At 30.2% G+C, this 72089-nt stretch overlaps 3 protein-coding genes, 5 non-coding genes and 1 pseudogene across 8 annotated transcripts; 5 read left to right on the plus strand and 4 right to left on the minus strand.

Annotated features, from left to right (window-relative positions):
• The first annotated feature begins 520 nt into the window (after positions 1-520).
• Positions 521-640, plus strand: LOC147075367 (5S ribosomal RNA; annotated as a pseudogene).
• Positions 641-9728: 9088 nt separating this feature from the next.
• TRNAF-GAA (transfer RNA phenylalanine (anticodon GAA)) lies at positions 9729-9800 on the minus strand. The gene has a single exon. It is a non-coding gene; the product is annotated as a tRNA-Phe (tRNA).
• Positions 9801-35830: 26030 nt separating this feature from the next.
• TRNAY-GUA (transfer RNA tyrosine (anticodon GUA)) lies at positions 35831-35914 on the plus strand. Its single transcript is given in 2 exon segments — positions 35831-35866; positions 35879-35914. It is a non-coding gene; the product is annotated as a tRNA-Tyr (tRNA).
• Positions 35915-36826: 912 nt separating this feature from the next.
• TRNAG-GCC (transfer RNA glycine (anticodon GCC)) lies at positions 36827-36897 on the minus strand. Its single transcript has one exon. It is a non-coding gene; the product is annotated as a tRNA-Gly (tRNA).
• A 6664-nt stretch (positions 36898-43561) lies between these two features.
• LOC147075371 (uncharacterized) lies at positions 43562-44620 on the minus strand. Its single transcript, XM_085942459.1, has one exon. It carries the CDS (start codon positions 44618-44620, stop codon positions 43562-43564), a length of 1059 nt encoding a protein of 352 aa, XP_085798585.1.
• Positions 44621-45340: 720 nt separating this feature from the next.
• Positions 45341-46609, plus strand: LOC147075372 (uncharacterized). Its single transcript, XM_085942506.1, has one exon. It carries the CDS (start codon positions 45341-45343, stop codon positions 46607-46609), a length of 1269 nt encoding a protein of 422 aa, XP_085798632.1.
• A 359-nt stretch (positions 46610-46968) lies between these two features.
• TRNAV-UAC (transfer RNA valine (anticodon UAC)) lies at positions 46969-47041 on the minus strand. The gene has a single exon. It is a non-coding gene; the product is annotated as a tRNA-Val (tRNA).
• Positions 47042-51413: 4372 nt separating this feature from the next.
• Positions 51414-53321, plus strand: LOC147075374 (uncharacterized). Its single transcript, XM_085942460.1, has 2 exons — positions 51414-51846; positions 51934-53321. Exons 1-2 carry the CDS (start codon positions 51414-51416, stop codon positions 53319-53321), a joined length of 1821 nt encoding a protein of 606 aa, XP_085798586.1.
• A 9627-nt stretch (positions 53322-62948) lies between these two features.
• TRNAV-AAC (transfer RNA valine (anticodon AAC)) lies at positions 62949-63021 on the plus strand. Its single transcript has one exon. It is a non-coding gene; the product is annotated as a tRNA-Val (tRNA).
• The last annotated feature ends 9068 nt before the right edge of the window (positions 63022-72089 follow it).

Consider the following 72089-nt stretch of genomic DNA (forward strand, 5'->3'; position numbering starts at 1 on the left):
CTATGCAATTTATTTAAAATCGGCATTATATTTATAATACTCAAGAATTACTTTATTTTGATTGGATGTAGTAAGCTGATTTTAGATTCATTGGTAACTATTGCATACTTTTTTGGTATTCTTGAGTTAGTTAAGGCATTAGTAGCCCCTACACCAACAGTTGAAGATGGTACTATAAAACAAATAAGTAGTAATGAGACAACTATTATATATATTTAACATTATTAATAAAGTTTTCATCTCCAAATATCATAGATTTATTTTTTGTAATTGACAGATACTCAATAAAGCAATTATTTTTGAGAATAGTAGGGGATATTGTTCTGTTTCCAATTATATATTCAATAGTTGACCACTGACTTCTTATCTAAATTTATAAGTCCTATCTCACTCCATGAAGTCTGAGTCATCTATATCATATTTATAATTTGTGTAGCAAAAATGATGGAGATTCATATCCCATTATTATTCTTAATACACTGTGGTATATGTGCACTTATCCTACTATGGTCTTAATTTTAACTACGGTCATATCTTCAGTAAAATATCCGATCCCTTCAGAACTCGGTAGTCAAGCCTGTGTGAGCCATTGTAAGTACTTAGTTGAGAGATCACTCGGGAACACATGGTACTGTAGTTTTGTTCTTCAAAATAGATAGGTATTTGGAAGTATAGTGTTCATCACACTTTCCAACATACTTTGAAGGATCTTATGTTAGATTTTACTCCAACCCTTGACATAAAATATCATAACTATGAAATTTATACTATAAGTCCGAGAGTATTACGGGACATATAATACAAGTAAAACAATAAATCAGATCATAAGAATAAACTTTTACTCTGTTTTTATTCCTATATTTATATTGGTTCATGAATATGAATTGCACCATATGTTGTTAATTGGAAAGTTAATTTACTGTATAGAATAGTTATAATTGATTTAAAATATCATCACTAATAATTTTAAATATCTCTTCAAAATTTACAAATAATTTTCCTTTTAAGATATGATGTTCAGATACTTGAATAATTAAGAGAAATACTGCTAAATATTCTAGTATTTATACTTTGATGAAAATTCCCTATATCTCAATTTTCTTATGAGAATCAACATAAAAATTTGTGATTTTAATTTTTTAAAAGAAGAATTAACCCCAATGAATATGCTAGCAAAGTATCTGATTGCAGTATGTAATTTTTGTCTTGCAGAAGATAATAATGGAGGATCTTCCTGTGGCCACATTTCAGCTTCTCTTGGTGATAATATTAATAAAGGTGAAATATTAAATGATCTGCCAATTAACACTAACCCAGGTTTAAATGGTTATGTTTCAGCTATCCAAGATATGCTACCTAACTGTTTAAAGGGAGAACGGACACTATATCATTGGATATTTTTCTCAGCTATTGCTTATTTAATTGTATTTTTAACTATCCATTACTTTATCAGCCCCACCAAAATTCCTCGTGTTTTCTTATTTTTAATTCTTGCCATTATACTATTGGCTCTAGTAGCTTGTTATATTATTGATTTAATAATAAATTATTACTACTAATTTTTAGTTAAAAGATTTTTAATAGGATGTGAGTTAAATCTTCATAATTCAATTACAAAGAAATATTTCTTCTTCATCGATATAGCTTTCGTCATAGTTATTAACTTTTCATTATATATTTTTAATGTTGATCTATCAGCATATCAATTAATGAAATATATTCCATATTAATCAAGGACTTTAGAGTGATTATATTAATCTATAATTAAATACATTATTCTAACTTCTTTATGTTATCTAATACCAACTTTTATCTATTTTTTGAATTTTACATACAAATTTATCATTACTGTTATATTTGAAGTTTATAGAATTAATTCTTATCTGAACATCAAATGATATTATGATTTAACAATAATATATGGATAAATGTATATAGCATGAATCTAATACCAAGTGTCTGTTATAAAGAGCTCATCCTCCATAGATTATAATGATATATTCATCATAACTGTAGGAAATTGTTTCATTAATTCAAGAATATTTAAATCCATTATACAAATCCAAAATATTTTAAGTACATCTTTTCATGAAAGACACAAGAATCCAAATAATGATGAACAGTTTACTTGGAAGCAATGTGGAAACTCGCAATATAGTTATTGATAAATATGACAATAATATGCTGAATTTGGCTGTCAAAGATGAAATGGAGGTGAATATAGAGCAAACTACAAAATTAACTGATACAAAAGAAGAATTGGATATTTTGTCCCAACCACCATCAATAGATGATGTTGATAACCCATACAAAGAATATCGATCCATTGATGACATTCATAAATATTAAATTACCAGATGACACGATGATTTCAATCAATCAAACTCTACTCACTAGTTTGACATTTAACACCAGTCTGCAGGATATTTTTACTGGATACAGGCAGATTATTAACGAATTAGAAACTGCTTACAATAATTAAATTAAATTTTAGCTGAACCTATTAGAACACAACACAAAGTCAAAACAGAGCACTTCTAAATAGAATTTGTCCCAAGCTTTTTAATTGTCCACATGGGGTTAAAAATATTCTGCTGGATATATAAGAAAGTTGGACTGAAAAAATCTTGTTCAGGAAATTAATTAATTAAATTAATTTTATACAACATGGATCACTGCAATAATGCCTTGATTAATGTTATTAATGAAATACCTCTTCATATATTAGAATGCTTGGACCTTAACTACCAAAGTTTGTTTTTGGTTAAAGCTCATCATATATACTATTCAAAGGTTCTACTTCACTCATTCAAACCCATCAAGGTCTTAAATAAAACTATTTTAAAAAACTTTTTTCTATAGATATTTTATTCTATTATTTCTGCCGTCTTTATAATGTTTTTACAGATAGGATGATCATATTTAATTACGAAATTTGTGATGGTTTCATCGACAAAAGATTTGTAATTCTTAAATAATATTTCAATTACCTTTAGATGGCATAGAAATATTGGAGATTGTATGATTTGGTGGATGTAAGACTTTAGATGAACCATACTCAAGCTGATTTTGGAAGATTTTAATAATAAGTTATAGAGAAAAATAGAAGTGTTTTTGTCAGGATTAGATAGAACATAAATGATTAAATTATCCATTTCTGGTATTTTAGAAGATGTGAGAGCTTTAGAAATTACCTTCACTTCATTCTTGTTATAATCTTTAACCGATAAAATTTCTGTCGGATTCTTCTCAATTAAGTTGATAAGCAATTTATAATTATCTTTACTAAGTAATTTTTTTCTAGCCATTTGTGCTCTTAACTGTGCAAGTGGATTATCGTTCGTTTTCTCTTTCTGAATTTTAGCCAAAATATTTTTTGCAATTGACATTTTGGGGTTAGTCAAAAAAATTATATATTTGAGAAAGTACTATACAAGTGTTGACTTCGTTATCTTTGGCATGTTTTTAACTACTGTTTTTTGCACATTGTACTTTCTGCCTTGAAAGTTACAAATTTTTTAAGATTTTTTTCAATTTTTTTGCCCCAATGGCAAAGGCAGCAACAGAAGAAAAACAACAAGATACAAGTAAACAGGCTCAAGATACCCAAGAAGAGACATTTATTGCACAAGTTATAAGTTTGCATGGAAAAGTTGGTTCTGGTGGTAGTGTTATTCAAGCAAAAGTGCTTTTACGACATAACAATCGAACACTCATTAGATCGATTTATGGGCCTGTACAAGTTGGTGATTTGCTTCAGCTAAGGGAGTGTGTTAGAGAAAGTAGGAGGTTAAGATAATAAAAATAAGTTTTTTCATAAGCTATGTTTGATTATTTATATATTCTTTTTAATTTATCAGTTTAAAAGTTAAAACAAGAATAGATAGATTATATGGTGAGATATAGTGTGTTTTTGATAGGGACTTTAATAAATATGATTTATAACGAAAGCATGGTATTGTATGCCATAAAATAATCAACTATTCTTAGAGTTTAATAGTTGTTTAAATGGAGATAAAAATTAAAAGTTTTTTTTGATATACTTTTAGAGAAGTTTTTGGATGTAAGTTATAAAGATATATTACCTTTTCCTCCAAGTGAAAAAGAAAAAAATTATTAGTTAGAATTTTTAATACAATGATTAATAATGAATATAAATATTATACAATTCTATTGACAAAATCTAAGGTGTAACTATTAGTGTAATTTATATATTAGTTACTAGATATCCCGATATTAATTAATGCAATTTAGCCTAATGATAAATCACTTATCTTCAATAATAATTATAGATTGTTCCAAATTTAAGGCATTACTTTTGATTTATATTAGATGGAATTAAAAATATCAAAAGTTATCATACAATCTGAAACAAGTAAATTACCAGCAATTATTAAGATAATTTGAAGGATCATTGTTTAATTAATTTCATAAACTCTAATTTATCTTTATAGGTTAACTTTAGTTTTTGAAGTCCTATGGATTTTGAAATATCACTACCTGCCTCCACAAAAACTTCGACTGTATTTCTTGAACCTAAAAATCTGATTAGCCATTTGAAATAGCTACCATACATATAAATACATTCAGGCGAGTATTTTAGTCCGATGGAGAAATCTGCTTTGCTTTTATAATCCAGAATACCTAAATTATTAGTGTTTGTGCCTTCTGGAAATATTACTACTTCAGAATCAATTTTAAAGGCAGAACTGATGATTTTACTGTCAAAAACAGTCACAGAATTTGAAAATATTCTCTTATATGGTTTTATCTTAGATTGGCAGGATATGTGAATAAGCATCCCAAGTGTGTTAAATCCTAATAAATATAAAATCCACAGTGGAAGTTTTAGAAATGCAGTAATAACTGTTTTCCAAGTTATTTTTGAATACTTTGGAGCCAAAAAAGGGTTTATCCCAGTAAATGGGTCATTAAATCTTGAATATCGTTCCATGGGCTTATAATTTTAAAAGAAAATTGTTTCAAGAAATAGAATCCCTAAAATGAAATATTTAAGGTTGAAAAGTTGAAAGATGTTGATTGTTATATTAATTGTTCCATTACAATTCTTTTTTTAATTTAGAAACTATTATCCCAGCATGGTGTTGAATTCCAAAACTCTAACTGCTGTTTCCAATATCTTAATGTCTATAATGTTTTCTTTTGAATTTCATTATAAAATAATATTATTAATTTTATAAATAAATTAGCACATTTTTAGCCCTCAAATGAGTAGTATCCGTCAAATGATTTTAAACAATAAGCACTTAATGGCCCTCTCAAAGCAAACTCAAATTCCAGTGGATTATATTGCCATTACGATTATCGTGCTAGCTGTAGCCTTGTTTGATTGCTTGCCATATGGATCAGGGTTTAACAATTTACTTTGTTTGATAATCCCTCTTCAGGAATCGATTATATCATTGAAATCAGTAGTTCCAAATCCTATAGACATGAAGAAAAGTTTGTTAATTTTGACAACTTTTTCAATTTTATCAATCTGTGAAGAGATTTTAAGACGGATCATTCCTCTGTTTTCTTATGTAAAAGTATTTCTAATGATTGGGGTGTCTTTGCGTCAAGATTTACAACGTATGATACAAGAAAATATTGTCGGAAATATTCCAGATAAATGGCTCTGTTGTTCCAACTCTGTTGAATCAGCTATTGAAAAAACTACAAAAATGGCAGAGAAAATTGGAAACAAGGCTAATGAACAGAAAAATAAGATTATTTCAAATTCGAAAAAAGAGGATTAAAGTAGACATTTGAATATGTTTGGTGTTTTTTACAGTCTGTTTGAAGTGGAACATCCCCTATATTTTAAAATGCTCTAACTAAATATTAACTTAAACATAAATACCCCGGTTTAAGATAAGTAAATTGAAAAACTCTTAGATTTTAATTTATTTACACTTTTATGAATTATTCATTTTAACAATGTTGTGTTCATTTCATTACTCACCTTTAATCGGCTTATCTCTTCGTTAAGAGAATTAATTTCATTTGATAACTCAGCTTTAATATTTTCTTGAGCTTTTATCAGCTCATTTTGAATAACTAAAAAGTCAAAATACTTTGGTTCTTGATTAGTAATGAGTTTAGAATCCTTTTTAGCTTTGATTTTGTAATATTTTATATTGCTGGTAGCTCTTAAAACTTTAAGTAAATCATTTGTTTCAAAAAATTTTGATATATGAGATGCTTCTTCTACTATCTCAATATAGGACATGTTGGTTGCAAAAACCATATCAGTGAGAAGTTTGAAAAGTTGAAATTCAGAGTTAAGAACTTTAGAAAATAGCTCGTTAAAATTAATTTCGGTTGGAGTTTTTTGAAGCTTATTATTCTTATCTGTATCAAAAGTTCGATTAAATACTTCCGTGTAATCTTTAGCAGATTTATCTATCCGTGTTATTAAAAGATCTGCTTCTGAACTATCAAATTTAGTAAAGTTCTTATCTGTGATACTGCTTTTATTTGTAGATGAATTTTCATCTTTTTCACAGTCCTCATTAATAGGATTAACAATATCAGATTTTGTTTGTGCTTTTTGATTTGAATTCATGTTATTTAATGTGTTTTCACCAACTAATGAGATAAATGCACCTTCAAGATCGAAATTCTTATATAGATGATTAATGATAGTATAAACTGAATCAGTTGTAGAATTTTCCATTTTGAGGAATGAAAATATTAATTTCAAGGTACATTCATTAACTTTAAAATCTTTTCCAAGTTTTTTATAAATATCGAAGATGATTCCCTCATCATAAAATTGAAACTTCGAGCATAGCTTAAATATTTTATCAACCAAAAATCGATCTGATTCTATTTGATCCAATACATCTTTGTCAATTTCTAACTCTGTATCGTCTGTGGTTTTATTATCCTTTAAAGACTTTTCTTTTATTGGCTTATCCAAGTTTAGATCATTGAAATCTAGCTTGATATCCTTTTCTGAGCTGATCTGTTGTTTACAACTTTTCAAATAATTTGTGTACTCTCCAGGTTCTAAATAGAGCATCTTCCCCACACATTTTAAGTACACTGCAATTCTTAGTCTTTCAGGTAAATGAATTATATTTCTGAAGAATTCTTCTTGATTTATCTTGTTTTCTGCCAAAAAAATAGCCCAATATTTATAAATATCGCAAGTTTTAGTGCATGCATCGGTACAATGTTTTTTAGTGCATAGAACTTTTTTATGTGTACGGAGTGGATAACCTGATTCACTTTCAGATATAGAAGATTTTTCTACTCCACTTCTGCTAAAGAATCCCATTGAACTAGAATATGAATTCTAGTTTATTTCGTTTTACCCCTTAAAGTTCATAATTGATCAAAACTTTATAAAACTATTGGTAACCAATACAAAAATATTTGATTTGCTAGATTGAGGAATATGAAACATTAAATATTTCCCACCCAATTACTATCTTAATAAACAGAAAAAATTAGCTATTATTTTAGGCTATACTTGCATGTTAGGTGCTAGATTGATCAATAATTCACTAGATTATATCCTTATTATGAAATATTATAGCTTTGGTTTGGAAAAATTCAATATTATTTTAATGGATACTACAATCTCTTCCAATGATCCCCTTTTTCAATTTCCAGATAAATTTCAACTTTATACAATAAATTAACTTGGTATGAAAATATGCTAATGTTTTACATGTATTTAAAACCATTATTCATACATATATCTGCAAAGAAGTTTTTACATTTATGTACGATTAAATTTTTTAAATAAACTCCAATATAAGAATATCCTCTACTACTTTTCAGATAACAAAATCTTATAAGTTATTATATTCACATTATTTATCTTATTTCAGTTTGTTCCAGACTATTATTTATTACTCAATTAAAAATATTATATGAAAAAGAGAATAGTAAATGTGTAGCATAATGGGCTACAGAATAATTTCTAATTTAATAAAATTGACCACTTTACTAATTTGACTCTATATTGTATTTTTAGAAAATTTTTACCGCTATGGGTGCCGAAAATAGGATTGTGCTTTATGTTCCACCTACGGGAGAAGAATTGGAAAGACAGACGAGAATCAAAGATTCACGAAATTTGTATAATAAATATACAAAAGAAGAGTTGAATAACTGGCTAAAGGTGGATTTATATGAGGCCATTGATTTAGAAAATTTTAAAGGCCAGGATATTCCAGAATATATGATTGATTACTGTGTGAAACGAAAACTGCCAGTTTATCATCCTGTGAAATATCAAGGAAGACAAGAAGCATTTTTAATAATAAAAAAAGCACAGGAAGTGTTAAAAGTTCATTCAAAAAGAAAAGTTTACGATTCTGCTTTTCTGGATGAATCTATTCCAGAAGATAAAGATTACTCTGTCGATGAATTTTTTCGTATTTTTTCGGAGGTGTTTGCACGAAATGGTATTTTTAGTGAGATTCAACCTGTCCCAGAATTAACAGAAGATATTGAGATATTTTATAACTTTTGGAGGAATTTTAAGAGCAATCGAATATTTGACAATCCAGAAGATATTTTCAACCAGAGTGGCTCAAACAGAAGATACAACATGGCAAAAAACAAAGAAATGAATTTAAAGAAAAAAACGCAAGATATGCATAGAGTTCAGGAATTAGTAAAACTAGCATTAAAAAAAGATCCAAGGATTAAACGTAGAAAGCCTGTGGAATCTGAGTGGAAAGAAGAAGAAATAAAAAGTCTAAAGCGACTTAATACTCTTTTGTCGAAAAGTAAGACAAAAATTACTGATATCACAAAAAAGATGAATGATTTATTTATTACCAAAAGAACTGCTTTGGAGATAAAATCTAAGCTAGAAACAATTTTTAAAAGATAGTTTACTATTAATAAATTCTTGCTTTAAGAATTTGATTGTTTTGATTAAAATTATTATTTGTTAGCTGTTTCAGTTTATGTTATAACTTAGTAGTTATTGTACAAAAGTTGATATTTTAGTTCTATCACTTATTCATTATAATCATTCTTATTTGTATGGTTTAGTTATGTATAACTGACCAATATCATTTAAATACAATTGCAGTCCTTCATTTCTAAATTCTACATAATAATAGAAGTTTGATTGTGTCACTTTAAATATTTCAACTATTTTGTATATATTCTATTGGATATATCAGTAATCTATTATGTGGCATAAATTATCTCATTAGCTCCTTAAAATTATTAATAACCCTATAAACTACACCCCTATTAATGGATGAGAACCGAATTAAATACATAAAGAAATCTGATATAATGGGTATCCCAAAATTAAAGATGAATCCAATAGCCAATATTTTGGTGAAGAAATATTCTGTTGATTCAAAGATTTTTTTAGATGATCTCTTAAACGACCTGACTAAATTTATGAATTCAAACAACTTAGATGAAAAGCTACAATTTATTTTTGATATTTATGATGTAGACTCCGATGGAATGATATCAAGTAATGAACTTTTTGAGTTATTAAAACAATTAAACTCTAATGAGATGGAAAATTGGAAATTACAAAATATAGTGGATAAAACGTTTGCAGAAATTGAAGAATATACAACACAAATAAATTTTGAACAATTTAAGTTGATTATCAAAAAAAGAAGTCAGCATTTGAAAAAAATATTCGACTGTGTTGAATAGATACTCCAACCACATACAATAAAAAGCTTTCTTTATGGATGAAAATTAGTTAAAGGTTTACAAATGAATAAAAATGGGGTTTCCAGGGATTGAACCCGGGACCTACAGAGCTTCAGTCTGGTGCTCTCCCACTGAGCTAAAACCCCATGCGGTTTGGACTTATGAGTTTGAAAAATAGTTCTTTAAACCTTTACAGATTTATTAAAACTATGCAATAACTTATTCGTTTAGTTTATGGAATAAATTGAGTTTTTTAATTCTCCTGATTTATGATCCCTTATGAAATTTATTCAAATGTCGAGTCTCTTACAAACAAATTCACTTTTTAAGAAATTGGCTGAAATGGAACCTGGAAAAGAAGTAGAAATATCTGCATATTCCTGTAAATCAACTAAATTTGATAAAAAAAATATCAAATTACCGAAGCCTTTGAGGTTTTTTATTTCTATACTTGAAATGGAATTTATTAATTCAGATTTTTCCGCAATAACAATGAAAGATTTTAAGACAGTTTCGTTAAATACGGTTTTATCAGATATTTCATACATGATATTTCTTCTTTCCAAGAATTCAACAGATACATGCGAGTATATTGAATACTTTAAGAACCTTCTTGAATGGTGTGTAAAAACAAAAAATTCTGTTATTTATAAATATGGAATTCAAAACTCCACGATATATCTAGTTTACGATAAAATGCAAAGAAAAGTTATTTTAATTAAGATGAAACAGGATGGTGGAATAAATGTAGAATAAAGATTGTAAAAAGTATGAACACAAAGAAATTGTCTAGATAACAGTAGGAATTGAGAATCTTTTTTTAAAATAAAAAATGAAGAGTAACTTTTCGGGAATTAAAGTGAGCCCATAGCCTCTCCAACTAGTAATAATACCATGGATTTTCGATTAAACATATTATTCTCAAAAAAGAAAAGTTTATTGAGCACTAAATTGACAAATACACTTGAAATATAGTAGTATCTTTAGAATGAATTATTATTTCAATCCATAGAACTGTTTTCTAATTTCCTCCAACTCCATCCTAACTTTTCGAACAGCTGCTGAATTTGTTTCTGGATTTTGTTGATTGTCAATGCGTAAGATGATTCTTTCCATTCTATCTTGGATTTCTTTTCTCTTATAACTGTTATGCATCGTCTTTGCAAGAATTTTGGAAAGCTCTAACTCCATATCTGGGTTACTAGTAGCTGAGAATGTTTAATTTCTAAGAATCTTATTAGCAAGTCAGAAATAAAAAGATTTAGGATTGGAAAGCAATTCTTAAAAGCTAATTATTGTAAGAATTTAAATGTTCCAAAATACACTTTGAAAAATAAAATTAAGCCAAATTTATTCATCAGCTGTCACCACAGCATCTTTCAAATTCTTGAATGAACTAACTTCAACTAATGAAACCCTCAGACATCTCTGCTCTGGATTCGACAAGCAATTCGTCTTTTCAACACGCACTCTAATTCGACCCATGGCTCCAAAATTACCACGACTCCAAATCTTTTTGTTAAGATCTTCAGAAATATAAACCGGAATATCGGTCTTCCATTGCTTGGCAATAAACTTTTTTAAGTTGTGGACAACGCCAGAAGCCTTCTTGTTTTTTTTACAAGGAAGCGCAAGACGACGAGCATTAATTGTTATTTCTGTAACTTTATTATCTGAGAGAGAATCCATATGGGCTAAAAATTTTTGTGAAAAAAACCGAAGCCTCTATACTTTACGGATTAAAATTGCAAAGCTTGGATTCTGTAAATATACAGCTATATTAATAGTGAAGAATTAGATTTTGTTCTTGCACTACTATCATTGCGTATAATTCATTGGTTAGTTGACGATAGTTTGTCTAAAAAATCTATTGATCTTTTTTGGATCTTTCATTTTCTTTAAAACTTCTATGTGGTTCAAAAATGGTCCTTTCCATCAATCTGTGTTATCCATATCTATTAATAGTGACTTCAAAATAGAAAGTGTATATAGTTTTTTTGATCCTATGGAGAAATATACCTGAAATGTTTTGCAAAGTAATTGCTTATTGATTTATGCTCTTTATGGTAATCACTATATTGGGGTTAATTATATTTTATTATCTATTTATGTTCCTTATGTTTGTTCTTAATATCTCTCATCTAGGTTCATAATATTATAAACTGTAGTACATTACTCTCACTTGGTATTGATAAATGGCGTATTATAGATCAGCTGTTATATAGACTAAAATATATGAATCTTACGATCATTCTAATTTCTAAATTTTACTCTTATATTAATCGCTAATCCATCCATAATTCTAACATTTATTACAATTGTAAACTATACATTATATTTGTTTTTAAAAATAATTTACCATTTATGTCATCAATTCTCAAAACAAGTCTCAACTTTTCAAAAATTGTTCTTGGAACTACACTAATGTATCTACCCGGTATATTCAGTAGAAATGGATATACTGCCACTACGGTAATTATTGTGCTTTTGGGAGGTGTGTTTAGTACAATTACACAGTATCTTTTATTTGAAGTTTATTCTAGAAGAAGAATAGAAAAAAGCAATAAATCTGTCGATTCTACCAATAATGGTATGGTATCGAAAAATAAACTATCTAATAAAGACAATACAATGGGTAATGATTTGTTCGAATTCGAATCCATCCCAAATCCAGATATCGGCTTAAATTCTATAGGAGATTTTGAATGTTTATCATTTGAATTATTTGGCAAGTCTGTGTATGGTTATACATATGTTGGTATTTTCTTGATCTCTTTAGTATGTATTCTTTATTATATAGAAATGATATTAAAAATGCTGGATATTTGTAAAGTTTCGAACAAAAAAGTCATTCTAATGGTTTTATTAATATCTATAAATTTATTCTTCAATAAATTTAATCAGCTTGAGTTTGCTAACTATATCGGACTATGTGTAGTATTCATCTTAGCATGTACAACATTCATAGAATGCTTGAAGAATCCTCAGAATGTAATCCACCAATTTGTAGAAAATGACAATATTCTTTCTGACATTAGCCTTATTGCATTATCTTTTTGCTCTCATTATTGTATAGTCTTACCCAATTAGTCATCAGGTTTAAAGCATGATTTAAAAGAGAACTCTAATAGAACTCTCAACATTATCACATTGTTGATTTCCTGCTTTATTAGTATTTTTACATATATTTTCATTGGTTATACAGGATATAGAGCTTATCCTAATTGTGGATTGATGTGGATAGAGTCTATTTCTGGCCCACATAAACAGGTTCTTGCAATAGTTTTCATTGCGATTACACTCCTAGGGTTTCCACTGTGTTTTATTGATTTAAGAGTTCGATTTGAAAAAATATGTGGAGTTTTTATAAGTTCTTTTGAGATGAAGCAGAGGTTATCAAATTTAAAAAGTTCCAATGAAGCCAACCAAAATTGTGATGAACAAGAAATGAATATTGGCATAGACAGTGTAGTAGAAAAAATCCAAGCAGTCGAAATTAGTGAAAATGTGATAAAATCTAGAAAAAACTTAGTAGCTCAGGAATTAAGGCCTAACACAGCTTCAACCTTGGCGAATAATTCATTGAGCGCTAATGCTATGGCTTACAAGCACAATACAGAATCTCCACTTACTTCATCCATCCATAGATATTCTGTACTTCCTACTGCCACATTTTTAATATCGCTTTTGGTCTTTACTTTAAAAGTGATTATGTTAACTACAATAGTTGTTGTTGTTCACCACTATTTAATCCATTCGAAATTTATATCACCACTGATTTCATTTATTTGTAGCACAATCATGTTTTATATTCCCTCTGTCATGTATTTGAAGGTCTTTGGATTAAAAAAATTCTAATCATTTTTAAGTTTCATTTCTATGATTTTTGGAGGATTATTGTGTTACAAAGCAATAAAGGACTTGATTCAATGAAATAAATAAGGCAAATTAATATCTTATGTTAACAAAGTTATAACTTTTCATAAGCAAAATCACTCATTTCCCATTCTCTATCCCTTTTAATAAATTCTCCAGTACATGAATAATTTTTTTCAATAAAATCCTTATTCCATATTCCTCCAGCAGCTAGTTCTAAATATATTGTAACTTCAAAAGAAATTGCGATTGTTTTTCTAAGATTTTTCATTAAAATTTGTTCAACTTTAATATTTCTTAAATCTGCAATTTTAGAAAATATTAGGAAATCTTTGTTTGATTTGTGTGAAATCTCTAATACTTTACTATACTTTTTAAACTCTTCTATCATTAGATTTCTCCATTTTTTTAAATTTTCTACTCTACAATCCTCATAATTAAAACAACTAGCAAGTGTTTTGGGCAATATAGTATCTTCTATATGCTTCAGTTTAAAATAATCTGTAATCTGTCTGTTTCCTATAGATAGGCTATCTTTTGACAATATTTTAATCGGATTAAAATTTACAAAAAACTTATTGAAAATATTTTGCGTTCCTTGAATGATTTTTTCACCAAAAGACATGATTTTATTATCAACCGGATCATTTTCATTCAGATTATATTCTTGGTCAAAATATGTTTTTTTATATATTCTGCTACAACTAAATTCTTCTAAATTCAAGTCCAAAATTGGACTTAACTTCTTACGAATTTTATTAATTTTAGAACTGATCAGATCGACTTCCATTTTCAATTGTGGCTTTTTATATATTTCCTCTTTAACGTTTTTAAAAAATTGCTGAGTAAAGCTGTTTATTTTTGGCAACACTTTAAATGGGATTAAAAAGAAATAGAAAATAAAGAATGGAAAATAAGAAATAGTCATTAGACATTGGCTTGAAAAAGTGCTAATTTTATACCTTAAAAACTCAGATATCTAATAGAAGCATTTTTTATGCTATCATTGTTATAGAACCATTAATGCATGTTCTCTTATTTATTGCCATGCAAGTACTTAATGAAAATTATAATGGTCTAAACTAATGATAGCAAGTTTTCAAAGGTTATCCAAAATAATAAATGACAAAACTTAAAAAGCGTTTAATAAAAATAGATTATTCAGGTAAGAATAATAAAGTAGGTAATACACGCAATACTTTTTCAGTACATTGTCAAATGGTTTCCACTTACGATACATACTTTAAGGAATATATAATATGGTAATAATAAGATAGTATGGTAATACGTAGCTCCAAATATCCTTTTATTGACTATAATGATAAGAAATTCAATCTTAAAATTCTTTTAAACCTACTTTTATTTAATCCTTCTATCCATGATTAATTCAGATGAGATTTCTTTTGTACGAAGTTCCATTCCAAATCGAATGGATTTGCGCACTTTAAACAATTCTAGACCCATTTCTATTATGGATACCAGGAATGTCCAGGCAGAGGCATCAGTTTCTGTAACTAATCTTGAAACAGAGATAGAAATATCACTAAAAATTAGAAAAACTAATGAAGAAAGTAGCTATGTTATACTTGATGGTACAGACAATAATCTTGGAATAGAATTTAGTCAAAGTGTTTATGAGCATGTACCAAATATTCTAAATATTCTGCAAAGTATTATTTCAAATACTTCACATACTAATTTTATGAATATATACATCGAGCTTTTAATTGTTCAAAACTCTGGAAATATTTTTGATCTGTTTTTTAGGGGACTTCAAACCGTTTTTGGAAAAATTTCACTTCTTAAGAATTATCGATTTAGAGAAGTAAAATCCTTTGGGATTTTAGGTGAATTCTTGTTGACTGATCCAAATTTATTAGAAGAAAATGCATCTGATGGACTATTAAGAATTATTGATATTAAAAATGATTGGCAAGTTATTTACGAAGCTCGTCAAGGAGACCTGAAATTGGAAGAAATTTATAAAATAACTAAGGAATATACATCAACTTAACCAGGGTAATTTAAAATGGGTATAATGCCCTACTGCAATTTACAATAAAATGATATTGTTACAAAATCCTTTCTATATGTTTTTATGAATTAATTATGGTTTGCATATAGAAGTATATTATACAAAAACAGGAGATTCATTAGACAATTTATCATATAGTTTCAACTACTTATCATTAAATCATCTAAAGCTTTTTTCATCATCTCCTCTACAAAATCTATCACCTCTTCATCTATAATTAGGCTTAACCCATTCATTTCACAGTATATTTTAATGAATAATTTTAAATCTTCTTTGTTCAATATCTCCTGATATTGCAAGTATGATGGACAATTTTTAATCTCAAAAAAGAAATCTATTGCATTATTATGTGCTGAGTATTTGTTCCTAAATGGATCCTGTTGTTCCATGGCTTTAATATGAACAATTTCTCTTGTAAAGGATTCATCCAATAGCTGGTCAAGAATAAGTAGTTTTCCACAGTTATTTCCCGGACAATCATTTCTTATGTAATTGTTTTTCAATATTTTAATAATTACTTGATTGTAGGCATCTTGCTTCATTCTTACATCTTCAAGTTTCGATTTCACATCTTCTACTGAAATATCTCCTTTAAAGTTGGAAGAAATAATTTCTTCCACTGTTAAATCGTCCATGAAATGGGGTTTTTAATAAAAATATTTATAAAAAATATTATGTTAAATAGTACGTAGGGCAAAAAATCTGAATAAATGTGAATTTTTGAGAGTGGTAAAATAGTTATTATCTCTCAAAGATAATGATCTAACGAGAAATTTTAGCAAATGTCTAGGCATTGAGGTGTTATCTTGACTCGTCTAAGTATTTATTTAAATAAGAAATAACAAGGATATAACACTCTTAACTCTTGTCGATAAACAAAATTTTGCAAGTTAATACAAATAGATTTATTCTATATCATCATAGATATATGCTACTTTTAATCATTATACAATAGCAACATTCAAGTACCTTCAATTAAGAACTAGAAATATCAATATAATTCATCGAGATGTTGATTAAAAAAATAGCCAATGAGACCCGATAAGTTGAACTTTAATTGATGCAAGTATATATCAGAGATAGAGAGACATTAAAAACAGTAATGACCCAATAATTTAGTTTCTATGAATTGACCATAGAATATACTATAATCAATTTTCAACTCCTAATGATTGTGATTGTTTAACTAATAGTCTTATCCCTTGAATATCTTCTATTACCTCCATAAATTCTTTACTCTTTTGAATATCTTCTACCAGCTGCCTAAACTCTTCACCCCCTTGAATATCTTTTGTTAAATTTATCAATAATTCACTATTATCCTCTGTAAGTTTATTAATATACCATATTGTAGTTTCTATACAATTCAAAAGGTTATTTATTGAAGTCAATTGTGATCTGCTTATTGAAGTACTTTGACCACTCACTATATTTTTATTATCGTAATAAAAATCGCATTGGTCCTTTAATATCGGATTAATACACATAAGCTTTTCAAAAATTAGCCCATTAACTATTCCATCCAAACTATCTATAATTTGAGCTCCATTATCAGAAGATTTAACAATAAGTATCATAACTGTGTGAAATAGCTGTAGATTGAAAAAGCTTATTCTCATTAATAAAGGGATTTTGGAATCCAAAATTTAGAGTTAAGGGATATTATAAACAAAAAATCATTTGACACCCTTAAAAATGAGGAAATTTCACCCATAGCAGTTAAGGAGTCAAATTATACATTTACTTTAATTAATGATCATCTATGGTCTATTATATACAATATTCAACTGTTGCAATATTTTTCATGATCTATGGCGATAGGTAATATTCATTACTTCTTCTATTGCCAAAATAAAACTCCATTCACTGTATTTCATAATTCATTTTCCAAGCTGATGAATTATCAAAATAAACATTTTCAATTAGTGATTCTTTGGCAAACCCCATTTTTGTATAAAATGCTTGTGCTCCCTCATTAGATATAGAAACCAATAATGAAATATTTTTACATTTTAGAACACTCCCACGCTGTATCACTAGTTTAATCAACTTAGTACCAATATGTTTGCGTCTAAAACCTGCATCAACACATAAAACATTGATAATGATTGTAGAATCTTTTTTAAAAAATTGGCATTTCACAAATCCAATAACTTTGCTGCATTTTTCATGGGCTACTTTACAAACAAATGAAGTTCTGTTGCTCAAAAAAAGGTCTAACAGTTCACTTTTCATTATTCCAGTATCATCGAAATATCTTTGTTCCAAAATAAATGCATCAATGCAGTTGTTTGGTGTCATTTCTTTAAAAATAAAATCTGACACTTCAGCAGGTTTATTACCGAGTTCTAAAAGCTCCAGATCTATACTCTTTTGACTATTTTTAGGAATCATTTGGGGTAGTTTTTACACTGAAAAGCCAATCATCTTTCAAAAGTTGTGCAATGCTCGGTAATCGCTCTATTGGGTATATATGTTTATCATTTTATAATTCTAAATTCATAGGATTTACAAGAGCATAAGATATGGATGGATCATTATTAAAGTTTTAAAAGTCTTTCTATTAACATAAAAATTATTTTTTATTCCTTCAAATGGCGGCCTTAGAAAAAAAATTCAAAATATCAAAAGTACAAGAATCAAAGAAACTTAATGATGAAAACTACTCTGATGAATTAAAACAATATGATAATACAGAAGATTCTTCTATCACCATCGATAAAATAAGCGAATCTCTAAATCCTTTGCAAGAAGAATCCACTAGAATTATAAGCACAACTTGTAAATCAAGCACTGAAGATACATATGTGAATGATACCCTAGTGTTAGGAAATGAAATAGAAGTTATTTCTAAAAACGATTGTATGCCAAATGAATCAATATCAACAATGCTACAGGTGTCAAAGATATGTCCAGTTCTTAGAAATCATTTGATTTCCATTGATATTAACATTGATGAGTGTAGAATTTATAAGGAGTTGGGAAGTTATGATTTAGGACGGTTCAGCAGAAAGAACTTTCAAATTATTAATAACGGTGAAAAAATGGAAAAACTTGAAGATAAAATCAATAATTTGAAGGATAGTTTGCATTCGGGTACCGAAAAGCAGAAAATACAAAAAAATACTGCAATTAACAAATATCAGATTAGAATAAGCAAGTTAAAAGAAACTGAAGAAAATCTTTTGAATAGAGTGACTAGTATTTTACATGCGAATTCCAAATTTTTAACAAATTCTGAAGAACCAACTACATACGATAACCCCAGAGAAAGACCTACTAGCCCAAACCCAACAGAAGCATTAGACTCTTTCAATGGCGATTTTACTATTGCTTTGGATGATCAAATGGATTCTTCCATAATTAGCTCAAATATCTCTTCCGATATTAAGCAAACAGATATTACAGCACTGGATAAAACCAGAAAAGGTAAACACTCTATCAAGAGAAGAGTCGCATCGAAGTCAGCTTCTACTTCTACTGCCATAAATGAAAGTATTACTACAAATGATGCTTATCGAGATAGAAAGTTCAAAAATCCATTTGTAGAAATTCAAAAGTCTGGAAAAAGTTTTAGAGATATTTATGCAAAGTTGAAAAATGGTGAAGATATTGATAGTAGCTTTATTAAATCTAAAAATTCTTCAATTTATTTTCAAGGAGAAAAAAATTTACTTGACAGAATTTATCCCTCAGATACATTTCGATGTGATACATTTACATGCAAAAAGCTTGAAAAAAATATAAATACCATAGATCATTGTGGTGAGTATACATTCGTAGGACTAAAAGATTCTAGTGACCCCCAAAACTTATTTAATTTTCATCCGTCGGAATCTATTCTACTCGTATTGGATTTCGAACTAAATGAGGTTGGTAGGCTGGAATTTGCCTATGGCCCAATTATTCAATTAAGTGTTTCGTTGAATTCAAGCAATGCTTTTGAAGTAACTGCATTATTTAAGAATGGGAAGCTGGTAATCTTTGAATTTGATTTGCTAGCTGGAATGCAAAACTTTAGGATACTAAATGAACGAGCTCTGGTTATTAAATTTGCAACTTTAAAAAACTCAGTGAGTTTAAAAGCTCTTGTTTATACTGATGGCTATAGAATTTATACTGGTGATGGTTTGAAATCTAAACAGTTTCAGTACCCGGTTGTGGATTTGACCATGGCTTTTTATCTCGACAAGTATTTCTATTTTATTCTAAATCGGAATGGACGGTTAGTTTCAGTCGATTCTGATCTGTTAGATTTTAAAGATGTTAAAACATCATATGGAATTACTAAAATTATATACAACAATGATCATGGAGTATTGTATTATTTTAATCAAAATGAAATGAAGCATTCGAAAATCTATATATTCGAAAATGAAAGAGATGTTAAGAGAAGAGCAGTAAGGTATTTTCTAAATTTTTATGATGGAACTATACAGGGATTCCGAGATTATTATGGAAAATTAAAACAATTGACTTTGCTTCAACTCGTGCAAACTGAATTTGGAACAGTTTTCTGTACAGAATTAGATGAATTTGAACTGTTCAAGAATGAAAAAATATACATTAGTGGGATTGTACTGTCAAACAACTGCTTATTTATAGGTGTTGAAAATGGATTAGTGATAAAATTGAATATTTTGTGGTAAAGAAAATTATTTGTCATAAAAACCTTTAAAGCTGAATAAAGTGTGATTACATAAATGATACTCTATAGCTGATTATGGTTTTCTAATAATCTCTTTGAACAAGTAGTGTTCTCCCACTAAGTTATATTATTGATTGTTCTTTAAGTGATAATGAGTAATAGATATCATTTTGACGATGATCAAATCCTATCTGTGAATTATATTTATTAAATTTACTTATTGTTAGTTATTCATTTTATGGTGATGTACTTCTTCTGATTTTTATGATTGTTAAATTTAAAATGATTTTTCCGCAAATTTATCTCAATGTTTTAGTAAACTTTTTACCCATTCATTTTGATAAAATTGTAACTTCCCGAAGAATAAATGAGCAAATCAGATAGGAATCTTGAAACAGTCTTTGTTGTTTATGGAAAATGGTTTTTAAACAGCATCAGGGGTGTAAGTTAGTTATATGGTCCGGATTCCATATTATATTAATCGCGAAGATTTAACTAAGTTAATTTTTAAACTGATATGGTTAGACTTTTATTGTGGTACTTTCTTTTACTTGTGCGTGTTTAACTAGCTAAAACAGTTGATTTATCATAGACTTTGAATTAGTTTCCATGAAAAGACAAGTTTTCTTAACGTTTTATTTCGAAAGAGTTTTACTTACTCATCAAAATTTATCAAATTTGTTAAATTGAATTATCAATTTTCGTTTTAAATTAATAAGATTTTAACTAAAGATTTTTCAAAATCTTCAAAAAAAGTTTAATATACCTATAAACAGAAATGAACTTCCAATTAACTAATATGGTTAACTCTTTACATCTTTAATATTATTTCATCATTTTCTTAACTTTACATTTTCTTGTTGATTATTCTAATTAAATTTCAAAAGATTCAAACTCCTAAAAAATATTTCCGAATAAATTAAGTACCCTGCATGGGAATTTCTGGAGCTGGGATTTCTGCCTTCATTGGAAAGCTTAATAATATTCTTGAAGATCCTCACTCATTTCAATTCATTCGTTGGGCTCCTGCTGGGAACAGTTTCATAATTATCGACCCGACAGAATTTAGTACGCATGTTCTACCTTACCACTTTAAACATACAAACCTGAGTTCATTTGTGAGACAGTTAAACAAATATGATTTTCATAAAATTAAAAGTGACGAAGATATAAAAAGCTTATATGGAGAAAATGTTTGGGAGTTTGGTAATGACTATTTTATTGCAGGTAGAATGGATCTTATGGCAAAGATTACAAGAAAGAGGTCAGTTGGAGATATAAAGAGATCCCCAAAAATCCAATCCCAAAATATTTCAAACAATATAAATTCAGAATCAGAAGATACATATTTTGAAGATGACCAGCACTCTACGATGTTTAATAATTATTTAATAAATTCCATGGCTGCTTTGACGAGACAGATGGAAATGGTGCATAGGGAATTGATTTGCCTTAGAGAAATTGTAAGGGAGCTAATGCCAAATAGGAAGAAAATGGTTGAGTTTTCAGGAGTCAGGATTCTAGTAGCAGAGGAAAATGCTGGAAGTTCTGATTTTGCAAATATTTTTTTAAGGAATGCAGGTTTTGAAGTATCCACAGTCGAGGGTACTGGAGAGTTTTCTAAGTTTTATCAATGCGATCTTTTTGATGCTATTTTAGTTAGCGGAGAAATTCCAGATGTTCAAAATGTCATTACAACCATCAGATCCATTAATAGAAAAATTCCAATTGTTTTAAGTACAGAGTCACATACTTCATCGGATTCTCTGTTCAAAACATTTATAGGAATTAACGGTGTAATTTATAAACCATTCGATCCAATAGATCTTATTGAAACTATTGGAAAGGTAGTAAAGGTTTCGAAAGGAGTTAATGATTCTAGATTTAGCAATGTACATAGTAGTAAAAAAATATAAATTAATATTAACTTTTGCATAAAATTATATTCTTTATATTTTGGTGATCAATGTTATTTTTCAGTATTATTTAGGTAAATTTCTTCAATTTATTGATTTTCCAGCATCCATTTTATTGTGTATCATCATCAAATGTAAAGACCTGATACACTCTCAATTAACTACTACCCAACCTTATCACGCCCTTTTCTTTTCGTTTAGCTTCCGAAAACTCAACTGCATATAAAATAACTACATTTTCTACAAAGCCAGATAGTCTTTTTTCCAATTTGCTTGTCTTCAATTGCTCTGTAATTTGGATTGTATACTTGGGATCTTTGTTACGATCAATAAATTGTTTAAATACTTTATCATAGTTTGCTAAATTTTTAATTGTTTCCTTTGCACCTGGTCCAGTAAAAATGACAACTGCTGAAGGCACCCCAATGTATTTTTCTAGGCTATACATATCTTCCTCAGTGACACTCTGATCATTTTGAATATAAAATATATAGACCCGATTTCTATAATAAGTAAGATATATTAACAAAAGAATTTCCAGACACAGAAGAGCATAGCAGGTATATTTGGCTATTTGTTTATCTTTGATAACCAAGCAAACTACTGGTAATATTACAACTAATATGGTGATTATTAGCATTTTTCTATTTAACATTACACTACAATCAAACAGGTATTCAGTTGTGGCTAAAAACATTAAGAAGAGTAAGATAGAAAATCCTAGAAATGTAATTGTTGTTGATCTACGGTGTGAGCCTGATGATGGTTTTGTAGAGTCAGTAGTTGTCTTATCATCTGCAGCCTTACTTGATGTATTTTGACCATTTTTATTTTCAACTTTTCCACTTTCTTCAGTCATTCCTGTTTCCTTTACCATCAGTTTTATTTTTTTAATCTTCTCAAACTGTTTCAGAAATGGATGATTTTTAAATTTTAACAAAATTGTTTCAATAAGCTAGGTATTATTTGCCATCATAATCCAGCTGAACTAATAAATTTTTTATAAAACAAGTACACAATTTTTTAACTTTCATTTATTCAAACCGATAATACTTGTGAGTTGAACTTAGCCTATAGTTTTATGAAAGTTTATTTAGACTCTGTAGGGGTGGTGGTCGTCTCCTTAGGAGTTTCTAAGTTTACCACTTTTGCATCTTTCTCGGATGGTAACATTGATACGTATGATACGTGACCACTGACATATTTGGAGTATCCACTACCAATTCCCTTTTCAGCCTCAATTTTTTTCTCCAACTCCTTCACTTTTTCTTGTGAATCTGCAGACTTTTTAACGAATTCTTTGATTGCTTCTAAACCGTTGATATTAGATTTATCGTTTGCAGCATTCGGTCCATAAAGAATCATCACACCAGCCCTAGGAATGTGCGACTCAAAAAGCTTACGAGAGTCTTCTGCTGATACAGTGAAACCAGACCCAAATGATAGTCTTACAACTTGATTTCGGTAAACATATAGATAAAGGTCTGCTAAAATTGATAGTACTGCAATTCCTGCTGCAACCAATCCTGGCTTAGATGATTCGGGCATAAATACACACCCAAGTGGTGCAAATACCAGAATGCCTGCTATAATCACCGCAATCATATTCAAAAAAATGCATGAATCAGTAAACCATGTTACTGCAACAAGCAATACAAAAGATACAATCAATCCAATTGTGATTTTTATCTCGACTCTGTTCTTTAGGTCAGACATATCCCCTTAAGTATCCCAGAATTTATAGTTTTTTCCAAAATTATTAACCAATTAAAAACTAGAGCTTAGGAGTATAGATTAAAAATATGTACAAAAACGGAAATTTGATCTAAGCAATTAAATAAAGGGGAGCTCTTATCAAAATTTAGTAATTGGCATTTTGAATTAGTTAATGGAGGTCTTTAGCTGGCTTTATAAGTTAAAAATGTATTGATTTAATGATATTGAATTTATTTACTTTAATAACATATCTTAGTTGGGGTAATTGATTTTTGTTTCAAATGGATGACTTTTTTATTAGATATAAACAAATATATCCAATAAAAATCTAACGTGTTAGCTTTTACCTTGTTTAAAATCCAATTTTCTAAGAAAATACCCCGACAATCTTATTTTTTTATCTGAATTTTTGAGTTTATGAAATTCTGCCTCATCAATCAACCCATTGTTGCTATTTGAGTGATTATCCATCGATGGTAGTACTTCGTAATGATTTTTGACAAGATCTGACAAATTATTGAAGGTATCGATGTTATCACATATTACTACTGCAGAATAGCAAAATAGTTGACTGGTGTTGTCTCCTTTTGAGAAATATATAACTCGATTTCTTCTATCATACAAGAAATGTATTGATATCAGTGTACATGTCAACGAAGAATAAGAAATAGCTTTTCTAGAAATATCTCTTAGATCAAAAAATACCATAGAAATAGGCAGTATCATGAAAATTATTGTAATGACAACCAGCATTCGATTTAAAAAAAAAGACTGATCTGTCAAATACATGCAATATATGTATAAGAGACTGAAAGCGGAAAGGGAGGTCACAAAACTAAAAATCTCTTCATTAATAAAAGTTCCAATAATGGTTTTGGTGAATTGTTTGGGATCCATTTGTTTTAAAGGGTCGTCCAAAAAGGATTTTAAAAGCAAGTATTAGGATTTTCAAAACTCAAAATATCACATTGATAATGTCTATTGGATGTTTTGATTTTAGTAATAAAGTAGTTTAAGAAAATAGAGTTTAATTTTTATGTATATCAATTTCAAGACGAGCCCAATTTGTTCCTATTTTCTCTCGTAAATCATATATTTCATGCTTTATTTTTTCTTTAATAGCTTTATAATCTCGATGGCTCATCACTGCATCTTTATGGAAACAAAAGAGGATCAAGAGTATTCTAGAGTTTAGAATGACATTTCTACTCATTAATATCGTTTCAATAAGGGTGTGGATTCCTATAGTATCTAAAACACATAAATAAGATCCTAGCGCCATCATATCAATATCTTCAAGATATGCAATTAGTAATTTTTTATTTTCTAACTTGGTATGAGCATCATCAAGTAAATTAATAAAGGTATCATATTTTTTCACTGATTCATTTTTATCAAGATACTCAGCATTGAATATTTCTGCACCATCATCACTATCAGCACCAACCATAAACTCAGCTTCGTTCATTTTATATAGACTTAATCCTTGATTACAGCTTAAAATCAAATATTCTCCTGAAATTTTTATTATTCCGTTTGAGCTAGTTGGAAATTTTTTAAGAAGCTTAGTTCCATTGTAATATACCATAGAATTTCCATTTGTTGAAAAAAATAGATCTGGTTGTGCATATGTATCATCGAAAACGTCCCTGTGAACACGTTCCACATTCATACTATCACCCACAAAAGTTTTCCTACATTCTCCAAAATCTAATCCCCAAATCTTAATTAACTTATCAGCTCCACAACTAATAAGCTTTTCATCAAAGATTTCAAATGATCTGACTGGTAAGGAATGGCCGTAAAGAGTTAATCTTAGTTCCAAGGAAGGATAGTTATAAACATATATCTTACTGTCGATCGCAGAGAAAGAAAATGAATTCCCATGAAATTTACAAAAAATGGGCGGATCATCTACTGAAAGTGAATTGATAATAGAAAAATCATCCACAGATTTATAAAAAACTATCTGATCATCTTTACAAATTGCCAATGAACGGTCGTAAGAATTTGCAGAAATGTGTCTAACTGCACCTATATTCAGTTTTTTAACCAATTCACATGAATTTATATAATATATCGATAACCCTTCGTTGGAAGCGACTACTATAGTATTTTCAATGATTATAAAGCCGGTATTACTATTTTGTTTATTGTTAATGAAATTAATTTGCTGAATATCCCGATCAATAATATTCCAAACGATTAATTTGGATTTGGATAGTGAATATATAGTATTTTCAAGGACAATCAAATCAATAATAGAAGAATCATGAAAATTCAAGATGCTTTGATTATTGGAAATACCAAATGTGTTATTTTTCGATAGATAAACGCATGGAACACTCTCTAGTTCTCCAAAATGATCAACGCAAATATCAACCCTATTCCAATCAGAACTCGTCTCAAATCGATTTACAATAGTAAGCCCAAATGATTCTTTCTTTGTAATTTTCAATTCAGTAATTTTCTTTTCACAATGAATAAGTATTCTATTTCCTCTTCTTATAATATTCCTTGGCTTTTTAAATACTTCATACTGTTTAATTTCGTTTGTATTCAAATTCACAAAAAGTGATTGCCCAGATTTCAAAAGAACAAACATTTCAAAACCTTGGATGAATGCATCTACAATAAATTCTTCAAAAACAATCATATTTGATAATTTAGAAAATTCAAGACGAACTAGGTTGTTATCAGTGTTATTTAGAACTTTTATAGTTCTATCATTACAAACACAATAAACTCTATCTTGATCAAGTCTAGTACTGATAACTGAAGCTTCAACTTTGTAAAATTGAGCTGTTTGTAAAACGAAATCATAAATACATGAAGACCCGTCAGCAGATGAGGTTACAATAAATAAATCGTATGAACTACTAAAGATGGTTTCAGTGGGGTTTCTAAGCTGCTGAATAACGGATTCAATAGGCTGATAGATAGAAAAGTTATCACCAAATTCTTTATTGGATACAATGGGACCCATTATGGAAATTGAGGTTATTCTTCTATTGTGTAGCTTTAATACCTTTCTAGTCATTTTTAATGGAAAGGCTATCTCATTTTCATTGCTTGACTCGTTGGATGAGTAAATTTCCATAGTTCCATTCTCATATCCAATTGCAATCAAGTTTATAGATATGGAAAACATACTGATCCCACATTTTAATGTTCCATAAACACAAATCAATTCTTGGGCCTTTGTGTTATAACAATGAAGACGACTAAAGACTGAAATAAAAGTATATTGACCCAATTGAACTAACTTACTATTCTTAGTATAAACAAGCCCAAACGTATTTATAAATGTAAAATCTGGAACAAAATCGAGTGGAATTGATTCCTTTTCAAAGTTTGGGGACATACTTGGGGTTATAAATATTTGAAGAAAATTTTACTACTTTACTACCATAAATAAAATAATTTCAACGTTATCAGAAGTAATTGATGAAATATATATACTTCCTTTCATTCATCTCTTTTGTGTTGAAATATAATAGCATAGCTATACCTTAACAGACCAACTTGTCTTCTTATCTATTAAAGATAGCCTTTTTAGAATATTTTCCTATACCTTGCTGATGAAATTTTTTTGTGAGTACATGATAGATAAAAATTTTAACTTAAACAAAACAGAAGTATTGAAAAATAAACACTATCCATTAGCACTTCAAATATTATTGGAGAATTTAAATTCTCTATCTTCAACATATAATAAAAGTTTATTACACTCTGTATACATGGAATAAACTATCATTAATTTAATCTTACAATTCGTCTGATCCTGATTCGGAAAAATTCTTATCATCCAATGAGTTTAAGTTTTCAATATTCTGATCAACATATCCCGCAACTTCATTCGATCCTAGACAAGTTTTGATAAATGCCTCCTGACGTTGTAGAACAGGTTTTAATTTTGTGGTTGCATACGTATAAACATGTCCAGTTTCATTTGCGATAACCAAAAGAATTTCAGACCCTGTTAATACGCTTAATTCAAAGGCTTTCTTCATGATACCTTTCTTTCGTTTCGAAAACGTCACCCCTCTCTTTGGCTTATTTCTAATATATTCCAATTTAATTTTCTTTTTACCAGAAATTCGATCAACACCAGCTCCACTATCCCCATCATAGTTAATGGAATCAAATTGGTGTATGTTTTTTTGGTTCATATATTGGTGAGGTTCTTTCTGTAGTCTTGAATCTATGTTAAATCTGCCTGGAGTAGCATAATAACTATTATGAGATTGGTCTTCATTAGAGTAATAGCTGTTGTTTCGCATAGTAGATATAGAATCTTGATTATTGCCATCTCCAAATGAGTGCATAATATTCCCTAATTGATTAATATTCTTTGAAGAACTATCTAGTTTTTTTTCATCATAGAAAAATCCTTCTGTATAAATATTATCTGTATAATTTGTTGAGTTTTGATTTGAGTCGAATTGGTCGTTATTTGAAAAATATTTGTCACTATGTTGTTGCTGATTGGAAAATCTTTGTTGCTTGCTTTCTTGTAAATAATGGAGATCATTTGAATAAAATTCTGGTTTGCCATAGCTATTTCCAGTAAAATATGATTTCACTCCAGAGTTTACTTGTGAACCATTCGGATAGTTATTTTTAGACACTTCTGAGCCTGGTTTGTTAAAATTTTCAATTCCATGATTTGCAGGACTGTTTGGAACTGGAATTTTGTTGGGCATTCCAACTGAATTTCCCCTGTCCTTGGAACTAACTATATGTGCTTGAGGGTTTGCCAAAACCTCTCTTGCTTCGTCTAAATACTTATTTTCTGCATTTATTTTTTTATTCGTTCTATCCAAAGTTGATGCCATAGATTTGGAACCTGCTTCTTTCTCTGTAGAACCGGATGTTCGTTTATCATTCCGATTATTTGAATTCATGGGGCATGAATTTGCTAAACAATTTATTATACATCTAAAATAACTTGATAAATAAAAAAATCAATATTCTGAATTTGGCAGTAACAAAAAAATATTACATAATAAACATTACACAAAGAAGGATTTTTTTAAATACATAGTTATTTAGAACTTAAATAGTTTCACAATGAAACAAATAGAAAAAAATCATTGGTTATCACTACGTTAACCGTTGCAGATGTGAAACGTTAAGATTTTATTATCAACGCTTTATTAATGTTTTAATAAAAAGTTAAGGAATATTGTCAAATAATGAGAATTCTATAATATTGAATTTAAGTATATGGTATTATCACAAATTACAGTTGCAGTGGTAGTAGAACTATAATTTTCCCGCTTTAAGTTATAAGATTTTTTGAATATCAGATTATTTATTATAGAATCTGTTTGTAATGATTTTGGCGGCAAATTTCTTGGGTTTAGCCCTTAAAATATTATTTAGAGATAATTAGCTATAAAAGGCAGGTGTAACAAGATTATGTATTTGATATATTCGAAATTTATAAATGACGATATAAAGCAATTTTTTAAATAGTTTCTGACATTTTCCATTACTTTTAAATTTTGACCCTGAATGGGAGTTATGAATTTTTCAGTAAAACAAAAGCAAAAAGTTGGTGTGGTAGTATTCATAGCGTGTATAATGATATTGCTTTATATTGGAGCTACCAATGTTATTGGCTTATATTCTAATAAGAATAGGGAGTTTCAAAAATACGATTTGGAAAGTCAAGATATAATATTAAGTTCTGTGGATCAGAATAAATATAAATTCAAAATACTTGATAATGGGCTAAGATTGTGCTTAGTTAGCAATCCAGAATTTAAAACATGCTCAATTTCTGTATCAGTACCTGTGGGTTCATATCAGAATCCTAAAGATTTTCATGGATTAGCTCATTTTCTGGAGCATATGCTTTTTATGGGTTCAGAAAAGTATACATCAGACAACGCACTTCAGGATTTTGTATCTAAGCATAACGGAGGATACAATGCTGCAACATATTCTGAAATGACAGCCTATTATTGTTCTGCCAGCGCGTCAGAATTGATTAATCTAAATGAAATTTTCGCAAATTTTTTCATTTGTCCATTATTCACCGAAGATACGGTCGAAAGGGAAGTTAACGCTGTTCATTCTGAATATCTAAACAAGATAGACTGTCCAGATCGTAGATTGTTAATGATTTTAAAGGAACTAATGAGAAAGGGGGTACCCGAAGCTGTGTTTAGCTGTGGAAATAAGGAAACACTTGTTCATGACAATATTGTGAATCATGTCAGGGAATTTTGGGAGGAAGAATACTCTTCTAATGAAATGGTTGTTGTTATGGTTGGAAACAATACAATTGAAGAACTTGAATCGATTGCAGAGATTTATAATAATGTCCCATTAAGAAAACATGGTAGATTCTCACATCCTAAATCAGTTTTAAATAGAATTAACTCTGCAAACATTGTTGAAAAGGAAATTTTTGATGAAAAGTTTTATCAAAAATTAATTTTAATGAAATCAACCAATAATATTTCCAAGCTAAGGATTTCTTTAACACTACCTACTACCTATATTCATTTTAGAAAAAATCCGATGGGATTTATTGAATCTCAGTTATGTACCAAAGATTATGGTTCATTATTATATAATCTTAAGAAGTATAAACTTGCAACCAATCTAGATATTAATTGGTACAACGGAGTTGAAAGCACCATGTTAAATATAGAAATTGATTTAACAGAAGATGGAGTAGCGAAATATTTGGAAGTGATTCAGTTGTTAATCGAACATTTAGAAAATCTGAACATGTCTGAGAAAGAATATATTCGAAAGAAGAAATTGTCATCTGAGAAATTTAAAACATCCCCAAATAGACGTCCTGTGGACTTGTCTTTCTTTTTGGCTAAGCAAATGCTTTGGAAGCCAAATGAATATTTATTCTTTTCAGAATATTCATATGAGGAATATGATTCAGAATTATTGAAAGATTTAATGGACAAAATCCAGAATTACAGAAGATGGATTGTTGTTCTATCTGTTCCTGATGGGACATTTGATAAAAAGGAGAAATTCTACTCAGTAGAATATTCAATTGGAGAAAGGATTGATTTTGAATCCATCAAACTCAGTATTTCTCAAAAAGAAAAGCCTAAAGTTATTGTTTACGATGATGAATTTCCTTCAGAACCGCAAATCATTTCTCTCAAAGAAGTTAGAGATTTACCAGATGCCATACTTCATGATGGAAGGCTATTCAAAACCGAATCTTTTAAGCATGGAAATATACTATATCTATTTGATGATGTTTTTAATAGTCCTAACTCAATTATTACAGTTGTTTTAAACTCAGAAAAGTTGATTGAAAAGATTAATGAAATTACAATTTTTATGAAATGTGCTTTGGATCATTTTGTTGCAAAATATGGTAGGAAGATGGAAAATTATAAGATTGGAGTAGCATGTAGTACCACTTCAAGTGGGGTGGTTGTGAAATTTTCAGGAGTTAGTGGGAAAATTGTGGATTTGGCAATATTATTTTTCAAGGAAATCAAAAATACAGAGCTTGATTTTTTTGATCTGAAAATTCAGGAGTATATTAATGAATACAATTTGGAGGTTACCAGAAGTCCTTATCAACGTCTTACTAAAGTTCTTTCTGAAGGAACATCATTAGAACCCTTAAGAAGTGAAAATCGCATGGAAGTCACAAAAAAACTAAAAGTGGAAGATGTACAATTCTTAGAAAACTATTTTATAGATATCATTGCTGTTGGAAACATTTGTTACTCTGAAATAAAGAGATTGTTTGATGAGGTTATAGATAAATCATGTACTGAAGAACCAAAAATGGGCATTTACAACTTTGAAAAACATGAATTCAAATTCAAAACATTTGATGAGAAAAATAATGCAATATTTGTGGGATATCGAATAGGAACAGATGCCATTGATTTCGCTTTTGCCCAATTAATATATACTATTGCAGCAGAGCCATTCTTCCATAAATTAAGAACAATTGAAAACTTTGGATATATTGTTCACTGTGGTTTTAGACGTATTAACAACTCACCATGGCTCTATTTCGTTGTTCAGAGTGAATCTTCTAGTGAATCCCTGCAGATTAGAGTTTTGAAATTCGTGGAAGAATTAAAGCAACAAATTAGAGAAATGGATGATGAGCAATTCAAGATAGTTCAAAAAAGCTCTACTGACAGCTTCCGAGAGCCTAAGGTCAATTTATATGCTCTAAATGACTTCGTGTGGAGTATGTATTATATGTATGAGGTTGATATTGACTTCGTGGATAGAATTTCTGATCAAATTGAAAGAACATCTAAGAAGGATTTGCTCAAAAGCAATATCTTATCCGATGAGTATATCGTATACTCATACTTTTAATAAATTAAAGGTTATTTTATTTAATATTTGCTGTATTGAGGATAGAGCATGATTATCAAGGATATTCTTTAAGAGTCATCATATATCCGATATACAATGATTTTAGCAGATGTTTGAAACAATAATCTGTGCTTCTGATTATACTGATGTATATATTATGCTTCAAGTACGAATAAAAATTTTATCTGGATTATCCAATGGATTTTGATCAATTTTTTTAATAAATAATACTGAACACAGGGATCGTTAGTTAATTTTGAAGACTTCTCTATTGGTGAATGTCTGATTGACTACTATCACAATGAATGATAGACTTTTTATGGAAGCCATATTTAAGAATACATTCAAGAACAAACAATAATCAAACATTGATTTTATTCATTTAGTTCCATGTAAAAGTCTTTCTTGGTCCTCTTAATCTCTTTAAATGCTTCCAAGGCACTATTTATATCAGCCTCATAATTTTCATTCTGATCATCAGTTCTACTTAAGCTGTCCGGAATATTTGATTCACATTGTATAATGTCGTTTTGAGGTTGTATATTAAGTCCTGTATAGTCATGTGTATTTTCTTCAGAACATTCATCATTGAACTTTTGTTGAAAATGAATTTTCTTTGATTCCATTTCTAGTTCTTCTAATCTAATAAATGGAAATTTAATATATTTTTTTTGTAAAAATATCTTAAATTTTATTTCGTTATTTGCAGAATCATCAACAATTTTATCATTGTAGTGATTAGCAATATCGTTTATAAAACTTTTCCATTTTTCAAAATTTGCAATGCTAATAATTTTCAACTTTTTATTCTGTAGATATATTTCTAGCTCTACAGGTATGCTGACTTCATCTAAGACACCAGATATGCCATCCTTTTGTAGGTTTACCCCATGCTTTAAATATAGTAAGTTATCAGCGCTATTTTCTGCTAAATCTTCGTCATTTTTCTTCTCAGCCAAATCTTTGCCCGATATTTTTACTGTAATTTTACTCTGAGATGAGTTATTTGCCATTTTTAAAATATCAACTGCATTAACCCGTAATGATGGCGAGTTACTTGTATATTGGATGGTTGGATATGGATTGATATGATTAGTTGTTTGATCAATATTAGTGATCATAGGATTATATAAAAGGTTTGTCTGCTTAAATTTATCTGAATACTTATTTGATTGATTAAAATGTAGACTGTCAGGGATATTTTTAGTATTGTGTTGCAAAAATTGATTACTAGTCTGTATGTTTAGGTTCTTATCCAAGTTTAAGCGATGATCTACATTATTGATGGTATCATTTGCTATATTAGATATCTCATTCTTTGGAAATTCAGTTAAATCATTGCTCAAATTCTTGGTTTTTCTAATCATTTCCAATCTCTTCTTAATATCAGCTAAAGAATGTGTCTTTTGGACATCTCCGATGAGTGGTGAATCGTGCCTAGACATTTTACGTATATCCCCGTTGATAAATGAAGGTGAATCTTTCCGATTGATTTGGTGACTATTATCATTGAAAGAACTGGTCTTATTTATTTCAATATTTTTATATATTTCTTTTTCCTTCATTTCATTGTACACATTTACAGTATTATAAGATCGACATTTGTCTGTAAAATCTTTATATACCCGTTGATTAGCATTAATCGCACTGCTTTGAGGAGTAGAATTAAAAACACCGCTTCTATTCTCCATCATTGTAGAATTGTTAATTGAATTTGAATGATTTCTGATATTAGGATTTATTCTACCAGAATTGTTTCCATTAAACGCCTCAGTAACTGCTGGATTTGTTTGGTATGGAAAATTATCATTCGTTTGACCTAATTTCGTGGATTTTATCTGCCCTGGAATATTGGTGCTTCTTTGTGTGGAATTGTTGGATACAATTTCCTGCTTTGGAGATTTATAAAACCCACTACTAACGTTCTGAACTTCTTTGCTCATAAATCTGGGGTAATAAGAATTTGTAGTATTATTTTGAACAGAATTAGATTGAACAACTTTAGTAGGCGTTTGATTGTAGTGTATCTGTTTCGGTGAAGTCATATAACTCCGATTGTAGGCCTGCCTCTCATTATTATACAAACTGCTTTGATTTTGAGTGTTATTGATGCTTGATGATGTCGAATTATTCATATTCGACTGTTTATTTACAGGAGCATTAACAAAGTTATTGGAGTTCGAATATACTTGACCTGCGCCAGTGCTAATGTTATCATTGTTTACACCGCATTTATTTGCTTCTGTTACTTGCCTTATCCTGTGTAGCTTTTCTGATATTCCTAATAAATAATCGGACCTGTTTCTACTGATTGAATAGATATGCTGTTCAGATGATAAAACAGCGTCTTTTATTTGAGCCATAGCTATATTGCAAAATGAGGGACTATCTTTTAAAGCTTCAATCAGCTCAATTATCATTCTCTTTCGGAATTCTGGTGTTATATCCATGAGGGTTATCCAAACAAATAGGAAAAACAAAAAAGGTTAGACTCTTAGAAATCATTTTGGCAAATATTAGGCTTAAACAACGAAACTAAAGCCTGGAGGCTTAAATAAAAAAGGCGATAAGTTGATTGACTCATTTCATCAAAAATCAATCCCAATTGTACTATATGTTACATTTATTAAATGTTATATTGGATGTTCCAAATACCTCACTAATAAAGCATCGATGATATTGAATTTGATGGTTTTTTATACGGAGGATGTAAAAATTTTATATCTTTGTGTCAGGGAAATTTCTGTAGAGAAGAGTAAATAATTTTTATGATGATAAAGTTCAGAGATAAATAAATGCTAATATATTGTATAAAGCGGTAGGCTTTGATGTCAATTTTATTAGAGAATTCTATAAATAAATTATACATAGAGAAAAAGAAGATAAAGAGATAATACTTGCTTGATATACCATTAAACCACTATAGATTCAAATATTATCAAATCATATAATTAACCTCTAGAACATTCTATTATTTAAATCTTTACAGTTTGCAGATATTTATTTATTATTACCAGCAATAGCTAGTTTTATTATGAATAATCTTTTTCGATCATGGTAAGTTGGAATAATGCCCCAAATATTTCCGTATTTTTCATCGTTTTCATTGCAGCTTTGGAGTCGACCTCTCTTCTATAGATTAAAAATATCCTATTCTGAAGATATTTGATTTTACAGGAGCCAAAACGCTTAAAAATATCCAAAAGATAGTCCTGAGTATAAGTTCGAGAAGTTGATTTGATTTCCTTAAAATGATGCCCCAAGAAATGATTTGAATTTTGTACATCTAATAAATTATAGTCTTTATATTTTTTACGTCGAATAAATATCCTCAATTCTAAAAATACCTTTGATTCTATTTTATTTACTGTTAATTTTCTATCAAATAGAGTAATTTGATTCAGCTTTAGCATAGAATAGCTTCTGTCAGTTTCAGTGCAGTAGTCTACAAAAGCAATATTTTTATCATATTTTAAATCCAAAATGGGAGTAAATTGAATTATTAATTCGTAAAGATACTCTTTTGTTGTCGCATGCGAAATATTACAGATAAAGTTTGAAAACTTACCCATTATGGATTCAATATTTAAGAAGCTATAAAATACATTGTAGAAAAAATAAATATTCCACATGAAGGAACAGTATCTCTACATAGCTCAGTGGTAGAGCATCTGACTGTAGAAATTGGTAGTCATCAGAGGGCCGCTGGTTCGACTCCGGCTGTGGAGATTTTTTTAATAAAAAAAATCCCCTTTAACAACTTTTTTATTTTTCAAAGAAACTATCTAAGGAGCTTGGGTTGTCTTTTAAGTTTAAATCTTCTATCTTTTCAGTAATTTCCTTTTCAAATTCCTTTACCTTTACGTTTAAGTTGTAATATTCCATTTGTCTAATATATTCCACGGCTGCTTCACATGTTAAAAGATAATATTTATCTTCGTTTGACCAGTTTTTCGAAATTAAGCAGTCACATGCTACATTTATATTGAAACCATGAGTACAACTTATACTACAATTTCCTCCAAAGTCTCTCCTAAAAACCTTCATAAATCTTATATGCATGTAAATATCCTTAATTTTCGATTTTATAAAGCAATAAACCAGTGCATTCATCAATTCATCACATGGAGATGCCTTCCCAATTCTTTCATACAAATTGCCTATAGCTTTCATTAAATAAAATATTTTTACCGAAGGCACATCACTCTTTTCTATTTTTTTAAATTCTTTAATGTGATAATCCCAATTTGAAATTGAGATGTTGAAGTTTTCCAGATGTTCGGGCTTAATCCACTGGTAGAGTAGAATTTTGTCATTTACGAGTTTATTCGATGAGTCATTGTTTATTTTGAATTTGTTAAAAACATTATACATTACAAGCTTTTCAATAAACAACATTCCAGGTTCGCATGGAATGTTGTATTTTGTCTTAATAAAATTATAAAATTCATTGATTGAAGTAGAATTTTCAGAGATCACATCTATTTGGTTGACAAACGAATCTATTGTGGAGTATAGGGAGGTATTTTTTAATACAATTAGTGAAATTGTGCATTTGTTCCTGCAGTTTTGTTTCATAAAAAAGGTGTTTCATCTGAAGTTATTTTCAAAATATGTATATGTTTCAGATCGAAAAAGAAATGCGCCTTACGGGAATTGAACCCGTGTCTGCAGGATGGCAACCCACCATTATACCACTAAACCAAAGGCGCTTGAGGCATCACCTTTATACTGTAATAACAAACCAAATTAACTACACAAGTTATATTAGCAATGAGGAGATTTACCAATTTAAATACGTAATATTTTACAATCTTTATCAACACCAAACAAAAACTTGTAAAGCTAATCTTACAGAAATTTTAACAAATAACCAATCAAAGTGCCATCTAAGTTGGTTTCAAAATATCAGAAATAATATCTCTAAATTAATCAGTTTATTCTAAATTAAATATCAAGTGATCTGTACATAATCCTAATAGATCTGAAATCCAAATATCTTCAGATCCATCTATGTCATCTAAGAAGAAATTTACATCCCAGTGTGTGTTATATTCTTTAAGCTTCTTTTCAATAATACTTTCTAATCGGATGGAAATATTTTGAGACAGGAATGAATAATCAATATACCATTCGTGCTCAATTCTCGAGTTGAACTTGTAAGCAGTAATACATTTTTGAGAAATTAACCCGAGTCGTTGCAAATTTAATATAGACAACTTGGACTTGTTCAGACCTATTAATGAGTAGATAGTTATATCTCCATCACTCACATATTTATTGTTCGCAATCATATTGAAGAGTCTCTTAGTGGCCATATCAGTTAGTAGAGAGTTTACCTTGAAAACCTTCAGGGCCTTAGTTGAGTAATTTACCACATACTCTTTGCCTGATGAAGCACCAACTTTTATGAATCCCCCATTCACGAGATATTTGATATATTCATCGATATTTTGTTTTTCATTCAATATCATACCTCTGTCTTCAATTAAAATCTTTGTGCCGTTCAAGTTTTCAATAATTCCATCCCTATTAACATTTGTTTTTGACTCCCCTCTGTAAAACTTATGCTCCGTCTTCAAGATGGACTTATATAGATCACCAGCTGCAATATTGTATTTGTAACAAATAAATTTGTAAACTTCATCCTCCAGTATTTTTATATCTATAGAATCAAAATTTATTATAATTAGTTTGTTAGACTGTTTTGAAATTTTTCTCGATCTAGTGTCATCATTAATTAATAAATTATCTGATAGAAGTGCTTCTATCGCTTTTGATTCCTCAGACTCATTGGTACTGACATGGTACGTGTATGCTCCATTGAGCAAGATAGTCTTAAAAATTTCCAGAACAGACGAGCTGTAGTTTATGGAAATAAAATTAACATAAATAGGAAAATATAAGCGTCTTTGAATCATTCTTTTATCAATTACATACTTAATTTTTTGATCAAGTTCAAAATATCTTACAATTCTTCTCTGAATAAGTATGGCTAATCCATCTCTGATATGGTCAATTGCTAAATTTGTTGATGCTCTAATCACCGACAAATCACACATATTGTTGGTTAATAAAAACTTTCCAATCTCTAAACAAATAGTTCCATAATCCTTTAGGATTTCCTCACAGAGAGACATTTTTAGGGAAAAAATTTATTTATAAAGGTAATAAATAATAATGATGGTTATTACGTAAAAGAATAGATCTCTTTGATCATACAAGCCTTACAGTACGCTCCAGTCACAAACATACACGATCTTGCCCAAGTTATCATAATGAATACTTGACATTTTACATCTCTAAAAAATTGCCTAATTTTCAATCAAAATTTTCAAATTTTTTGCACCCATATGGACACTAAAAAAACCGAGAGAAAACACGATAGAAGGACAGACAGAGAAGATGTTTGGATTCCACGCACTAGGCTGGGTAAGTTGGTAAAGAATGGGAATATAACTTCCATGGAAGAAATTTTTGCAAACTCTCTCAGAATTCAAGAAGCAGAGATAGTAGATCATCTTTTAGGTAAGGCTAATCTTAGGGAAGAACTACTTGCAGTTAAGTCGGTTCAAAAACAATCTAAGGCAGGTCAGAAGACTTCTATGAAAGTTGTTGCTGTTGTTGGAAACTGCAATGGATATATCGGAATCGGAACACATTCTGCAAGAGAACTAAGTACATCCATTAGAGGGGCAGTGAATCAGGCTAAGATCAATATTATTCCAATTAGAATGGGCCAGTGGGAAGGTTTTGGTAACAATAAGCATACCATTGCTACAAAGGCATCGGGTAAGTGTGGCTCTGTTGTTGTAAAGGTTGTACCGGCACCAATCGGTACTGGAATTGATTTTTCTAACATTCACAGAAAGATTTTTGAATTGGCAGGTATCCAGGATATTTTTGTTAAATCATTTGGTTGTACCAGAACTACAGAGAATTTGGCAAAGGCAACAATTGCAGCCCTCGAAAAGTCTAGTAATATGTTTATTCCTGAACAATGGTCAGGCTCTGAAAAGAAGATTAATCCACTTATAGAATTTGGTGATGTGCTATTTCAATTGGAAAAGAACCCACTTTTATAATCTAATAAAGTAGAATTCAGAGAGATTGTTTTATGTGTATGTCCATTTTGTCTAACATAGAAAAATTTGTATTCTTCTTTCCTCAATCAGAGCTATGACACTAATATTTATTGTCAGCTCATTCAGACTTCATAATTTTAAAAGCTAAGGCATTTTTGTAAAATATTTTATAAAATCTTCCTAGAATTTGTTTGCCCATAGATGATTGATTCCAGTGAAGAGGAAATCATTCATCGTTCGAGAAATAAGAAGTCAAGTATTGAGGAGTATTCATCTGCGAGTGATGAGGAATATTCAACTGAATTAGATCCTTTTTTCATTGAAGTATTTGGGACTGGAAAGGAATACAATTATATTTATGATGAAGATAGTATAAAAGCCAATTCGTTTGATACTTTAGACGAAAATGTAATTGCAGAAATGGATGAAGCTTATGACGAGATGGATTGTTATGAATACGTAAGAAATAATTCAATTATAAATGAGACGATAGATAGAGAATTAGTTTCACTTATATTTGAGGGGAAGTCGATTGAATATGTAGTATTTCACTGTGAGTTTTGCACCATAAAGATAGCATATTATATAAGAAGTCTTATAGATGAGTACTTTGAATATACTTCCTTACTGAATAAAAAATATGCCTCTGGAATCTTCAACTCCAACAGTATCATTCCGGACTCCCTGTTGTCATTACAAGGATATAAGAGATATGAAGTTGATTTAAATATTGAGGGCATATTGAGTATTAATCAATTTGTTGCAAACTTAATTTCTCGAGAAAAAATTAATCAGCCAAGGCATGTGATTGATTATGAACACATATCAGAAGCAGCATACAAGCAAATAATAAACCAAATCAGTAGAAATTCTGTGTTCATTGATCGATCGGTTAAGATATTCGAGCGATATATAGTCTTTAATGAATTATATGGTATAAAATATTCAGAAACTGAGGAATATACAAGACAGATATTAGAAAAAGTAGATTTAGCATTGGATGGAAATATGGACAAAGATATCAGAGAGTTAGTGACGGATAACTTGATTAAATTTTTTACTGATTTAGGAAATTCTAACCAGGATATCTATAGGATCAATATTGTTATAGAAGCATTTAAAAGTGTCGATAGAAATTCTATCATTAGATCAATTGTCGAAAAATTCAATCAGATTGGTATGATAGCCTGTAGAAATGGATTACAATATTTTTCAAACATGCTGATTAGTTTTCACGGCAGAGTTGGTGTATACGCAGGAATTTACTTGGATTCAAAATATTCGAAAGTTATAATAATCAATGAAATGGGAGAAGTCATTAATAAAAGAGTATTCCTACTTTCAGAAATAGCAAAAATTAACGAATTTGTGGGTAATATTTCCAACGTAGTTTTAACCAGTACGATAGCTAGAGTGAGATATTTCATTCAGGATCTTCATGTACCGGTGTTATACGTTCCACTATCACTTTTAGGGGAATTGAATCCTCGTGATGAATTCGCAGAAGCATATGCAGCGGTATGTATTGTACAGACTCCCATCCTTTATTTTAGTAGGCTTCACTATCAATTATACGATCCAAAAGGTTCAATTCTTAATACTGGCTCAAGCTTGAATAACTATCGTTCAAGGTTTCACATTACAGCTAGAGTTCTAAAATCGGCAATTCTCATAGCAGCAGCAACAAACAAACTTGATTGGCAATATACACTTTCTCACAAATCAGGATATTGCTTTTTCAACATTTTGAAAATTAATTTAACCGATAAATATTCTGATTTAGATCACATTGAGGAACTGAATGACTTGGAATCTATTTTTGATGAGACTCAGGTCAACTGTATATACACTTATTTCAACCTACAATCTAGTAAAAGAGAGTTAGATAGAACAAGTCTTCACCCTAAAAATTACACGGGAGCAGCTATTCTTTGTAAAACAGCTATTGGCTTGTTTGATAAAAATGCAGATTTTTCAGGCAATCATTTAAAAGATGAAAATACAGTAGTTTCTAAAGTAGTGAAAGACCCATCCGTTTTAAAAAAATTAGATGTAGCAAACAATCTCCCGGGCTGTATTTCTACAAAAAATATTGTGAATATGCTATCTAATTGTACTCTGTATTTTCAAGGAGCACCTGATAAAATGATTTTTGAGGATGTTGTAAAATCTTTGCCAATTTTTGAGCAAACTGGCAAATTAATTTCTGGAGTGGTAACAAAGATAGGCGTTGATTTTTATATTGTTGAATGTGATGGAATTTGTGTATACGTTAAGAAGATGAATGAAGTTGACTTGAATCAAATAGTGGATGTAAAGATATTATATCCAAACAATTCATTTTTGTCTTATTCTGGAGAAATCATTTTAAAGCCAACGACCAGCCACTCTTTCTTAAAACACAAACTATTCCAAAACATTAGTGATTCGGAGATGATTTCTAAAAAAATTGCTGTTGCTGTTAGACCAAGCTCAAAACTCAACAATTGCATCGTTTCTATTAGAATTTTGAATTCAATTATTGTATCTTTTAGACTCATTGAAAATAGTGAAGCGACGAGCTTTGGAAATACCTATTCTTTGGTTGAAAAGGGTATCTCTGTTTCTTCTTACTCATCGATAGATGACTTTCTCAACACCTTTATCAAAGATTACTTTAGTATGGTTCAAGATATTTTCAATTTCAAATACTTTTTTAAATCTTCAGAAAGTGCTATAAAGCATGCAAACGAGACATCACAATTTATTAAATATGCAGTGATACTTTCTGAAAAGCATCCAGGATATTTGGAGCTAATCGTTGCTGGATCTAAGGTATTCGTAAAAATTTACAGTGGCTGCTTAATCTATAAAAATAAGAAATATAATAATATTGATGAATTCATAGCTTTTGCTAAAAGAGAATACCCTAGGCTATAAACCGTTAGGTGAATAAATTTATGAAACTAATTAATTATCTTAATTTAAAGAGGTTTTTATTTTTTAATAATAATAAAATGCTGTTTTAGAATTGATCTCAAAATTTCCAAGAATAAGTGGAAGAAAATAGTTTGACCCTTTAAACCAATCGATTTATTTTAGAATAATTGATAAGAATGGATATCTGTTGATTTTTGTACATATTTATGGCCATCGTTTAGAAATTTACGCATGTCAAATGCGTCGTCGTTTGGAGAACTATAGTATTCTAAAACGGAACGAAATCTGTCATAGCCTAATCTTCGATAAAACTTAATTGCTTTTTCGTTACTTGCGCGAACGAATAGCTTTAGTACTGCAGCCTTATAATTTAGAGCATTCTCTTCAAATAAAAGCATTAGATTTGTTCCCAAATGCATCATTCTGGAAAATGGTGCTATACTAATGGCTGAAATATGGAGAGCAGGTCTTGAAACTCCTTTAATATGTAAACTTGTGGTATTTGGGCGATCTTCTACATCCAAAGAATTGATTATGTGGTCTTCACTATTGTTGATGCTCGAATCAGATTCACCTAACTGATGCTTTGATGAATTCATTTCGCTCAAATCGCACATTTCAGCTCTGCCAAAAATGTACCCAATGGTGGATATTTTATTTTCTAACAAACTGCTGTAGTTACTGGCTTTTTCAACATTACAAGCTGAGCGAACTCCAATGAAATTTGTAGAATGATTTTGTAGATAGCCTAAATAATAATCCAAAGTAAAGTTTTCCGAAGTTTTATCCAAATTCGCCAAATCTAAGCAAAAAATGTCTTCTGGTAAAAATGGTTCATAAAAAAACATCGGCTAAAAAATTATAAAATGTTGAAAGAATAGCTTAATCATTATTATTTTGCTGAAATGGGCTACTAAACTAACTAGAAAATATTTCAAAATTAAAATATGCAAAAAATGCTTTATTCAAGATTGGTTTACGATCTAACAATAGTGGGAATGATAGCTTATTGATGTCATAAATAATACTGTAAAAGATTAACGTTAAAACTTAACCAGTGTTTGTATATAAAAATCTTCTGATGCAATATTTTTAGAATTAAGTAAAGTTCATTATTATCTTAATTTGGACGTAGAAATGTCAGAAAATATTCTATATTTTCATACATAATTATAATGATGATGGGTATCTATTATTAAATGTCCTCAATTGAGAACCACTTAATACTTTTCAACAGGTAAGAAGAAGTCACGAATATTCAATTCTGAGGGGGAAAACAATTTTCAAGGATTGGTCAATTCTATCCCGACAAGCAAATAAATTTAATTGCTCAAACTTGAAAGTCACAAAAATAATCTAATAGCCTATTTAATTAAAAGAAAACGAATTCACTTTTCTTGGCGAAATCAAGGTCTACTTTGTGGCCTACTAAGTCCCTAATATTATTTATGCCATATTTAATCATTGTAGGTCTTTCCAAACTTAATCCCCATCCAAGTACAGTTAAATTCTCAGGATATCCCATAGGACCCAGTACTTCTGGTCTGAAAACTCCTGAATTTCCAATTTCAATCCATTTTTTAAGACCTGGATGGAACCCAAATACTTCCATTGATGGCTCAGTATATGGATTAAACGCAGGCTTAAACTTAATATCGCTAAGACCTAGTTTGGTGAAAAACTTCTTTAAAACTCCCATCAAATGGCCAATTCCAAGGTCAAATCCTACAATAAGACCCTCTACTTGATGAAACTCAGCTAAGTGAGTAGCATCAACAGTTTCATTTCTAAAAACTTTGTCTATATTGAATAGCTTAATTGGCTTAAATTCTTCACATTCCAAATTATCCAAATCTTGGAAATTTGTGCATTTGTCACCTTTATTAATGTATGGTGAGGCCATAGCCTTTAAATATCTGGATGAAATAACTGTATTATGCGTTCGTAAAATATTCTTCTTTGCTTCATCAATGCTCCACTCTGAATTGTATCCAGTAGATCCCATCCCTCCTTTGGAATGTATACGCTTTACTTTTTCTAAATAGTCCATATCAAAGTTGTTTGATGTTTCAGGCCTGGACAAAAAGAATGTGTCATGTTCATCCCTAGAAGGGTGATTTTGTGGCTGAAAAAGCGAATCGAAATTCCAGAAACTAGATTCTACATACTTATCTGTAGCCATTTCACTAAAACCCAATTCTAAAAAAATACGCTTGAATTCGTCTTTAATCTTCATTAGAGGATGCAGTGACCCCGAGTTAGGATTATTACCATAAGAATCAAAATTGTAAATCTTAAACTTTTGATCGACAAAATTACTGATTAGATCAACAGTTAATTCTGTTTCAAGATTCTCATGACTATCGAACTTATCTCCCTTCGTAATCACATAAAGATTTGTCTTATAATTTGTCACCAAATTTCTTTTCATAAGAATATCAAAAGACTTGCTCTCTATAATGTTGAAGTTCTTTAATTTCTTAAGTATTTCAGCAACTTCATCTCTAGGCTCCAAAATATTTCTAAATACTTTATCCCCTTCTTTCTTTATCCATTTGTTCTTAAACGCATGCCTTTGGCCAAGTTTATCTACTTCTGAATTAAGATCTGCCAAATTCAATCCATCTTCTGGTATTTTCCTAAACAAATTAAATTCATAACTACCATTTCTGCTGATATCCTCCCCTTCACTAGTTAATTCTTGAGTAATTTGTTCTTTTATCTCGAAATTAATTTTATCTTTGCTTTTCAAAGCCATTAACACACCATGTAGTTGTTCCTTAGGTATAGTCAAGTCTGTTGATGAAATTGAATCTTTCTGCCTCAGCAAATCTATTATTTCATCAGAATATTCGCACATTTAAGGGTCAAAATTTTTAAAAATTATTAGCAGCTTATAAAATTAAAATAGCACAGATAAAATTTCTAACAATACTGTTAAATTATAAGCCTAAGATTGGTCTACTAATACTTTGTATTATCAAAATTTTGTTTCCTTAAAAATTAAAGATTATTCCTAACAGATATGATGAGTTTTTGGGAAAACATTTTTCAAGCAATATAAATCAAAGAGAATTGATTGAGCTATTAATAATTTGTTTTCAATCGTTTGGTTTGAATTTTAACAATTTTCCTTATTATTTTCCCCTTCATGGGGAATAACAATGGTAAGCCGACAAATCTTTCCGATAGTACTACAATTAATTTGAAAAGAAGGAAGAGAGTAAAGGAATCGAAAAATAAAACCAATCTTCCCTTAATAATGCCTACATTGAAATGCTTACTTCGACAATTAAAGTTACAGAAAATTAAGACTTTTATGTCACTAGAAGAAGATTTGTTAAATGTTATTGAAGTTAATCCACAGGAGAAAGATGCTAATAAGAATATGGTCAATGCTTTACGTGGTAACCCCCTTGCCGTCGGGACCTTAGAAGAATTTGTAGATGATAATCATGCGATTGTGACATCACCGAATGGTTTCGAATACTATTCCTCAATTATGAGCTTTGTGGATAAAGATCTTCTTGAACCTGGCTGTACAGTATTGCTTCATAATAAGGATCATACTGTAGTTGGCGTTTTGGAGGGTGAATCCGACCCATTGGTTTCTGTGATGAAATTAGAAAAAGCCCCAACAGAAACTTATGCAGATATTGGTGGATTGGAGAGTCAGATTCAAGAAATCAAAGAGAGTGTTGAACTACCTCTTACAAATCCAGAATTATACTTAGAAATGGGAATAAAGCCCCCTAAAGGAGTAATTCTATATGGATTACCAGGAACAGGAAAAACGCTACTTGCTAAGGCAGTAGCTAACCAGACATCTGCTACATTTCTAAGAATTGTTGGTTCAGAATTAATTCAGAAATATTTGGGAGATGGGCCCAAGTTAGTTAGAGAAATATTCAAAGTAGCAGATGCTCATGCACCTTCAATAGTGTTTATTGATGAAATTGATGCTATTGGTAGGAAGAGATATGATACAGATTCCAGTGGATCTAAGGAAATTCAAAGGACAATGCTAGAGCTTTTGAATCAATTGGATGGGTTTGATACCAGGGATGACATTAAGGTGATTATGGCTACGAATAGAATTGAATCCCTAGATCCTGCCCTCATTCGACCTGGAAGAATTGATAGAAAGATAGAGTTTGGAATGCCTGATGCGTCTACGAAGAGAAGCATATTTAAAATTCACACTTCAAAGATGATACTGGATAAATCAGTAGATATTGAAGCATTGATTACATCTAAAGCGGATCTAAATGGATCGGATATTAAGGCAATTTGCACTGAAGCAGGGATGAGTGCATTGAGAGAAAGAAGGAAGTATGTGACTATGGAAGATTTCACAAAAGCAAAAGACAAAATATTTTTCTCAAAGCAGACCAATATGCCAACCGGATTCTATTCATAAAATAAAAAAATTCTTGAAGATAGTAAATTTATTCCTTAAATATTTTTGCTGAAGTGAAACTTCACATTTCCCTATAAAGTTTCAGAGCTTGGTAAATATGCAATGCAATTTGTTTTGATCACATCATATATATAAGATCAGTTGACATCCATCTATAGGTACAATATTTAGCACAATAAAGAATTTTCACAAAAACTATTTGTAACAAAGCTGTAATAGCAAAATAAGTTCATGAGCACTATTAACTGAAAATAGAGGATGATATATAGCTAATTCAATATAAAGTCTAATTATTCTAGCTGATCTGCATTGAATAAAAAGCATAAAATCACCATGATATTGTAGTTAATAAGGCAAAATGCGTCTAACCAGGATCGAACTGGTGGCCTTTTGCGTGTAAAGCAAACGTGATAACCACTACACTATAGACACATATTTACGGCATAATAAATATCTTATGTTAGATACAATATGACTTTTCATCGCAAAAGATAAAGGTTATATTGTGGAAACAAGCTTAATACTGTTAATATTATAAGTTAGAGAGATATCATATGCAAAAACATTCTGATCATTATTCCTGACATCTTAATAATTTGTAAATATGTTAATGAATATACCAATATTCATTAAAACAAAAATGAATCGTTAATCTTAGCTGATAAAGTACCCTTATGCTCTTTTCATCAGAAATATTTTGAGAATTATAAAGTGGTACCCATACATAGCAAATAATTCTCTGTCTTTAAGAGGAATATAACTTGTTATTTACTCTGAATAATATTTATTCTCTCTTGTTTGTTATTTTTCTGAAACACTTCTATAAATTTTCAATGTAGTACTAGAGAAATGATTTTGTTCTTTCTATTAATTTATTCGATTGATAAATCTGGTTTTATTCAACTTACAAAAAAGAAACAGGGTTTGTTATTAGAAAAGTCAAATAGAAGTGAATTCATTGATAAAAAGGTTGAGGCAAATACATCAGAAATGAAAGGATTATCCAGAATGGAAAATCAAACCAACAATAGCAATAATCTCTCCAAGAATGATTCATCAAATCTAGTTGAACCAAGTAATTCAGACAGCAATACAAAACAGAACAATCTATGCAACTTTGTTGCTCAATATGAAACGAACAAAAATCTCAACGAAATTCAGAAACAAGCATACAAAAAATTGTTAAATACTCATTACAGACAAATACTTCTCTGCAAAAACAGCGTGACCCATCCAAAAGTGCATCTGATAAATAATTCATCAAACAATTGCATAATAAACATGAAAAATACCACTCCGGTACAAGACATTCAAGAAGATTCATCAAAAGTGATTATGGAACCAATTTCATACTTTCCTGTCAAACCAGTTAATATAATGGAACCAAGAATTGAGAATAAGGTAATTAATGTTCCCACATCAGCTAATAAAACTGTAAATAACTGCACAGAAAGCTCCGGAAGCATGCCTCTTAAAGTTTACGTAAATAATCATCAAGCTTCTTTCCAACCGCATGTAAGAGTAGTTCCAAATCAAATTATTACTCCTTTGGTTCAGACCATACCCGTATTGACAAGCACAGTTTATCAAAATATTTTACAACCAACTTACATTAGAAAGGAACCAAAATTCGACTATAACCATGAAACTCTACACATTTGCAACCACGGGAATCCATATAATTGTCCAGAGCATACACCTAGCACTAAAAATGAAGGATTGAGCAATGAAGATATTTCAGAAATTAAGAAAGAAATTCTAAAATTAATCCCAGAAAGTAATGGCAAAAAAACTCAAATAAAGAACAAGCAAAAAATCGTAATTGTAGATGATTTAAGGGACGATAAATATGATGATAGTAATGATTCAGAAATTGATAAAAGAAAGGTGGAAACTATCAAAACAATCACTCAACCAGAATTTACAAAAACTATTGTTCGAACTGTATCAAAAAATGAAGAAACGGTTATTGAAAGCCCTAAACTAATTAATAGTCCAGAAAGTATTACTACAGAACCAAAGCCACAAATTGTTTATAACTATTCAGTCCCTCCATCTAGCTCCTTTCAGCAACAGCCAAATATTAAAGTAAGGTTAATAGATAGTCAGCCAAAAACCATAACAGTAACTATGAAAGAAACTCCTACAGCCACAGTAAGTAGCGAAATTTTCAACGAGATACCAAGAACAGTTTCAATCATGCAAAATCATCAAATTGATATTCCAAAGAATTCAAATGAAAAAATGATTCTGAAAGAGTTAAAGAGATTACAAAAGGATTTGAGATGCAGTTCCAATGAAAGCTTAAATGAAATCAAAAAAATGTTGCTTGAAATATTAAAACTGAACCAGGCTCAAAGTGATGGGCATAGAGAAACATATTTAGAAGATATTTCGGCAGTTGAAGAAAGTAGCATGATGGAAGAGCAATGTAAAATAGCTTTAGAAAAGGACAATCCGAACGACAATAAAGTGAAACTAGATAAAACTAAAATCAAATTTGCCACAGCTATTTTGGCAGGTCAACCATCAACAGAGTTAAATAGAACTAATATGTCCTTTGCAGATTTCAAATCACTTAAACAAGCTCAAAATATCAGCAAAGTGCAAAGACCTAATAAAATTAATCCTACAAAAGATCAAGAGTATAGTCAATTGATTGATAAAGGCAATAGAATGATGAATACCAGGCAGAGAAAACATATTTCTAAAGATGCTATAAAGGGAAATAAAGATAATATGAATGTTCCTAAAAATGATATTTTGAGCAAAAAAAAAACTGGAAGTACTATTAGTCCATTTAGAGAAATATTAGATGAAATAGCCAGCTATTCTCAGACAAAAGTAAATTTGTTGAATCAAAATAATTCAAATTTACTGAATCAAGATGGTCAGATGAATGAGAATATATCACCCAGTACTGCAGATAAGAAGATTCTTAACGCTAGTAATGATACCGATATCAGTACAGATAATATTGAAAACAAATTCCTTATGGAATTATTAAGATTCATTAATTCTGATAAACGAACCGAAGAAGATATCCTGAAAATACTCACATTTATCAGGTTAATAAAAAACAGGAATAACAGTATAACTGCTACAACGAATGAAAGGTATAAGAATTATCAGTTTCCTGATGTTTTGAAATATGAGACTGTTTCTCAAAGCTTGAGAAATACAGATATTCCTCATTTATCAATAAAGTATAGGCCTTATCACTCCATATCAATTGAATCAAATAATATCATATCATCAAATGGCCCAATGATATTAACAAAGACAGATATGTTAAACAATTTCCCACTTATAACAACTACAGTAGTAAGCTCTATTTCCTCTTCAACATCTCCTGTTAACAGTATCTCGACTTTTACGGTTAGAAATACGGTAACTGTTACAACTACGATTACTCGAATGTCAGATGGAGAAGTAGGTTCAAAGAGTAAAAATATGAAGACTATCAGTGAAGACATCACCACATCGAACCCATATACTTTAAGTATTCCGCCAAGATCTCACTCTATCTCTTCCGAAAAATCTGTTTTGGAAAAAATTAAATCACTTTTGGGAATTGCTGATTCAAAAAAATACTCTGAAGAAGAAATAAAACAGTTGGAGGAAAATATAGAAATAAAGGACAAAGAAATAAAAAAACTAAAGGATAAGGCAAAGAAAGATTTGGAAATAGTAGAAAAGAAAGAAATAGAAAAGGAGAAAAATGCTGATATTTTGAAAGATAAGTTTAAAAGCATGGGTGAGTCAGAGAATATTTATGAAGTTGAATCTAACAATACTGTTACGAAGCCAAAAAGCATGAATATGAAGTCAAGTATACCAAAGAATGGGGAGAAACAATCAGAAAGTTGTGATAAAAAGGATTATAAATTGAATTCGTATGAAGAGAAATTTCTGAAACCTGATTTTGGAGCATCAAAGGCATTGAAAGAAGAGCCAGAAAGTTCTTTGCAAAGCAAAATAAAAAATCAAATTTCTTTGGATAAAGATGATACAATTCACATCAACTCTGATTTTTCAAGAATTCCAGTGATTACAATCATTAAAACAATTTATTCAAAAGGAAGTGCATTGGGTATGGATGATGTGGCTAATGAAGATATAGATGCAAAAATATCAAATTCAGCATTCACTGATTCTATCAGCTCGTCCTCAACAATTCCAAAGCCTAAATCGGTTTTCTACGCTAAAAGTGATGATAGAGTAGCAATTGTAAATGGGTCGGAGATAATCAAAACCGTTACAATAAAGCCCAATACAATAATTAATTGCAAAGAAGATGAATTGGAAAATAATATTTCTAATACTTCATTAGATAATAAGAATGTAAAAGATATTACGGATGTAGATTTCCCAAAGAAGCCTGAAAAAGAGATTAAGAAACCAACAAAGGAGATTAAATCTGCTGAAATTAAATTGTCGGATATTTCAGGAGATAAGCCCAGAGATATAAAAATATCGATACCATTGGGGCAATTGAAAGAAGTTATAGATGAAATAAAAGAGAGAGAGAAATAAAGATTTTGTGAGTGAATAAATACAATTGAAAAATGCATGTCTATTAAACTTCGTATAGTTTATTCTCAAATGCTATTTGCTTGTCAAGCATTAACTATATTTATTTATTATTTTTTAAAAAATTTACCCTTGAATGATGGCAATGAAGAGTGAGTCAGTAAGAGTAGATCTATCTCTATTTAATGAAACAACAAAAAAGTTTGAAAAATTCGATAATATCGAAATTAGCAGTGAAAAGACTTCAACCACAATAAACGATTTGGCAAAGATGTATTTTACTATCCACAATATTCTTGCTGCTAAAGTCGATGGGATTTTGGTAGACTTGAGTTATAAAATTCATCAGAACTGTAAAATTCAGCTTTTCAACTTTGATAATGATGAGGGTAGGAAGATATTCTGGCATTCATCTGCTCATATTCTGGGAAATGCGTTGGTAAATTTGTATAACTGTAAGCTGGTTAAGGGGCCGGCTACACAAGAAGGGTTCTTTTATGATATTGACGTAGATAAGCCAATTACGGAGGCCATGTTTAAAGATATTGAAAAAGAAATGAATAGACTTGTAAGAAGATCGACAAAATTTGTAAGGGAAATTATGAGTAAGGGGGATTTATTAAAATACTACAGGGATAATGAGTATAAAAGGTATTTCATAGAGAAATCAGTTGAAGAAGAATCTACAGTGTACGTAAATAGACGCAATGATAAAATTGGCACGTCATCAATCAATACAATGATTGAAGAGGATGTTGCGAGTTCTGTTTCTAATATTTCTTTAGAGCCAGAGTTTTTGGATCTATGTAGGGGTCCTCACATTAGTAATACCAATGTAGTAAAGGCCATTAAAATTGTAAAGTCAAGTAGTTGCTATTTCTTAGACGACTCCAAAAATAATAGTTTGCAGAGAATCTATGGTATCTCATTTCCATCAAAAGATCTACTAAAAGAATACAATGAACGTATTATGAAGGCAAAGGAAATGGATCATAGAAAGATAGGAAAAGAAATGGATATGTTCTTTTTCCACGAATATTCTCCCGGATCTTGCTTTTGGTTGCCGGCAGGCGCTCATGTTTATAATAAATTGATGGAATTTTTAAGAAGTGAATATCGAAAAAGAGGATTCCAAGAAGTCATTAGTCCTAATATGTATTCTATTGAACTGTGGAAAGAATCAGGTCATTATGAAAATTATAAGGAAAATATTTATATGATTGAAAATGAGGAGTTTGGACTTAAACCAATGAATTGTCCTGGACATTGTGTAATGTTTAAAAACTCAGAGCATTCTTTCAAGGAATTACCCCTTAGGTTTGCTGATTTTGGAGTATTGCATCGAAATGAATGCAGTGGATCGCTTACAGGATTGACCAGAGTTAGAAGATTTCAACAGGATGATGCCCACATATTTTGTATGAGGAATCAAATTGAGTCAGAAATTGTTAACTGTTTGAACTTTTTGAATTCTGTATATAAGTTGTTTAATTTTAAATATGATTTGCTTTTAAGTACTCGGCCTGAAAAATTTATGGGAGCTATTGAAGAATGGGATCAGGCTGAAGAATCCTTAAAAAGAGCTATTGTTGATAGTGGAAAGACATTTACTTTGAATGAGGGAGATGGGGCATTTTATGGTCCCAAAATAGACATTATATTGTATGATGCCCTAAATCGTAAAACTCAATGTGCTACCATTCAGTTGGATTTCCAACTTCCACAGCGGTTCAATCTCAAATTTAAAGCAACTGACGGAGCGTATCAGACACCTGTAATGATTCATCGAGCTATCTGTGGAAGTATGGAGCGTATGATTGCTATTATTGTTGAAAATTATGGTAAAAAGCTACCATTTTGGCTGTCACCTCGTCAGATTGCTCTCGTTTCTATTTACGCAGAGGACTATGCAGCAAATTTAAAACTGAAACTTTCTGAATTTGAGGTGAAGGTTTATGATGATAAGGGTGATACATTAAGTAAGAAGGTTAGGAAGGCCGAAGTTGATGGATATCGAATAATCTGCGTGCTTGGAAGAAAAGAGGCAGAAAATGAAGAAGTTAATATTAGATTAAGCAGTGGGGCCACTACTAGCTATAGAGTTGATGAATTTGTTGGGATAATGAGAGAACTTGTTGATAAGAAGATAGAGTTTGAAGATATTAATAGTAATAAATAATCCTATGTTGGTTTAATGGCGTTTTTGTAATAGTATGTATTATGTTTAAGAAAACATAATAAAAGTAATTATACGATAAAATGATCGATATATCTTTTAGCGCATCGTATATATACAGATATCATAAAATCTTTTTTGGTTATGTGTGTTCTCCCTCTAGTATTGATGTGAATGTATTGAGCTTTTATGAAAAGTTAAGGTTATTGGGATTTAAAAAATTTTTGACGATCCAATAATAATTTTTAAGCTAAAACTTCTTGTAAAAACCACAAAATGAATATAATATTGGATGAAAGATATATTTTGTTGCTATGAAAACCAAATTTATAATTTATAAGAGTATTTTTAAAAATAAGCAATTTACTTTAAGTCTTTTCTGTATACTTTTCTAACTTCCTTGCATGGTTCAGAGCATTCCTTGTCTATACAAATGCAAACATCTACGATATCCTCTTCTCTCAATGGATACGTATTATATAAGATTATCTGATCAAATGATTTAATATCCGGATTTTTTTTCTGTAAAAATGTTTTAATATCCATGGCCTGTTTTGTAGCAAGATCAACAATTATTTGCTTTATTAAATCAATACCTCTTGCTTCATCCTTTGGAGAGATAGTTTTATCAATGAAAAATCCTGAAACACCCATTCTTGAATTGGAAATTAAATCTGCAAAAGATGAAAACTCCTTACCCTCGAAATTACCTGTTTTATCTATCAATTTACCATCTTTCATATTAAACTCTAATTTTCCCCAAAAGTCGGTGTACATATCATTTTCGTTTTTATAAACTGATATTCCTGGAATTGCTGGTAGCTTCTTGGTAATGTCCCTTTGATTGTTGACAATATAAGTAAATAATGCCATAGTTGTAGGTATTAACTTGATCTTATCAAGACTATTGGAATGGTTTGTAGGCTCCATCAAACTACTTTTAGAATTGAGTATGTTGTGGTTTATAGAAGACAAAGCGGTTATATTATCTTTCGAATCACCATAGCTTTTTTTTGTGGATATTTTATAATTATTTGACTTATAAATATTCCTGTCTTTTTTAAAAGCCTTTTTCAAAATTTCTAAGGGGCCTTCAGGCAAATCTGAATTATTTGATTTTTTCTTAAAGTTGGGATGATCAAGATATTGAGTTGGAATATTGGATTTTTTGATTTGTGAATCGATCCAATGGTCTTTATTGTTTTGTTCTATAAAATGTTGGCCATCGATGGAACTTTGCTCATTAAAGTATGTTCCATCCGGATATGGTTTGATGAAATGGCTCTTGTATTTTATTATTATTGGAATTTCAGGTTCAACAATTGATTTTGCTAATTTATGACCAATTTCGGTAACAACGCCTAGTTTTAAGCCATTTTCATCCATATGATCTGTTTTAAGTATTTCAACCATAACCATTTCGTTTTTCGAAAAAATACCTGCCAATAAAACAAAAATTAGCTCCATAAGTTTGAAATATTATGCAACTTATTTGAAGTAAAGGATTACAAATATGAAACATGTAAAATACAAAATCTGAAAAAAATTAAAAACAAATAACATTTGACAAGACATATGAGTTTATTGGTAGAAGACAGCTAGTTCTATTTATTATTTAATCAAACCATACTTTAAATATACTCGTGAAAATGTGATATTTATCTGAAATTACAAATTAAGAGCAATAATTTATTAAAATAATCGAGATATCCATTCTTTTAGCAACCTATTTGGTATTTATGGCCTATTTTTCTTTAAATCTGTAAAAGTTTCTGTTTTAGAAGTAAAATTTGTAAAGATTTGTTAAAGATAAAGAGACGAAACTATTGCTGCAATACAACAAATTATTGTATTAAATTTTCAAGTATCGTTTTTCTAAACTCATTTATTATGATGGAGCAATATAACCACTCAAGTTATAAACCTGCTTTTTCATAGATTCTTCTTTGGGAAATGTGATTTTAGCCTCCACATACATGCTATTGGCTTTCTCAGAAGATGGATTGGGGATATTTTTAAAAACACTCAAAATATCTCCAAACGACGTGGCATCTTTTTGATTCTTAGAATTATCACCAGTCTTTTCAGATTTTTTAGATTTATCTTCATTCTTTTTCTCCTTGGCATTTTTATCATCAATCTTATCTAATTTTTTAGTTGATGTTTCTTTGTTCTTGCTATTACCTTTATTATCCTTCTTTTCAGATGAGGGCATTTGTATTTTTATAAATGGAAAGTCTTTAGTTGTTTGAACAGCTTTATCCGATTTGGATTTATTGGCTGGCTTCTGTGAATTAACTGTTTTGCCACTATCTTTTTCCTTTAATCCTTTCTCTTCAACCTTCTTCTTTCGTTCTTTCTCCTCAATCTTGATCTTTTCCTTCTCTTCATCTGTCTTTGCATCACTTAGCTTCTTCTCATACTTTTCCTTGGCTTCCTCCTCTTTCTTTTTCTCTTTTTCCTTTAATCCTTTCTCTTCAACCTTCTTCTTTCGTTCTTTCTCCTCAATCTTGATCTTTTCCTTCTCTTCATCTGTCTTTGCATCACTTAGCTTCTTCTCATACTTTTCCTTGGCTTCCTCCTCTTTCTTTTTCTCTTTTTCCTTTAATCCTTTCTCTTCAACCTTCTTCTTTCGTTCTTTCTCCTCAATCTTGATCTTTTCCTTCTCTTCATCTGTCTTTGCATCACTTAGCTTCTTCTCATACTTTTCCTTGGCTTCCTCCTCTTTCTTTTTCTCTTTTTCCTTTAATCCTTTCTCTTCAACCTTCTTCTTTCGTTCTTTCTCCTCAATCTTGATCTTTTCCTTCTCTTCATCTGTCTTTGCATCACTTAGCTTCTTCTCATACTTTTCCTTGGCTTCTTCTTCCTTTCTTTTCCTTTCTGTTGTAGAACTTGTCTGGGAAGTGGTTTTTGTTTCCGTAGATGCCTTACTCTGTACCGATTTATCCGCTTTGGAATCACCAGAAGTTATCTGCTTTGATTGTGCAGAATTATTTTCCATTTGTTTTTTTGCATTTTCCAATTCCTTCTTTGCCTTCTCAACCTCCTCTTCCTTCTGTTTAATTTGCTTTAAATCAAACTCTCTTTTTGCTTTTTCAGCTTTTTCAAATTCTTTTTTCGTCTTTTCTGCCTTCTCTAAACTAGCCTTTTCCTGTTCAAATTTATTCTCCTTCTTTACTTCATCCTTTTTGATTTCCTTACTATTTCCAGGAATATTAACTGTGGGTTTAGTTTGGTCACTTTTGCTTACATCTCCCTTCTTTTCTTCTTTCCTAGTAACAGTAGTATATGGTTCTAAAATTGTAACTTTTTTCAACTTTACCAAGACCTGTGTTTTTTTATCATCAATAATCACTTCGGTCCAGAAAGGTTCTGCTTTATCTTCTGCTCCTGGAAATCCAAAAAGATTATTTTTTGAATCAATCTTTAACTCTGATATGTTCGGGGATGTGACCAATGCCTGTTGAGGCAGAGTGTCCCTAACCTTTGAATCTGAATTTGATAAATCTATCATATTCTGTGGAATGCTTACGTCCTTAGGTTTTTCATTGTTTGCTTTATTGTTTGAAGCTAGAAATGGGTCTGCTAATTCTACATTATCAATCTGTGGTAAGTTGATTGCCAAAGATGAGCTATCCAACTTCTCTGGAACGAATATCTCCGATTTGATCAATTCTGCCAAAAATAAAATGACCGAATGGAACATTATTTGTTTATAAAAAGAAAATAATTAAATATAAAATAAGTTTCAAATGCATAAACAGTTTCATATTGCAAACAAATAGGATGAGACAATAATTGGCTTGTAAAAACCTACATGTAGTTTCCGTATACGTGTCTTTTTATTTGAAAGGATCGAGCTTTAATACAACAGAATTTTCACATAATACATTTATCTATGTTACAATGATAAAATTACATATCCTCAATATGGATTTGCATTTATATTTACGCTTAAAGCAACTAAGACATGGGCTATTATCAGTATATCCTCCTAATAATCTCAAAAATATAGATTTGTATGATATTTTTATGTGCTTGTATACTTTTTGAATATCAATAAAGAATTGATATATGCTTACATTTATAAAAAATAATTTTCAAATTGGGAAGATTAATTTTCAAACATTCTATTTTTAATACTTTAACAACCAACTAATCCATAGTATCAAATGTGCTTTACTAATATATTCAATTAATATATTTGACATTATTGATAAAAACTGATTTTAGAAAAAATCTTTCTGAAATTCCCATATGAGTGATTCTAAAATTATGCAATTTTGTAATGCAACGCTAAACAGAGTATTTTCATCAGCCATGTCGGTTCCAAGCATTAAAAAAATCCATGATTCTTGCATATCAGTTCCATCGGATAAAGTAGATAATGTGAGTTGCATGAATAGCATTTATTCTGAAATCTTGATGCCTTTTTGTATCGCACTAGTATATGTTGGTAACCTCTTTAACAATCAAAAGGTTAAGTCTGTTGAATTGTATAAATTTTATGAACTTCCAGGTTTATTTTTTAACAATTTCATGAAATATGCTTATAATATGATCACAATAGTAGATAGTATTCTAACCCATTTAGGATATTTCGAGTTCCTGATAATTTCTATTATGGCATTTATTACCTTATATAACTTAGGAATGCTTGAACAGTTTAGGTATAAATATGTTGCTATGGCTGGATGTCTTTTGTTTTACGGAACAATAATTATTTTAATCCTGTGCAACTACACCAGTGATTCTTCTATGCTCGATGTGAAACTCATAACCCATGTTGTTAACTCATGAAATTTTATATTCAATAAAGAATTAAATATCATTCATGAAAGTTTTAAGGGATTTTTGTTAACTATATAGGTCTATTTATGACAGTATTATACATCTGTTTAAAAGCAGCAACATTCTTATGCTATGAATTTCAATAATCAATTTACCTCAATAATAAAATTAAATGAGATTGATTAAAAATTGTTTCTTTAAAAGGCAATTTTGAATATCACTGTCTCAGGAAATATGCGTAATTTATCTATATATTATATCAGGCACTAATTGTGTGGGCTGAAGTATTAGTCACTAACTTTTGGTTAGGCTTTTCCATTCTATCTTGTACCTAGTTAAATTAATATTAATAATATGCAATAATGCAGATTAATCTTTCTAATAGATATAAGCATTAATAATAAATTGATTAAATAGTTTGAAAATTTATATTTCCACAATGTTCTGTAGTTTTATCAAACCTACTATTAGACCATTGAAAATAATTATGTAATATTGAACAATAATAATTTATAACAATAAAGTATTGTAATTGTTAGAATAAGAACTTTATAGGTATTTATAAAAAACCAGAAAAATAAAAGAGATGTCTTATCAAATTATATTATTCTATCTCAGGGTTAGAGTAGTTCAAAAATTTAGCCAATATAGTTTATTAATTATTCTCTGATATGTAGAATTTATCAAAATGTAAATATGATTATACAATTTCACATCTTAGTTCTTCACATGGGTTTACACATGATCCATCAGCATCACATGGACAATCAGGTACACATTCAATTCCATTAGCACCCTCTTCTACTATAACTGTTTTATTAATTGTCACAACCTCATCATCTTCACATTTTGCAGGTTTCTCTGGAATTTTTTGTATTATCGCTGGAACATTTTCAGAATTTTTTTGGCTCTTTGGCTTGTTTTCTTTAGGAATATTAGGTTTTAATTTTAAATCGTCTGATTTCTTCTTATCGCACTTCTTTTTTGGCCTATAAGGTTCTTGAGATGAAATGGTTTCAAATTCGGTAATCGTCCTATCAACAGTCTTTGTAATAGGATCTTTCTCAATTGTACTGAATATCGTAATTGGATCCTGGGAAAGAATTTTAGGAGGCAATATTTTAGTTTTCGTGCAAGGAGCTTTAGTAACTGTCTTATAATCTATAACCGTTGATAATGACAATTGTGTGGTTGTTTTGAAGACTGTTGTAGTAATCGGTGGCTCCGTAATGGTAGTAACATCAGGTTTGATATTTGTTTGAGGCTGCTCCTCTTCACAATCTGAACCTTTCTTTGTCTCCAAATCATCCATTTTCTCTTCACAATCACTGGGTGATATTTCTTCAACTCGTTCTGGCTCTTCATTACATTTTAAATCATATTTCAATTTTATAGACTTAAAAACAATTGGAGGCTGCTCTGACTGATTCTGACCTATAGCCTGCTTGGTATTTTTATAATTATCTGATCCGTTGTATTCATTTGAATTTATAGGCATCCTTCCAGAAGCATTAGATCCTCCTACTGAATCCGTAGGTGCTCCTCCAGCGGCATTAGATCCTCCTGCTGAACTTGTGGGTGCTCCTCCAGCGGCATTCGATCCTCCTATTGAACTTGTGGGTGCTCCTCCAGCGGCATTAGATCCTCCTGCTGAACTTGTAGGTGCTCCTCCAGAGGCATTAGATCCTCCTGCTGAACTTGTGGGTGCTCCTCCAGCGGCATTCGATCCTCCTATTGAACTTGTGGGTGCTCCTCCAGCGGCATTAGATCCTCCTGCTGAACTTGTGGGTGCTCCTCCAGCGGCATTCGATCCTCCTATTGAACTTGTGGGTGCTCCTCCAGAGGCATTCGGTCCTCCTGCTGAACTTGTGGGTGCTCCTCCAGAGGCATTCGGTCCTCCTACCGATGAAGCGCTTGCCAATTTTTCAATATATTGCTTTTGTTGTGAGCAAGTAGATTCATCAACACTCTTGTCCTGAATAAGTCCCGTGTCTGTAAGCTTACCAACGTTTGGTATCTCTGTCTTGGAGCAACCACAATCTTGACCCTTAAAGGCACCAGACTTATCTGAAAGAACACCATTTGTCATCGACATTTTGATTTTTCCACTGTAATCTTTGTATACATCTCCATCTTTATAAACTAAAACATTTTCAATAGTCTTACAATTTGGACAAGTTTTTAGGATATTTTCGGCAATTTGACGGTCAATCGTAACTGCAGAACCAATTTGTTCTTGCTTTTGCAAAACGTTAACTCCAACACTTGTCGCGATTGCAGATATTGATGCCTGATTAATGTCTGAAAGTGTCATTATAGGGCCGATTGAACCCGTGGAAATAGATGGCGGGATAGAACTTTGTGATATTGAGGCAGATATTGATGGTGTCATAATACTAGAGGACACAGTTGAAGACATGCTATTGGAGAAATCACTTTGAGACATCAAAGAAGACATGCTTGATGAGGCACTCTGATTTGCTGCTGAAGAAATAGTTGAAGGCATAACCTGAGATGCACTTGATTGGTAAAGTGATGTAGGAACTGAGGCATTTACACTCTGAGCAGTTGTTTGTGTGCCTGATGTGGAAACCGTTGGATCTTTTGTATCTGATTTAGTGAATCCTACACTACTTGCTTGCTCTTGTGAAGTAGAAGTTTTTGAAACATCACTCTTTGAATTAGCATTGGAATCTTTGGAAGTAGATGCATTTGAATCTTTTCCTTTTGAAAATGTTTTGGTTGCATCGGTAGATTTATTACCCTTGCTGTCTTTACTAGATTTAATTTCATCCTTCTTTGGCTTTTCTTTATCATCTTTTTCAGCTTTCGTTTTTTCTGCTTTTGCTTCCTGGTTTTGCTTAATCTTGTCTTCTTTCTTTGATTTATTTTCTTCTGCTTCCTTTTCTTTCTTTTCCTTATTTACCTCAGCTTGTTTAGCCTTTTCTTCCTTTTTTGCTTTAGCCTCGGCTTCTTTCTTCGGTTGTTCTGCCTTAGCTTGCTCAGCCTTTTCCTCTTTTTTTGCCTTGGCTTGCTTGGCTTTGTCTTCTTTCTTTGATTTATTTTCTTCTGCTTGCTTTTCTTTCTTTTCTTTATTTACCTCTGCTCGCTTAGCCTTTTCTTCCTTTTTTGCTTTAGCTTCTTTCTTCGGTTTTTCAGCCTTGGTCTTTTCTTCTTTTTTTGCTTTTTCCTCTTTTACCTTCTGTTCTTTTTGTGTCTTAGCTTCCTCATTTGCTTTTGCCTTCTCTTCTTTCTTTGCAACTTTAGTCTGATCCCCAGCTTTACTATCTGCTTTTGGAGATTTGGCTTTAGTATCAGTTTGTGGTGCCTCGGATTTTGGGGCTTTATCACCTTTTCCTGCTGGCGTAGTACTACCAGCAGAGGGTGCTTCTGCTAACCTGATCCCCAAGTCATTTACTGAATTGTCAAATAAATTGTTCGAAGAATTCTCTAATGTTTGATCTGAATGCTCGACCAGATTGGTCTTGTTTGTAGTATTGAGGACTTTCGAGAAATTGAATCCCAAAGATTCTGCTCTTTCGTAAATCTGTGTTAATAGCTGCTTACTATTATCTATGTCCTTAAGGGATATCACAAATGAATTTCCATGTTTCGATTTTGAATCGCATTTTAATGGAATAAAAAATAATAAAACTAAGTGAATTACTACATCTATCATTGTTTGGAAATACATTTCTATTTTTAAAATGAACTGCTTACACTTGTGATACATGTTTGAAAAATATTGATCAAGTCTGTTTCTGAAAATATTATAAAACAATATGTGTTTTGAAAATTAAACAAACCTAAATATTTATTAACTTTTAGAAGAGAAATAGACATAGGAGCCATTTTTATACTTTAAAAGTTCCCAAGATTGGAATACCACGAAATCAGCGAATGAATCCTTCAAATACATCACAAATTTCTTCAATAGTCTTGGAAATATCACAAGATTTGGTTATTTCAGTTCCTATTACAATTTCATCAGCATCTAAAACTAACCTCAAATTAGACAGCTTTATACCGCCATCAGCCCCAATCTTAAGATGTGGGTATTTGGATTTGATATACTTGATTTTATCAGCACACTCTGGAATCATAGATTGGCCACCCATGCCTGGATTAACTGTCATTATTAAACAGAATGTTGCCCGAGAGAGAATCCTATGTAGATTGTCGTCGACTTTAATCTTTGATATATTTAACTTGGTTGGATCATTTACAAGTACCTGTATCATACCTACCTCATTTCTATGATTCAATGTGTCTGTAACGATGTTTTTACTTTCAGAGCAAATTTGTATCACATCCAAGCCGTATTCATTTGGTTTAAGAGCTACTCCCACCTCTATTGACTGCTTTAAATCATTTAAATGGTTTTGAATCGAATAAAATTGGTCTGTATCAACAATAATTCTTGAAACCTTTTTAAGATTGATTTGATCCAAAACAGCAAGTGGATTGTGGATCATAAAGTGTATTTCAACTACAAAGTCAAAATTGTTTAGAATTTCATTGATAATCTCAGGGCCAAAACTTATATTCTTTACTCCGTAAGATGTATCTATAACATCAATGTGAATATGGGTAACTAAGTTCTCTCTTAAAATCTGCAAGTTCTCATAAAGTCGTAGGAAGTTAATGTTTAGAATACTCACTGAAATTAGGTTGGTGGAATTTATCATCTATATCCAACCTCCTAATAGTATTGATAATCAATGTATTAACAAATAATATAATTTTATGGAATAGTTGACAAATCAATGGCATTTGCCATTATATCTACCAATAGAATGATATTAAAGTTTATTTCATTTATGTGGCTGGACTTAGCAAGTCTCCGTAGTGTAGTGGTTATCACGTTAGCTTAACACGCTAAAGGTCACGAGTTCGATCCTCGTCGGAAACATTTTTTGAATTCTAAAAAACCTATCCTGTATTATTTTATAATAAATTTACTCATCACTTTTGTTTTTAATAATCAATACCATCTCTACTAAGTTAAACTTTTCGGCCAATATTATGCACTTTCAGAATTATTGGTAAGTTGATATCGGAAGCAAATCTTCGATATTTTATTTGTTTCTATTGTATTCATATATCATATCAATTCTCCTAATTTTAAGGAGTATACCATTATTAGTCTATTTTTGATTAAAAAATATATATAATTAAATTTCCACTTCTAATTTATGAATTTCTCACTTACTCTTTTGACTATCGCATTTACTTCTACATTGTTTTCCAGTAATACTACTCATACTAACAAGAAACCAAATCCATCCACTACGCCATCTTCTGAAACAGAATGAAGTTCAATAAATTATACTTAGCAATATATCGCGTCATTAATAATAATTTATGTTAAAACTTGCCTATACTTTTAAAAAATAATCTATCCAATTAATAAGCTGAGATAGACTATAAAATATAGATAGGACGTTTAATAACCAGTGATTGGCCTTATTTTTATGGCTTCTCATCAATACATCTTGAAACGAATCATTTTTGATTGGTAAATAAATTTATAAATTTAATTTCTCAAATATCCTGATGGCCTATTTCTTTTTTGTCCAGTTAACACTTGTATACACCCATGTAGAAGCCAATCCATTCTTTCAGATGATCCAGTCACAGTCTCCACTTCAAAATAGTTTAGTTGAAGAAAAGAATATTTCTACCCCAGGATCAAAGACTAATAACCCTGGAAGTCCAATAAATAACTACGACCTCAATACTATGAAAAGAATCCATAGGGAATATGATAATTTATTACTGTACCATCCCAGAGACACTGCTTCAAATGACCAAGTGATCAATTCTTTTAATGGTATCAACCATTTATCTTCAAGCTTACTCGACGATTACTCAACCCTTCTAAAGCCAAGGATGGAGTTATCAACGCAAACTACTAGAAAAAGCACCAAGAAGCTTAAAGCTTTAGAAAATGGGAAAAGTTCTAAAAAATTGATAGATTTAAAATCAAACAACAATAAATAATTTACTGTAACAACTACTGGCTTCCAGTATTAACTCGAGTTTTATTTATGGATAAAACATTTATCAACAATTTTTTGTTTCAAATGAACGTATTTCAATAAAATTCATCAACATATCTACAATGAAATGGTTTTGAAATTTGTACAATAATCTAAAATATAGATTAAATTTCACTCGAACCCCTTATAATTATCATTTCTTAAATAACAGTTACTCATTAAATTTTTGAATATCACTTACTCATTAAAGTTTGGAACCTGAAACACAATGTTGTTTCATTGTAATACGCAATACTTTAGATGATTGATGAATTTTGTAACATAATTTTATATAAAAAAATATCTTCTATTTTTGATAAATGCTTTTGTCGATTTTAGGATTTGCCAATTTTCTTTTAGCCACTGATCAAGAGAGCGAGAACAACGAATCTGTTGAAAAAAATCAGCAACCCGAGACGACGCCTGAAAACCCATCTAAGGAGCTATCAGCAACTACAGAAACCAAAGCAGCTTCTTCTACAAAGAAGCTTCCAATAGTAAAGTGTAATCAGCATAAATATGTTACCAAGACAGAAACTACCACTACTAAACACAACGAATCATCTAAGAAGCCTCATAGGCAGCCACCACATACTCATGAATGCATTAGAGAAAAAGCTGTAACATTAGATGGAAAGCTTGTTTTAAATCAAAAAGATGAAGCTAAAGATGTGACTACAGAAGCAAATAGTGCTTAAATAAACTAATTAATTATTTGGTTGAAAATTTTGTATAAAAGCCTTTTACTTATCTTATTACAATGTTATTTCCAGGTATGTAGGAAGATGATTGATGATGTAAGGGAGGGTATATAAGCGAATTTGGTAAGCTTAAATTGTTTAAATTCACATATCACCAACAGTAATTCTCAAGGCTGCATTTAAAACGATGAAAAAATAACTAATTTATAAAATATTTTATATTTGGTAGCCCCCATGCATTCTGAAGAAAAATCAGTATCTGAATTAATTCTAAGTTCTTTCCTAAATATGTCCGGAATTTTTAATACTGCATCGTCCACAGAAAAGAGTAGAAATAGTGGGAACCACTCCAAGAATACTTTGGATGCTTGTATTTCTCCAATGAATGTATATACAAAAAATGATTTGCCTTTAAAGCGTGGAAAATTTCTAATAAAATATGAAACTGATTGTATTTTTAACAGAAAAGAGAAAAGATTTTTAGAGAGTGGTAAGTTGGAAATGAATGAATCTACGATAGTTGTAAATGATAGTCAAGAAAAAGTTTATGACTTGAAATATCTTAATGAGGAAGTATGTAGAAATTCAGCAAGCATAAGGCCAACAGCTCAAGAAAAAGAATCTTCAGACCCATCAGAAATTACATCATCTACGTATTCACAAGATAATACTAACAAGGCAACTTTGACAAATAAGTTTGATGAATCAGTTATAGATGAAAATTCAGAATGGTCCCTGGATTGTGACAACATTTGCATTAAAAAATCAGAATATGAGAATATTCAATCTGAAATATTGAAGAAAAATCAAAAGTTGAACAAGTTAAAGCAGGAATATAAAGGCGAAATCAAGAATCTATTGGTATACAAGGAAGCATATGAGTCATTTATTAAACCTGCAACTAATGAATTATGCCAAAGAAATGAAGCCAATGAATTTAAGGATGTTAAAACAAGAAAGCTATCGCCAGCAAATAAGTTGATTACACCAAGTGAATTATCCACAAAAGCTATCCTTGATAAATTGTCTGTAAACTGTCCAATTGACAAATTAAATCAGATAGAATACCTATCGATGGAATTGGAGAAGTATAAAAGATATTTGAAGGCTCAAATTTTTGAAACAGTTTTGGAAAAGAATCACACACAAGAAATTACAAAACAGAATAGGTTACAAATTGAAATGTTGAAGTTAGAAAATTACCAATTAAAACGTGAAAATAAAATAATCAAGTGGGAAATTGAAAAGCATACTTTAGAAAAAGCCCAGTTCACTAAAAATAATCAAAAAAGATATGAAGAAATTCTGGAATTAGTAGAAGTTATAAAATATTTAATAAGTTAATAAATGGACGTTGTATTTGATAAATAAAATTACCCAAATAAAATACATTTTAATCAAAGATAATGCTCCGTTGAGAATGAATCGGGTGAAACAGGATCATTTACTACCGAATCAATATGTTCCGACTCCATACCACCGTGTACAGTAGAAATTTCATCAGTATTGCTACTAATATGGTTATCTGTAGTATCATTTTTGAGATCCTCTACAGTATAATTTTCAATATGGTTACTTTTAAGGTTATCAGCATCATTTCTTATTTCATCGTTATGAGACTTATCTTCATCATTATTTCGACTCACTACATTATCCTTTTTTATTTGTGTTTTAAGACCAACTTGATATCGAGTCCTGGTTAATTCCGGTAGCTCAATGGTAAATCCATAAAGATCGATCCCCCCCAAGTAATATTTCCTATAAGCTGGCCTTAAAGCACCTGCAAACTGTATGTTTGTGGAATTAGTTCCATTTCCAAAATTTCTATCTCCATTTGTATATTTGAATATCACATTACCCTCAGTAAAAGTAGCAGAGTAAAAATTGCCCAAATTTATTATCGTACCATTTCTAACCATAAGAATGTGCTTTGTAGGTCTCAGAATATATTTTGTACTTTTTTTGTTTTTTCCCAAAATTTCAAAATTAATTTCATCAGTCTCGAGGATTTTTGCCATCATTTCGGTCACTGGTAAATTTTCAACAGTTTGTTGAACAAAATTTCGATAAACAGACATGGACTTGGAAAACTTTAATATTTCTGCCGCATCTTCAGACAAATCGGTAGAATCAACGAAATATGAGATATATTTAGAATCTCCATTTTCGTAAAAAACATTTTTATATGCCTTGTCTTCATAGAATTCAAAGTTACCCAGAGAAGTTTCTGTTGAGATGATTGTCCATAGAATTAAATGGGTCAAGCCGTGCATTTATGGGCAAATATATAAACAAAGTGTTTTAATTGAAAAAATTAATAAAGTCTGTTTGTTAACAAAGGTAATTTGTCGGTCAAAACTAGTCTATAAAAGTTGGACTGCCTTTCCTCAATGTAATGAATGATGCAAGAAACTTAAAACCAGAAATAAATAATTGCAGAGTTAATTGAAAATCGAGAAATGAATACCATGCCATGACAAAAATCTGTATGGTCTAGAAAAGATATTTTTATAAATTTAATGATTTATTTTCTGTCTTAATGGGGCTAGTAATGGGTTTTCAGGATGCCCTGCAGCAGCTCTCTTTCTTTCAATCTTCATATATCTCATTCTGCCACATCCGAACTGGCCTCTCCTCTTTGCTTTAATAGAGCCGGGTGTACGTCTCTTTGCTTGTGGAAAAGCACATGAAGCACACTGGCGCTTTTGTTTATGATAAGCCATATTTCCACATCTTGGACAAAGTAAATGATTCTTTGTGTGGCGCTTACCCATACTTGGTGTTCCCTTTGACATGAGGGTGACTGGAAAAAAATTTACAAAAAATTTATAATTTGAAAAGGGACAGTATGTAAATGTGAAGATACAGTGTGGGAACAAACAGAACTCCACTTTGTTGCCTAATAAAATTAGAGCATTTACTAGTACTGATTATTATGAAGTATTAGAAGGCAAAGGTATATTTAGAATTTATTGTTAAAGATCAGTAATATCAATACATAGCAAGGATCTCCAATAATTAATCCATATAATGTATCGTATTTTCTTATTACTCTAGTAATAATGCAAATGCAACACTTTTGAATAATATAATTCAATAAAACAAACGCTTTAGTGAAATTGAATTATTTCTAACAAGATTTATTAAGAATTCATATTGTTACTTAATTATATATGTTTATGTAGAAAAGATTAAAGACCATTCTACTACAGTTATGCTTATCATCAGTAGTTGCTCTAAATTTGTCTTTGATGTAGATTTTTTCGAGATTTTGAAAAAATTTCTAGAAAATTTTTACTATAAATAATTTTTTCAAACTTTACCCCCATGTCGAGAATACTATTCAGAATCTTTTGTTTAGCTCGTCATATCTTAATTTGTAAAAAAATTGAGACTCACGCGGTTGGAATGAAGAGGAAGCACTTATAAATCGTGAAACTAGGCTTTGCCGCTGATGATATGGATTTTTGTAAGTTATCTGACCAATCTTTTTAATAGAAATTTTTAGTTTGGATTTTCGGTTTTCATTAGGTTTTTAAGAGATAATGTATTTTAAGAGGGAATGAGTGTTTTCATTCTGCGAAGTTTTGAAACATTTATGTATTATTAATATTTATTGGGTGTAACTTGAATATTGGGGTGGTCTTTTTATACAACACACATGCGGGTTTCATTAACATTGTATGAGCCTTTCATTTTGGGTTCTTATTCGTTGGTGCTGCTAGGTGTTTCAAATGATTCTTCTTATTGTTAAAAATATGGTTAATTCTTGGTATTATAAAAGGCCATGCCGTTATCTGAGGATATCAATATGATAGATATTAATATTCTACAGATCAGATATTAACTATTTTAATCAATAATAATAGCTACATAGTCAGATTATAAATTTTGTATAGATTTATTTACTCATTTCTCTTAATATGCACTGTTCGGCATCCTCATAATCTCTTTGACAATTCTTGTCATCAATAAACTGGTCATAATATAAGTCGGTATTTTCCAGATAGTATTTGGTAAATTTTAAAGAGTGAAATCTAAAAAACAATCTAGAGTTCATATTTGATCTGAAACTGGCCATATGACTACTATTCACATTAACTTGTAATTTTTTTCTTAAATGGTTCAATATATTCTTAAAATTGAATATTTTACTTTTTAAGAATTCACTGATATCGATGATGGACATAACAGCATACAGGTTAGTGGTATTGTTTTGTGCACCTTCACCGTTGAAAATGGTTTCTAAACAGCTATAGCAATGGTTAATAATCGAATTTGGATGGCCACAATTATTAGTACACTTATTATCATTTGTACATGTACTACTTGTACCCTTATCAAAACTATTAATATGTATATTAACAAGAATATCTTTATCTATTTCATTTACGCTATCTAACATATTTTCTATAATCATTGGATACAAATGCCTTATATTTTTATGGCTAGTTTTCAATAATAATATTCTAACTAATGTATATATAGAATTACGTAGCTCTAGATTAGGGTTTTTTGAAAGAAGTCCATGAATAAAGACAATAACATTGGAACATACAGATGCATTTGAAGCATTGTGGTAGTTGGTAATTAAATTATAATTTCCTGTAAGAATTAAGAAAGAGATTCTCTTTAAAGCAAATAATCTTGTAGAATAAGAGTAAAAGAAGGTAGAATCAACAGCTGAGATGAAATGACTAATGAAAGGAATGAAATCAATATCTTCTATGCCATTAGAATTTAGAAGATCTGGACTAGTATCACTATTAATGATGGCTGCATTGCCGTTATTTATAACAGAGGTGTTATCATTTATTTGATCGTTTCTACTTCTAAAAATTCCCTTGAATATTTTGTATAGTATTAATAGTCTGTTATAATCTGGAACAAAGAAAGAATCTTTCTGTAAATATGTTTTGATGAATTCCATAAAGGAATTCCTAAGGATTATGCGCGAAGGATATAAAGAAGAATCTAATATAGCATTGAAATAAGATATCTGAATATGATTGTTAATCAATATGACATAATTATATTCCCCTATTTGATCATATTTCTTATGAGCTGTATGGCCCAGAATGCTTATTTTCTCGATTATTCTTAGTATTTCAATGTCCTTTATTCTACTGAATATTATGCCTCTGTAATTATTGATAAAATTGGGAGTTCTAAGCATCAGCGGAAACATAAAGAAAATTATGCGATTTAGGCCAGATAACCGGCCAATCCAATCTGAGTTGGAATCAGCATTGATTATGCAATGGCTAGTGTCGTACTTATACGTATTAATATTTTCTTCTATATTCAATAATATATTATTAATCATGGATTTGTCACTCTGTATAATATTAACATAAATCGACAATAAAATATCATCCTCAGAAAGGGAGGAATAAGCTAATTTCTCTTTTAATATGCTGAAAGAATAATCAATCATACTTGACACCAAAGAATCATTTGATGCAGATATTACTATCAATATATTCAGTATTACTTTGGATGACAATTCTGGGATCAGTTTACTAAACAATTCCAAATGGAAAGGACAATTAGGTAACCAGATTGAAAAATTATACTTGTTTATTGTCTCCTTTGCTTGAATATACTTCACCACTTTTTTTGTAAATAAGCTATTATTATTAATCCATAACTTGTGTATAAAATTAATGGTATTCTGATTAACCTCCCTATGATCTATTACGCCCCTTAAAACTGTTCTATAATAATCTTTGTAATATTTAAAGGAACCAGTTAGATACTTATAAGAGCAAATAAGAGTATTCAAAAATAAAAGAGAGGTTGTATCATTAATACGGACACTACCAACATTAGCAATAGTACCTATATTAATCCTTGCAATTATCCTTTTTATATATTCTTCTATAAACTCATTTCCCATTATACTAAATATTAAAGGGTAATAACTACCATATATGGTTACTACAAAGTCGACTTCATCCTTTAGTAAGAATAATGAATACTTAGCCAGTTCTGGATCTGACCATATTCTACAAACCGATTTAATAATATTAGTATTGTTGGTGGCAATGGTAATTACCGATAGGATACGTAGGGAAATCAAGGCTATAGGCTTATAAGAATTATTCTCAATGCTAATATTGCTATCATTAGTATTGTACATATCTACTATACCACTCAATATTTTTATTATCGCTTCTCTAATCAATTCTTCTTTTTCACAATATTCTAATAGCAGGTCATTCTGTAATAAATCGTGCAGAACATTCAATAAATTCAGATTAGAAAACACAAGTGAATTATATCTGGTGGAATTATTTTGCTTGCTTAAATTAGCCACTATTGTCTCTATTATTCCTATTTCCTTTATTCCTTGTATTAATATGAGATACTCCACGGGACATACTAATCTACAGAAAAGGAATAGTGAGTGATATTTATTAAGATTGATAGATATAGAAAGCAAATTGATTAATGAATCACCAGATCTATTCTCATTAGCACTTCGCTTACCTACTATATCATCATTACTGTATAGATCTATTAAATATTCCTCAATATTATAATACAAAATGTATTCCATATTCCCCGTCTTGCAATAATCTAACCAAATGGTATCAAATAACTTATAACTATAGGTGTTATTGTTAATTAATTTCAAACACTCCACCAAATATTTATAATCATAATGTATAGTTAAATACACCTTTAAGTTGTCTAAATATTCACTATCCGCATTAACTTCATTGCTTTTAATGTAGTATTCTATAAATTGTAACTTGTAGTCGGAATAATCAGTCATAAAAATACAATTCTTAACATCATCACTGGTATTTCCATCAATCGAGTCAAAGTATTCTTTGATTAATTCTAGGTCTATTAGTTTATTGTAATATCCCTCTACTATTGCTTTGGAATAGTTTAAATTGGACTGATCTATAGGTAAAGACAGATTTCTAATAGAAAACACAATAGCTTTAGTAACATCTATGGTATTATTGCTATTAATTAACTCCTTATAGAGTAAATCTATAAAGATAGTTATATTTCGATTTAAACATATTCTGGCTAGTTTTAATGTATTGTTGTATAGCTCACCATTATGAAAATCACTTAGCAGTAGTATACCTTTTATAATGTATTCATGATAGAATTCTGGTAATAATAGGGAGATTTTGAAAAAATTATTTAAATTTTCCTCAATCAACTTAATATATGCTGCGCTGTTAGTGGTAATGTCTGTGATACTACTATTATTA

The sequence above is a fragment of the Rhyacophila brunnea genome, unplaced genomic scaffold (assembly GCF_057557595.1).
Source record: "Rhyacophila brunnea isolate RB1 unplaced genomic scaffold, BYU_Rbru_1.0 scaffold_145, whole genome shotgun sequence".
NCBI classification, from domain to species: Eukaryota; Metazoa; Arthropoda; class Insecta; order Trichoptera; family Rhyacophilidae; genus Rhyacophila; species Rhyacophila brunnea.

What these genes read in the sequence shown, in the direction of transcription:
- LOC147075374 (XM_085942460.1), top strand. Translation starts at nt 51,414, where the DNA reads ATGTATTTTACTATCCACAATATTCTTGCTGCTAAAGTCGATGGGATT. An exon ending in TACAGTGTACGTAAATAGAC is followed by an intron (nt 51,847 to 51,933) that starts GCAATGATAAAA and finishes CTTTAGAGCCAG; the next exon opens with AGTTTTTGGATCTATGTAGG.
- LOC147075371 (XM_085942459.1), bottom strand. Translation starts at nt 44,620, where the DNA reads ATGAAAAGAAATTTGGTGACAAATTATAAGACAAATCTTTATGTGATT.
- LOC147075372 (XM_085942506.1), top strand. Translation starts at nt 45,341, where the DNA reads ATGGGGAATAACAATGGTAAGCCGACAAATCTTTCCGATAGTACTACA.